This window comes from Aptenodytes patagonicus, chromosome 2 (genome assembly GCF_965638725.1).
Source record: "Aptenodytes patagonicus chromosome 2, bAptPat1.pri.cur, whole genome shotgun sequence".
Classification (NCBI taxonomy): domain Eukaryota; kingdom Metazoa; phylum Chordata; class Aves; order Sphenisciformes; family Spheniscidae; genus Aptenodytes; species Aptenodytes patagonicus.
The window spans coordinates 65,544,817-65,615,536 of record NC_134950.1 but is presented as its reverse complement, the minus strand read 5'-3'; the positions used below and the strand labels follow the sequence as shown (position 1 = coordinate 65,615,536).

The window sequence follows — 70,720 nt, the reverse complement described above, 5'->3', positions numbered from 1 at the left end:
TGTGACTTATAACAATCAGGCTGTGCCCAGTAAAGGATACACATCCTAAACTAGTAATTTTTAGTATTCATTGCACTTTATTCTGCAGCTGCCAAAACAAACAAACAAGCTGCAGCTTACGGATGCTTTCAGATTTTTTTGTTTTTTCCATTTTGACTTTTCAGCAATGTATATCCTATTAACAATTTATATGACATAAGGCGAGAACCCCCTTCCCTTTAGAGAGTAAGATAAATCTAGGTTTGCCTCACATGGGGAACAGGAAAAGAAACAGCCTTTACTTCATTGGCATTGAAAACAGGAAGTGAAGATGACAAAAGTAACAAATCAAACAGAAAACAAAACACAAGGATCGCTGCTGCCCTTGCTGCATAGCCAGTGTCTCGAATCCAACGTCAATACACCCCTGCAGAAGGTGTGTTACACAGCAAGGAACTCGGACAGAGCAACATTTTGCCTTCATTGTATTTCTGGAGTTTGCTATCCTTTTCCCAAGTACCTGGAACTATCCAACATAAATGTAACATATGATTTCACTTAAACATTCAATGGAAGACAAGCGCGCAACAGGCCTTTCTTTCTCCTTGTAAACAGACCACATGGGACTGCAAAATGCAAAAGTGACGTATTTCTATGCCCAAGAACCATCTTGGGGAGAAAGATGGGCACGTATGCTAAGCATCACATGAACGTCAAAACATGCTCCTCAGAAGCCTTGAGCTTACTGCCCGCACCCCACGCACCAGGAAATCTGGGGCTTTTCCGCCACGTGGGATTTCCTGCGCAGGTGCAGAACGCGAGCAGGAAACCCGGCACTTCCAGTGAGCTCTGGGCATACCGCAAGCTTGCGACTCAGCTGCAGCACACACACCTTACAGCCAGCACGGTGCTTCCTAGAGGCACCAAACCCCCACAGGCAGCACGTGAGCAGCGAGTCTGATGCTTCCTCACGTGAACTGAGCCCACTAGGTCACCCCTGTTCATGCTTTTCCCTCGAGCACAGAAGTGGGTGATGCCAACATGCTACATACCACCGGTACAGGTAAAGTAAGCAAGTCTCCTCCTGCTGAGGCGTGTCTTAAAACCAACACTGGGTGGACTATCTCATACGTTTATAGCAAATGTTTATAGCAAACATGTTCTGCTAACTTACCAAAAGCAAACAAACCCAACCACTAACCCACCGAACAGAAACGCGTGCAGGCCACAGGCTCTTCTAGAACAAGCCCAAGCTTGAAAACCTGCCTTAAGAGAGAACTCACACGTACAGAAGTATAAAGCCATACCAGAGCTCTTAAGGCCATCCAAATGGCACCAGAATAAGTTTGTTTCTGTCTTTGCTTAAATTAGAATTTTTGTCAGGACCTCCACGCTTCTCAAACTTCTTGCCGGAATGTTTCCTACAGAAATATTTGTGTACTGCATAACTGTATGGATTCCGTAATAAAAATATCACATGAAACAATGATTTCTATATAAATTGATGACTTAGTATTACTATTTGGATGAGTTTTGTTACACCTTGTAATTGCAGTGAATTTTAACATCTATATGTATTTTTTAAATCTTTGTACCTGTATTTTGAGAGAGACTTTTGAAATACCAAATATGGGGCTAAAGACAGCCAGAAATTTTCTTTTTAATTACAATGAGACAAAGATATACCAAACAGGAAAGCATCTATATATGTTTGCAGCAAACCAGTAATCTAGAGAGATGTATACATCCAGATCTAGACACTGAAATACTGCAGACCCTAACTACTCTGCATGCCTTGGCCATTACATATGCCACACACACATAACAGCTTATATTTTTAGACTCAGAAGGGCAGAGGCAATTAAAATTTATGCCTGTACCACTAAGGACAGAAGGAAACTAAGAAAACTTGCAGCCTCCTAGCCCAGTTAAGTATAACACACAATGTCATAGACAGTAGTTCAGTAGCAGGCCAGACTACTCAGAAAAAAGGTCAGCCTGCTGTAGAACAAACAAAACAAAACAAAGCAAAGCAAAAAATCAGCAATCAACAACTCTGCTAATGCAGGACTGGAAAGCAGTCATGAGTCATGCAAACAAGCATTTTACTTTTGGAACATCGTTACTGCCCCTTTCTAAATGGCACTTAGGTTATTTCTTCATAAAGAAGCGTGTGAATTGGCTAGCACTGTAATTTTCCTTTTCCTTTTGAGGAAAGAAGGTAACTGGACTTCTTTCTGCTCTAAAGCTATATATTGCTGCCGTTTTGTACGTTTGGGACACAACCTTCTTTCATCTTCAGCAGAAGAACTGAAATTAAGTAAAATAAGAAAACTTCCATGTATACTTAACAAAAACACCTAGAATGGGCTATAGACTCTTCTGTAACTACAGACCCTTCACTGGCAGATGGCAGAAACAGGATCACCAGAATCCATAGCTGTAGAGCAGCAGGGCAGGTACAGTTCCCCTGTTTTAAACATACAACTTCTTTCTGCGAAGCAAAAGACGCCTTTGGAATTTCTGCAGGTGAGAAATTAGAGATTGCAAGAACTTCATCATCTTTACATTTTTTGCTTCTTCACTGGTTTTATACACACAGGCTAATAAACACTCTGAGCTTATGTCTTAGCACAGGCCGAAGTGACAAAAATAAAAATGTACTCAGTTTAGAAGAAAAGTAGGTATAGGTGTATTTCATTTAAACTTTCATACGCTTTGTGTAATGCCGTAAGAATGTCCACTGCAAAGGCAGACAGACCAAAGATTAAACCGCTCCGACGTTACCAGGGAGATGTCACGTGAGCTTTGACACCCTGGGCCAGGCAACATTTAAGCGGTTTGCAATGCCACCTCCCGTGCGGCCCTACTCCTAATTCATTCTCTCCAAGACATCCACAGTCAATCCTATGCCTCTTACTAGCGCTAAGCATCACCAGCGAGGCGTACCGCTCATTTCCCACACGCATCTGTGTCCACCAAGAACCGCTGTCGTTCATTCTGCTCATCCCACTCAAGTCGTTTCCTGCGGGGGGAGCGGCGCTTCCACGCCTCTGCTGCCACTGGCCAGGCACGGTATGCAGCTGCACCTTGGGCACCGGGCGGCTGCGCTACCCCGAGCTAGCAAGGCCAACACAAAACAATACCTTCCTGGGGTAGGAGCATAGCCGAGAGTGCTCCGCTGGCCCGCTGTTGACTATTAATCCGTCAAAATTAAAGTACCATTTCTGTTTAACTCCTTCTATAATAGAAAGCACAGAATAGAGACCACTGCGCCTAGTGGCCGGTTTTGTGAACAACGGAGCAGCTATTCTTTCCCCACCACCACAACCGTTGTAAAAAAAAAAAAAAAAAAAAAAAAAAGGTTGTCACCGAAAGAATAGCAGCCACTACATCTGTTGAGTCGTGTCATCCTGTCTTCGCTCCCCAATCCCTATTTTTGGTGACGTGCTCGCTTCAAAAGAATAACGTATACTCCCGGATGCGCAATCTAAAAAGCGAACATAGTAATTTTAACATGCACCATAATACTGCAGCATTAATTTGAATGAACGACTAGACCAGACATATCTTTAACCAGTGTTTTTATTTGAGTGATGGATCACCCATCCAGTGCAGCCTTTTTGTTTCCCCAAGAAAGAGAATATTTAAGTTCCAAACCACCTTAGGAAATTCAAATGTAGGAGCCGCTCAGCAATTCCAGTTCAACCACATTTCATATGCCAATGTGTCTGTAAATTTTAGCTCACGCACAAACCCACAAGTCTGTATACATTCAAAAGAGTAAAAAGGCAATTAGGCAAAGCAAAGCTATGTTTTTCTTGATGTTGTGCACACTAATACAAAAATGCTGTTCTTCATTACAAAAGGCTGGTTTTAATGGAGTATTGTGACTGACATCTGCTTCACACACTTTCTTTCTCCAAGTAATGTTTTTCTATAAAAGGAGACAGCACAGCTTAAGTTTTAAAAAAGTTTCTAACACAGAAAACTTTTGTGCAAATAAAATAGAAATTTTTGATGCTGTTACTATACAATAGTTCCTACAGAAGAATAGTAAGGGATTGGCTCAATGTTTTTAACTCGGGTCGTTTGAATTACATTTCCCAAAACGCTAATAAAACTGACATGTTTGAACATACTGAAGAAGTCACAGTCCATCATCACGCTGTCACATCAGTGCATTTGACTTTTTTAAAATGTATGGATTATACAATTACTGCCAGGCTCCATATTTTATATATAAAAGCTACAATCTGATTATATGTCCATGCTGAAATAATTTATGAAATAAGGGTGGAATGACTGTAATGTTACTTCTATGATGAATGTAACTTGCTGTGAATAGTCTAGGAGATTGCAGGAGAGACCAAACTGAAGCCTGTAATTGTCTTCATCTTTCATGAAGAGGTGTGACCTGGGGAAAATAATACATCCCAACATCCAAAGCACCAGCCTCATGCAAACATCTTGATTATTCATGTTCTGATATAGGAACGGAAAAAGAAAATTTATAGTCTTCACAGGCCACACCTTTAGATTATTAAGGTAAGAATCACAGCGAATTACATCCAATGCTTAAATTATACGTTAGTCTGTTATTGTTTTGCACCATCAGCAAATCACTCCTGCCACCTATTACCCTTGCACTTTTGGATTCCCATTATTTACTGCTCCCTAGGTGTTACCATCATGTTGAGTATGATATAGATGAACATGAATACATGACAAACCCAAGGTCTTGCAAGTCTGTATCAGGACAGCTACACAAAGAAGAAAAGAGGGTATAGGAAAACAAGAATTAAAACTATGCAAATTCTGAGATCACCACTGGCTACAGCATGCAGATCACAAATTAAATGCTTTTTCCTTTTCTTTCTCCTTAACTAACACTACATTTAAGATGAACATTGTGGTTCACAGGCCACACTAATTATTTGAAGGAGCAACAGGAAACCTGCCATAACAAGCCAAATTAAACAAGATGATAACCTATCCCCCATGGGCCACCTAGAAGAGCTAGTTTTGGTTTAATGGTCTTTTCCACTGAAGATGCACACCTTTTAGAAACGTATTAAGAAACTGCTACGCTATTTATGCGAATTCGCTTTCCTTAGTGCGATCTGACGGGTGGACTTTCAGGGGACCAACTCCCCAGAGACGACAAAACCATGTTGAAAATCGCAAGATCGTGAGAGTGCCGAAGGTGATCGTGACTCAGAGAGCGCTCCGTTCGGCGATTTAAGCAGAGTGAAGGGAAAACGGCTACAATTGCTTTTTTTACCACTTGCAAGAACGCTCACAAAGCTCCTGCAGTCGCACGCGTGGCCGCTCACTGCCACCCGCACAACTTCTCAAGCTCATCCACACTTACGCTACAACGACCTTCGGGAAAGGAGGGGAAAGTAAGAAAACGTGGGGCTTGAGCCGCGAAAAGCATTCAAGGTAGAGCCGAACCACGCCAAAAGTCACGCCTTCCTGGCTGCGCGGGGCCAGGCCAAGCTACGGCCCCGGCGGGGTATGGCACCGTAACCCCACGGCACCGCAGGCCGCAGCTCGGCGCCGGGCCGAGCCGGGCCGGGCCGGGGGCGCGGGAGCCGGCCCCCGCCCCAACTCGCCCCCACCCCGCTGCGCCTGCGCAGACGCCGCACTGACGGCGGTCACGCACACGCGCGACCGCCGCCGCGCAGCGGTTATGGGGCGCCGCCCGGTGCCGTCCCCGCGGGGCGCCAGCTGACGAAGCCAGCGCCCCCCGCCGGCGTCCCCTCGTTGCCCCAGCCGATGAGGGAGCCGCGGGCGGCGGCGGCGGGCGCCACGGCCCCGCCGCAGCCAGCCCCGCCCGCCCTCACGGCCCGCGCATGCGCCGCGGCCCCGGCGAGCCCCGCTGCGGGGGGAAAGGGGCGCCCCCACCGAACGCGCCCGCCGGAGCCGCAACGCAGCCGGCCGGGGCGCGCGCCCCTGCCCGCCGCGGCTCGCACGCGCGCCCCCGCCCCGGCCGACTCTCCCCGCTCCCCCTGCCCATCCCGCCGCTCTCCTCCCCCCCCCCCCCCCCCGCCGGCCGCCTGCGGCAGAGCGGAAGGGTAGAGCCGCGGCCCGGGCCGGCTGAGGCAGCCAATGGGCGCGCGGGGCGTTCTTCCCGCCCTCGGCGCCCCGGCCACTCGGCGGGCAGCGGGGGAGGAACTAGGGACGGGATTGGCTCGGCGGAGCGCTGCTGGCCGCCCGCCCACCAGGACCAAAAAAACGACGGTAGCACAGAGGCCCAAAAAGCCCGAGGGGAGACGCCGGCCCGACCGCCGGCCAACCGCGGCCCCGCGGCCCCATAAGCCCCCCCCGCGAGGGTCCGAAGCGGCAGCCCGCCCCGCGCCGCTGAACGGGGGAGCGAAGCGGCCGCGTCCCGTCCGGCGACGCTTACCGCGCGGGGGGAGCCGTCCGCCTCCGCTTGTGATGATCTTGGTCACAAGTGGCGCGCCGTAGATTCGCCGGTTTGCGTCACGCCCAGAGCGAGGCGCGCAGCGCGGGGAGGGAGGCGGGCGAGGCCCGCTCACGTGACGCGGCGCCGGGGCGGGAGCCGGCGGGGCGCTGCTCGAGCGCCCAGCCTCGCGTGCCGCCGCGGGCGCGAGGGGCTGCGCCCAACGGCCGCCGCGCGGGGGGGCGGGCCGGCGGGGGCGCGCCGCCGCCATCTTCCCCTGCCCGGGCCCGGCGGCGGCGGCGGGAGCACCGGCGCCCTGGGGCGCTCCTGTCCCCTGCTGCTGCCCGATCCACCCGGTTCCCTCGCCGGGAAGGGCCCGGGAGACAGGCTGCGTGGTGCTGAGGGAAGGCGGGAGCCCCGAGGGGTTGCCCGGGTTTGGCGCTGACCCGGGATGAGGGTGTGCGTGCCAGTGAGGCCGCAGCTCCGGGTCCCGGGCGGAGGAGGGCGGGCGGTGCTGGCAGGGGGCGGCAGATGCGGTATTTGAAGCGCTCAAAACTGCACCTTCGTTTGCGCCTGGCAAAGCTTCGCGTACGTGTGGCCTCTGCCACGGCAGCTCCTGGCGCTGGACTGCACGGTGACAAGCTTGTGCCACGCAGGGGTGTACGTGAAATAAACTGGTGTTTTACCGTCTCGTTTGGCACGGACAGTGGGTGAGAATCTGCTCTCGTCTATGTAAGGGATGCTTTGGAGGAGTGGGAAGGAACGGGTTAGATGAGACAGTGCACAGCAGTCATTCCCTAACACAACCGGTTGAAGGTGATACAAACTCTCCAAGGAATTGGCTGCACTTCTTTCGGAGTTTTTCAGAGGATACGGTTCAGAAGGGAAACGGCTGAATAAGGGAGAGAGGGAGGCAATTTGTAAAACATGTTGCGGTTTGTAAGCTGGTGAAGAAACCATAATACTGAAACACTTTCTATTCTCTCCCCCTTTTTAAAGCTAAGTCACATGATTAATAACAAAATTAAAGAAGCGTGCTCTAAAGCGTCTTTCAACATCTGTGGTGGAATGCAGTTGCTTTTTCCCAGTTGCTTATGATTTTAAAAACGCAGGTTTACCGTTTATATTATGACTGCCCAGTATTTTTTAGTAGGTCAAAGTATGAAAACAGCATTTAGCATTCTTCAAGGCCATTGCAGGGGGGTGTGGGGTGGAGAGAACACCCCATTGTGAATGTGTTTGGAGTTTCACTGACTTTTTCCAGTCATACAGTGTATATAAGGCACAGTCAGGCTTACTAACTGGGCCTGACAACTTACCGTTTCATTTAGCCAATTAGTCATTGCCTAATATTAGCCTTATGACACAGTATTGCCTGTTCTGAAGTGGGTTGTAAAGACACTGAGAATGGTTTGAGGATGAGCAGTCACTACAGCCTGAGCCATTCATCGGATGAAAATAGAGAACCCAGATGGATGACCAGAGTCTTGGTAAAGACTGAAATCAATGAACAAAGTTTAAAACATAGGAGTAGCAGTAGATAAAGTATCACACAGAACATAGGTAGCAGAAAGGTATCATCTTTTTGTCCAGTACCTCAGGGTTATAGCACGTATTTTAATTGTCTGCTGTATAATAACAAATCTACACAGAGGAAGACTCCCTAATTTGCAGTAAAGATATCTTCAGTTATATGTGTATTTACCTTTATAAGGACATTTAAGAACTCTGATAGGTTATCGAGAGACTACGGAAACCGTTGGCAGTTTTAAGAATGATCTGATTAAGAACAGTCTAATTAATAACAGTCTAATTGTTCTTGATATTTTTCAGCATGGGAAAACAGGTAAAACAACCATCTGATGTCCCTCAAGCTCAGTTTCTCTGCGGTTTACAAATTCCTTTTATATGCCTAAGAATTTTTGTAGGTCTGAGCCTCAAGTAACACCTGTATCTAAATATTTGTAGTATCCAGGTCGGCATGCCTGGTCCATCGGTTCTTTCATCATCTGCTTACTGAGGGGGAACATACTGGCGTAGAAGGCATGATCGTGAAAGCTGGAGTTTTGTAAATGTCAATGTTTCTAACAGAAAATGGAGAGGCAACATTTTTTAGGAAAAGCCTGAAGAGGGAGCCATTGGTATTGTAGAAGCAACAATTAAGGCAGAATCGCTATTAATAAAAGGAAAATTACATCTTTACCAAAAATAATTTTTGTACTTTTAAGCTCTGTTTATTAAATGTTTACAGACATACCTACATTTAACATTCTGGTTTAGATACGTACATAATTTTAAAGTCGTGCTGAAAATTCAAATGCTTATTCTTTGTTCTGAAATATTTATACTGATTAATATATTAAAATGCAAACTGAATTAGTCAATGATTAATTAGTAACGCGTTAATAAATTCATTTATAAATGGATTATAAACATAGAATATATTTATTTTCTAACAGAACATGACATTAGGAATGATTCTGCAGTTGCTATATTTCTTCCACACCAAAATACTGATTTCACTAGAAATGTTGCTCATTTAAAGAGTAGTACTAGCTCTGCTTTTAGCTGTGTCACTTAAAACTCTGTCTGCCTTTCCTACTTACTACTCCATGTTTGTTCATGTACAGGAAGCACACACAGCTTTGTGATTATTACTACCAGAAGTCAGTCATTTAGCAGGACAAAGGCAGTCACAATAATCATACTTACCAACTCTGAATTACGGGTTTTCTTGCACATCAAATTTGTTTAGAAAAATAACCCCATGACTTGACGATGGTCATGCAGGTAATGTCTCTGACAGGCCCTCGAAGGACACTGCATGGCGTCTGTAGGATAGTCGGGTAGTCGACAGTACTGTCCATAAGAGTTAACTGCCATTATTTTTTCCCAGAGTAGCAAGTTTTTGAAGAAAACCTGCATATATCTGTATTCTGACAATGCAGTTACACCCATAAGAAAACATGAAAGAGAATAATTAGGATGTAAGCACCTGGAACTTTTTTAATATCAATTGAAAAAGGGAGGGAACGAAGCCAGCATTTCGGTCCCCACTGCCCCTCGTGTAAAAAGGGATCGAGAGCGAGCCTGCACGCCTCGGCTCAGCCTGGTCCCGTGAGACCTCGTGGCCACGCTAGCTCTGGGAACCAGAGGAGGTGTGGCCGCGTCAGGGCATGACTGCACCTTTGTGCTGTGACATGCCAGCAAGGTGACGGCGCTTGCGGTCCCCACGCTTGCTCTTTCATTAAAGGTTGCACCTTCTTATTCACTTCGTGTTACTCTGTGGGTTCGCAGCCCAGTTGTGCCAAGTAACTCGTTTGAAGTACAAATAGTTATCCATTTTTCACATAAAGAAAATGCTCTCCCGCTGCTAGGTACCTTTTGTTAAATTTTTCTCTTGTAATGTAGAGAACCTTTTGCAAACAAGTAAAAATGATAAAAATTATGTGGTTTCCCAACTTTTCCTGTTGTTATAACTGCAGTATAAATGTTTGAGAAAAATGGGAAAGAATGCATACAGGCTTTAATGAATGCTTAGAAAGGATCTGTCTGAATTTCTTATAAATTCATAAAATCTAGGAAAAGGAAATTTTTAAGCAGCTTCAAGAGAAGAAAATTACTCTCATGATTGGAGTGCTACAGTGCTACAATGGATGGCTGTAAGCTCTTCAGAAGGGACAGGCGAGGAAGGAGAGGCGGTGGGGTGGCTCTGTATGTTAGGGAGTGCTTCGATTGTCTAGAGCTCAATGATTGTGATGATGATACGGTCGACTGTTTATGGGTAAGGATGAGGGGGAAGGCCAACGAGGCAGATATCCTGCTGGGAGTCTGTTATAGACCACCCAACCAGGATGAAGGGGCACATGAAGCGTTCTACAAGCGGCTGGCACAACTCTCTCAATCACTAGCCCTTGTTCTCGTGGGGGACTTCAACTTCCTGGACGTCTGCTGGAAATACAACATGGCAGAGAGGAAACAGTCTAGGAGGTTCCTGGAGTGTGTGGAAGACAACTTCCTGACACAGCTGGTGAGTGAGCCTACCAGGGGAGGTGCCTCGCTCGACCTGCTGTTTACTAACAGAGAAGGACGGGTGGGAGATGTGGTGGTTGGAGGCTGTCTTGGGCTTAGCGACCATGAAATGGTAGAATTCTCGGTGAAGTAAGGAGGGGGGCCAGCAAAAGCGCAACCATGGACTTCCAGAGGGCGGACTTGGGCCTGTTCAGGACACTGGTTGAGAGAGTCCCGTGGGAGACGGTCCTGAAGGGCAAAGGGGTCCAGGAAGGCTGGACGATCTTCAAGAAGGAAGTCTTAAAGGCGCAGGAGCAGGCTGTCCCTGTACGCCGTAAGAAGAACGGGCGGGGAAGACGACCGGCCTGGCTGAACGGGGAGCTCTTGCTGGGACTCAGGAAAAAAAGGAGAGTTTACCGCTTGTGGAAGAAGGGGCAGGCGTCTCAAGAAGAGTACAGGGATCTCGTTAGGTCATGCAGAGAAGAAATGAGAAAGGCAGAAGCCCAGCTAGAACGCAGTCTGGCCGCTGTCGTTAGAGACAACAAAAAAAGTTTTTACAAATATATTAATGACAAGAAGAGAGCCAGGGAGAATCTCCATCCTTTATTGGATGCGGGGGGGAACGTTGTCACCGAGGATGAGGAAAAGGCTGAGGTACTCAATGCCTTCTTTGCCTCAGTCTTTAACAGGCAGACCAGTTATCCTCAGGGTACTCGGCCCCCCGAGCTGGAAGACAGGGACGGTGAGCAGGATGAACCCCCCATAATCCAAGAGGAAGCAGTTAACAACCTGCTACGCCACCTGGATGCTCACAAGTCTATGGGGCCAGACGGGATCCACCTGAGAGTGCTGAGGGAGCTGGCGGAGGTGCTCGCCAAGCCACTCTCCATCATTTATCAGCAGTCCTGGCTAACGGGGGAGGTCCCGGATGACTGGAGGCTTGCCAATGTGGTGCCCATCTACAGGAAGGGCCGGAAGGAGGATCCGGGGAACTACAGGCCTGTCAGCCTGACCTCGGTGCCGGGGAAGATTATGGAGTGGTTCATCTTGAGGGCGCTCACAAGGCATGAGCGGGACAACCAGGGGATCAGGCCCAGCCAGCACGGGTTCATGAGAGGCAGATCCTGCTTGACCAACATGATCTCCTTCTATGACCAGGTGACTCACCCAGTGGATGAGGGAAAGGCTGTGGATGTGGTCTACCTGGACTTCAGTAAGGCCTTTGACACCGTCTCCCACAGCATTCTCCTCGAGAAGCTGGCGGCTCACGGCTTAGAGAGGTGGACTCCGCGCTGGGTCAAAAACTGGCTGGACGGCCGGGCCCAGAGAGTTGTGGTGAATGGAGTTACATCCAGTTGGCGGCCGGTCACGAGCGGTGTTCCCCAGGGCTCAGTTTTGGGGCCGGTCTTGTTCAATATCTTCATCAATGATCTGGATGAGGGGATCGAGTGCACCCTCAGTAAGTTTGCAGACGACACCAAGCTGGGCGGGAGTGTTGATCTGCTGGAGGGTAGGAAGGCTCTGCAGAGGGACCTGGACAGGCTGGATCGATGGGCTGAGGCCAACTGTATGAGGTTCAACAAGGCCAAGTGCCGGGTCCTGCACTTCGGCCACAACAACCCCATGCAGCGCTACAGGCTTGGGGAAGAGTGGCTGGAAAGCTGCCTGTTGGAAAAGGACCTGGGGGTGCTGGTTGACAGCCGGCTGAACATGAGCCGGCAGTGTGCCCAGGTGGCCGAGAAGGCCAATGGCATCCTGGCCTGTATCAGAAATAGTGTGGCCAGCAGGAGTAGGGAAGTGATCGTGCCCCTCTACTTGGCACTGGTAAGGCCGCACCTCAAATACTGTGTTCAGTTTTGGGCCCCTCACTACAAGAAGGACATTGAGGTGCTGGAGCGTGTCCAGAGAAGGGCAACGAGGCTGGTGAGGGGTCTGGAGAACAAGTCTTATGAGGAGCGGCTGAGGGAACTGGGACTGTTCAGCCTGGAGAAAAGGAGGCTGAGGGGAGACCTCATCGCTCTCTACAACTCCCTGAAAGGAGGTTGTAGTGAGGTGGGTGTCGGTCTCTTCTCCCAAGTAACAAGCGATAGGAGGAGAGGAAATGGCCTCAAGTTGCGCCAGGGGAGGTTTAGACTGGACATGAGGAAAAATTTCTTTAGTGAAAGAGTGGTGAAACATTGGAAGAGGCTGCCCAGGGAAGTGGTTGAGTCCCCATCCCTGGGGGTATTTAAAAGACTTGTAGATGAGGTGCTTAGGGACATGGTTTAGTGGGCATGGTGGTGTTGGGTTGACAGTTGGACTCGATGATCTTAGAGGTCTTTTCCAACCTTAATGATTCTATGAAAATCTTTTTTTTCAATGAAAAATACTATTTATAGCAGTTTAAGTTTGCATGTAGAAGTTAGAATTTGAAAAAAAGGGGATAATGCTTGAAGTTCTCCCCCTTATCCTAAGGCTAATACTTGGTCACAAATTCTAACAAAAGAAAGTAACAGTGCCTGCAAATCCTTTCATGTGGCCCATGAGAAGCATCGTCAGGGCCTGCTGTTGCGAGTAACGTTACAGGCTTTCTATTCAGGTCTTGAAGAAATGAAACAAGTGGACTGATTCCACCTTGGTGGATCATGCCAGCCTCTTTTCCAAATGCGAGGAACACATTGTGTACCTTACGAGAAGTGAAGCTGAATTTCTACAGGCTTAACGTTTATCCTTTCTGCTTTTATATTTGGATAACTGAAGACATAATTGTAGCTAAAAAAAAAAAAATTCCTATTGCAAAGCAAAGGCAGTATTTATGTGGACTTTTCAAGGTGCTTTTTTTCTAGCAAAATTATGATCTGTTAGAAGTTACCACTAGAGTGTATTTATCTTTAAAGTGCTGACCCTGCAAATGGCCGCACAACAGGTCCCTGAAGCCTGCAACACAGGAGTACAGGAGCTGTGGATATCTACATGTGCACTGGGCGGTGTCTTCACAGAGGCACTTGAGGAGTCAAACATAATCTTTAGTCAGATCCTGAATAATCTCGAGTTATGTTCCTCTAAAGCCACGTTACAGTACAGCTGAGAAGTGGTAAAGAGAAGTGTGTAACAACTATGGTATGTAAAAGTCTAGAACGGTAGTCAGCCAGCTATCTACTCGTTATCACAGTAGTCACTATCATAAAAATAAATAGTAATAAATGGTCATATAAAGTAATCGTATATAAGCACAAACGATGAAAATGTTTTGCATACACACTACAAAACATGCAAACGAGTGACATCACTTATCTTTCTGTGGGTCTGGCTTTCTAGATACAAACATCAATATGAGCGTACCAATAAACCAGATCTCTTCATTTTTTTTTCCTCGCTGCTGAATACGGAGGTTGCTTGAATCAGACAACCAGATTTTTGACCCATGGATACTGTCTTTTAAGTCTTCAGGCTGTTCCATTCAGAAGATTCCATTTTAAGATAGACCACCACCTAGAGAGAATTGCAGGTGAAGATTAATTTATTTTTCCTGGGCCCATACTCTTCTGTCTGCACATTACAGTGGTGACTTGGCAAAGGCACCACAGACTGTCATTGCTAGCTTGTTCACCAGTAATGAAGCTAGCACAACATCTCTTCATCATGGGTTGGTTGGTTTGTTTAAAATGTATTTTATTTCATTCCACTGCTTTTCAATAGAAGATGGAGTATATAATTAACTTTCAGTATCCAGAACCCCCCCCAAAAAAAAGGCTTGAGAAAGGATGTAGCTGTCAGATCTTACTGGTCCTTCCACTGTGATTGAATGAAACTGTATCATTTGAAGCAGTCCCTGGAATGTCAGGGTCGCTGCCAAATTGGTGGTGGTAACCCTGCGTACAGAACTTGCTGTCTTGTCAGGAAGGCACTAATGCGCAGGAGGCGAGTAAAGCGGTACTAACTCACTCTGGAATTTCTAAGTGTAAAAAAGAGTGATACAAACTTACATGAAATTCACATGAGGGCTCTGCCACCACTTGTTTCTTCACACCAGAAGGCTGCATGTCAGGAGTGTGTCATGTTGAAAATTTTCCAGTTTCTATTACAGAGATTACACTTTCAATTCTAAGTTCAGGAAAAAAAAAGAAAAAAAAAATCCCCTTCAGCTCCACAAATAAAAAGACAAGACATGGCTAGCATGATCTTTGAATTATTCTTACAGATAAAAATAATTTAAAAATTGTAACTGAATCTAAAGGATGGGGAATATGCAGTTGGCTGGCACTTCATGTTATTTCACAGTGAGAGATCACTGAAATGATTTTAAGACAGGTAGCAACATCAGTATTATTCATGCACACGTACACAACGTCTGGTTTCTTTTAAGTACAGCTATATATAAGTCTGTCTGGAGGCTGACAATGCCAAACCTCTCAAGGATTTGTTTTTGTTGTACTGTTTTTTTAATAAAAAGGTAATTCATTGCAGTAAAAGGAGAGAGATTCACTTATTACCCTGTGTTATCTGTTATGTGTGAAGATGTCCAGCTTGCCAGTATTTACAGCTCCGCCACTGTATAATTCATCTTTCGCAAACCCGCAAAGCAAGTTTGTGAAAGACAAATATCTCAAATATAAACATCAAGTCTGGTACATCATGCGTCAATACATTACCTTTGAGATTTAATGTAGTATCAGATCAGATCAGAAAAGAACTTGCAAAGAAAGTCATGCCACGTGAAATACAGATTTAATCCTTAGCTTTCATCTTCACTAAGTCAGCATCTTACCCACCTGGCACATGCATCCAAGTCCTGTTAGAGCTACATCCACTGAAATAAGAACGTGTGTAAACTGTCAGCTTTACTGAAAACATTTCCTAGTTACACACTGAAGTTCTCAAATGCTCATCGGATAAGGAACACGACTGTTTTTCTTTGCTGTCAGGATGCACCTTGTGCAGTGTGTACTTTGAAGCTTAAGCAAGGTTTTGTTGGCTTCTTTCCCCTCCCAAGGGTAAAGTTTCTTAGCAAATAGAATCCAAATTAAATGCCTAGTTATGTTTTTGCAAGCACTTTTACACACCTACTTAAATTAAGTCCACAAAGAAACAGAGCTATTGTTCCTGCCTTGAGGAGTAAGTGAACGTGGCAAGTTTCACACAAAGAACCTGAGAGGAATTCTATAACAAAATGCAAGCATGCTTTCAGATAGTATTTGTGATTTTTAAAACTGTGTGAGAGTAAAGTAACTAGGAACCTCCTCTGTCTCAAAACAACTCGTTCTGCGTGGGTTGCAGAATCAACTGAAAAGCTTTGCAGGAACTGGTGTTCCTCAGGCAGGGCTGGAAAGCCCCGTTACAACAGTCAGTGGCTCTTTCACTTGCCTCATTACAAACCAGTGGAAATATCCAAATGATGTCTAAGCGTCTTGAGTTCAGTTCAAGCTCATACTTCAGTTGAAAAAAAGCTGCAAAGAGCTTGCAAAAATGTATACCACCATGCTTGCACTGTTAGCAGGTCAGTTTGAATTTCCTGGTCTATTTTTATGTAATCTAATGTAGCATTTATCAAAATGACCTGAAATGTGAAGTTGTTCTTCATATATGTTTCTGAAGAATGCAGGTAAGAAGGTCACTGAAATATTTGGCAGTAGAGCTAAGTAGACAAAAATGCACTCTATTAACAAGGAACTGTTCATATTTTTCTATTCATGTATTTCTGTTTAAAATATGTATGTAATGATTTACCTCTTAAAGGACATGCGTCTGCAGCTCAAAATATAGACATATATGGACATATATGGAGTTGGACTCGATGATCCTTAATGGGTTCCTTCCAACTCGAGATACTCTGTGATTCTATGATACCAGGCATAAATTTGAAAATCAATTAAGTTTCACCTTGGGGCAATAAGTATTGGCAAAGTACTACACTTTTTCTCTATGGGAGAGTAACTTGCACCAAAGCTATGGTAATGTGTGCAGTTCTGACTGATTCCAGAGTGAGCATCTTTCTAGAGGAGAAGTCTTCTAAAACCAGATGTTTTTGAGAAAGCAAGTGAAAAGGGGAAGGGATGAGAAACTGCAAATTTTTTTAGGATCCTAGAAAACCCCGTGGTAGAAGATAGCTGGCAGTGAGCATTTCTGTTAGCAGAGGGGGCAGACTCTAGAGGTAGGTGGGAACAAGGGCGTGCAGTTATGTACACTTACCCATATGCAAGTTTTGCACACACAGGCACCCTTCGCACCTTAGCGATGAGCAATGTGGAGATGAGCCAGGGAGGCTAAACAGGATATATAAAGTGAGAAGACTGCATGCAAGACTTTTTTCATGTGTCAGTATTTTAACTTTACGTGTTACTTGGAGGTGGAAGTTTCCAGCAGACACAAGGGGACTGTGGCTCCTCACTGGCACCAGCCACTGTGGCACGGGCCCCTGTGTTACCGGTAAAGGCACCGTTGCACAATATTCCCTGTCCAAACACGGACTATGGACATCCTTAACTAGCAAGGCATTGTATAACATTTTGACAAACAAGCTAAATGCTGTATTCTGAGAGGAATAACTATCAGGAGTCAAAGTCAAGCTTCTTGGGAGTAATGCTACTGAAAAGGAAAACCATAACTATGTGAGTAAGCCTGATCTTCCACTTTCACAGGCTAAGCAGATGGTGACCTGGTTAGTTCTTAGTCTCAGGAGGCTGCTCATCTCTCTGTGCCTTCAGCTCCTATTGTCAGCATCTTACTATTTTACTTATTCTCTATGATTTTAGCTGACTGCCACGTTTTTTAGTCCTCTTTTGAGACATTACTTAAGGATTAAGAACTGTATTTATCTAACATAAAAAAACAACTTTTGCACTTAAGCCCACTGATTTTAAATGGAAATTAAAATGTTCCAATTTCTTATTTCACATTAATAATCAGTAGGAAAATATGATCCCACCCTTGAGCGTTTGATTCCCTACAACATGGATGTACAGCCTACAGGAGGGAAGACTCGGGACGATGTACCAGGGAGACAGGCAGACCTTGACCCGCTATGTGTAGGCACCTAGTGCTATTAGAGGTGCTCTGAGGTGCTGCATTTGGCCGGCTGCCACTCCACTGGCAGCGTTCACACAGGGTTTGAGTTGTGTCTGCCATCCTTGGGGCATATTTCTCAGGTACCATAGGACACCCCCAGTGGCACTAGGCATCCAAGTCTCGATACCTCAATCAAGCTCTCAAAGGTATAGATGCTGCTGTTGGACGTCCCCACAAAGTTGTTTTCTTACTACCTGGGTAGGTTTTATCAGCAAAGCATCCCCTTATATGATTATATGAATAAGATATGTGAAGGAAACGGTACTTAGGTTTCACTGTGAAGAGGTACCCTGAAGTAAACACAAATTAACACTAGACCTTTATCACAGTGTAAAAATTAGTCTAGAATAAAGTTTAACCAGTCCAGTTTATACTGAAAAGTCACCTCTTTTTGGTGTCCCTTTTCTGTGACTTCATGTAAAATGTGCTAACAAACATATTGTAGCATTTGTAGTTTTGCACATAAATTGGCCAAAACCAAAAGCCATTATTCAACACGTAATAAGAAAAACCTGAATCAGTTTCAACAAGAATTTTTTTTTTTATAACAATGTCAGGATTAGATCCCGTGAGTGTATGTATATCTACATACATGCTTATGCATATATACACACACAAAGTGTACATATGATTTCTGTAGTTAGTTGGTCAGGATTTGAGAATATCTAATATGCTCTGACATGGGATATGGCATATCTAGAATAAGGCTAACAAATAGAAGCAAACTTGAATCCTATTTCTAACACTATTATTTTAGAGTTATCTTTAACTTACTGTGGCAACAAATAGCTGTTAATGCAACCAAGAAGTAATATTGCTAGCAACGGTGTATAACAGTACAGTCCTTAGAAAAATGCATACCAATTTTTTTTTTTCAAAAGGCTGATGAGATGCTGCACACAAGAAAAAAAGAAAGAAGACAGGATGACTGGTGGATGCCCTGTCTTGATCTAAGAGAGAAAGAGTAGCTCTGGATACCCCTGTAGGCGGGAGTGGCTTCCCCAGTCCTTTCTCTCATGGCCAGGAGAATCTGAAATTGATGTTTTCTGCTATTTCTCTCTTCTGGGATTGAAGGAGGCATGCGGATGGTCTGCGTAATTCATTGGTTTCACACACATGGTTTTAACGTGACAGTAAGTGGCTATTTCGGAGCAGAACCTTATTTCAGTGCACTGCTCTGATAGTGCCTGTGCTTATAAAATGATGCCGTCTTTGTTGACTGTATTTTATTTGGTGTTCCAAAGAGCAACAGAAAAAACTACATAAGCATACGCCCACCTTCAGTTGTAGAGCCCATAGACAGCATGGATTGTACTGTTTTCCAAAGCAGTTACAGTCCTAGAAATACAGCCTCCATACCTCTTGCATGAGGAAATACACCACCTCCAACATCTCACCAAGCTTTCTACTCTTCTCTTCTGCCAAAAGTGACATATTTATGAGTAGCTGTTCTTTCAACCATGGTTGAAGTCACTTTCTAAAGCCGCTGCAAAACAGGAGATTACAAATAATGGTTTATGTCAATTGTACGTCCTTAAATACTTTAGCAAAATTCAATCATTTACCTTTATGGAGTGATAGCTTTTAAGCATGGACCAATCTGCCCCAAGTCCTGTGCAGGCACCGGAGTTCTCTCCCCTGCAGCGTTCCTTACCGTGCTCATTCCTAAATGGTTTAAACAGGTGAAGGGAGCTGAGAGACTGCAGAGGACCTGTTCTGCAAGTTGATGATGTGCAAACTGTAGTCTTCTGATCTTGGAAGCTCAGTCCTTGTCTTGTCTTGGAGTCCTCTCTCTTGACATGGGCACCAAAAGTTACGCTGCAGTTACACAGTCTGCAGAGCCAACACAAGTAAGAGGGACTGAGCTGGGTCCTGCTTTTCCCCTTGAACGCTGTCAGCAGCCAGCATCCTTACTCAGTCCTCACCAGCTGAACTGTGAGCCTCACAGCCCCAGGGAAGTCTAAGAATGGGTGTTTATTGAGAACCTGATTTGAAACCTAAGCATCCTGGATTATTACTGTTCCCAGACCTCTTAAAAGGCCAGCTACCTTTATGTCCAGCTGCCAGGAATTTCAGGGGAGCTACTAAAAATCAGAAGCTTATTTATTTACGTTTTTAAATTCAGCCAAGGCTTTTATCCTGATAACTTTCCACATCAGCTGTTCATACATGTTATCTGTGGTACAACATTCCCTTCTATAGACTCCACATCCACACCTTATGCCCTTAATCACCTTTATTCTTGCAGGTTTTTGCAGGAGAGGGAGCAGGAGAGAAAGGAAAGATACCAACTACTTTCTGTAATTTAATTAATGTCATTTGTTTTAACAGTAGGGATAATGCTACTAAGTTTTTGTTTAAGTCTGGTTCAGTCACTTTGGTTGCGTGTGAAATAACTACATGTTATAAGAAAAATCACATTTTGAAATAAAAAAAACCAGATGAGAATTATGTAATTTGTGCTAGGTGTTTTGCCTAAACAGCAAACAGAACTCTCAACTACTGCTTTGATTTCAAAATACTTCATTTGCCTTTGATTTAATTATCAATGTAAACTGATGCTTTAAAAGTAATTAGGAACAACTAGTTGCTAATTGGGTGGAAAAAAGCCCTTCTGATGACAGACTTTAGCCAGAACAGATGTTTACAAAAACTTTTTTCTGTTGTACAAAAAGAAAGTCACATTAAGGAAACATATTATGTAGTGATTCTTAAAACTGTGCTCACAGCACAATAAAAGGAGATTTGGATTAAATGGGGCGAAAAAGGCAGAATCCAGACCTGGAAATGTTTGTTTACTACTGCAGTTTTATTATCCTCAGTGATTATTCCCAGAAGTAAATGTTTATAGGCAAGTCTCTGCATCAAATTCAGCAAGCTAATTGTATTGCATTTCCTATTTACAGCCTTCTGTGAAGGACAGGGAAGAGATTAACATGATAGTGGACCTTTCTTCAAAGAATTAAATAGTGAGGTTTTGTATATAGTGGGGAGGAAACGACAGTGTTGCAAATTGCTCATATTCAGAAACTGAAATATGAGCTAGATGGCATGAACATGGGCTCACTACGAAAGAGAAACAAAGTCATTTTAATAAAATATATGCCAAAATTCCCATTTCTCTGAATTTTAAAACTAAAATGTAACATCCTCCACTCAGCAAGAATGAATTATCCCTAACCCTATTTTATAGCATTAGGGATAAGATCACTTGATTGACCAGATCATAAATGCATGCTATTTAGTAGTATGCCAAGCAATAGCACGGCATTTTTTTCTTTCCACCCATTCAGACCCACTGAACATGTGATTTATATGTTTTTCCAGATCAGGAAGTTAGAAAGCTTAAGACTGAAAAAGTGCTTTGCTGATTTTCTTGTGATGGTCTATCAGTTGTTAGTCTCCGTGTTGGAAGTTTCGTGTAAGTGCTGATGTAGCTTTGATATCTCCAGGAAAAAGGCTGCGAACACTTTGGTTCCTTCAATGTAGTTGTGTCTATGAAGAAGGAAAGAAAGAGAATGAAGCCCTGTTAGGCTGTTTTGCTCTTCAAATTAGTGGCATAGTCTGGTGAAGTTTTCAGAGTCTTCAGAGGAATTTGCAAGATTGGTCACCTGAAAAAAGGACCGAGTGCACAGAAATTCTGGAGATCCTGCAATTGACATTCCTCTGAAGGATTCACTGAGGGAACTTTTTCCACTGTTATGTCCCCTAATTACTATCGTCTGTAGCCACAAGGGTTGAGGCTATACTGAGGGACAACAAAAAATAATTTGAGAATTATTGTAGGATTCTCCAGTTCCTCGAGGTTGGCATGACTTGACTCAGAAGCTGCACAAATGTTCAGGCAACACACTGAACGGTGTCTTACCATGGCTCCTCAAAGAATGAACACAAGTGGCAAGTTTAAGCTGATTCTGATATAATTACGCTAGTTTTGGTCCCTGTAATATAAATACACTTTTATATCCATTTATACTGAAAACCATTAAAACCCTTACTTAACCGTTAGCCTGAGTATGTCCGACTGGAATACTTTGAAATTGATGCTGTGACAGAAAGGTGCCCATCTACATCATCATCTTTCAGACCAGAGACAAATTTAATTGGCAATGAAATGAAAATTGCCAGTGCGATGTATGTAAAGACTGAGTAAACGCTTCATGAAAAGTATATAGGAGTATGCATTAGACTGGGAATTTTGCTTTCTGCTTGGCACAGCAACAAGTTTGCCAGAGACAGTAGTTTGGGACTGTCCAGTGGAGAGCAAAGCTTCCCGTCTGGCAGTGCTTACGCGTGGGTACCCGGGGACTTCGATTCTCCCCCGTTCTCTTATAGCGCAAATGGACAAATAAAAGAAACCTGCTTATTTTCTCCTTCTGGGAGTGCTCCCCATCGTCGGCTGCTCCAATCGGAAACATCATCACACTTTTCTGTGTTATAGTCTGAAACATTCTGGCAACAGGAATTGTTGAACCATCCCGAATAAAATCTGGATCTTCTCCAAAAACTGAAATACATGGAAAGAATGAATTCATTAAGTGAAATAAAGGTGCTGTCCTCAGCTACCAAATATCGGCTATGTGCTCAAACACAAAGAGCTTCTGAGTAGGAATTGTTTTGAGTGCGTAGCCAATTGATGTCATGAATCAGTTGCACTCTACAAACCTCTGGCTTTGTATCAGTACACGAAAGAACTAAATGAGGTCTTCTGGCTACTCCTATTAAATACACCCCAATTCAGCAAGAGGTGGAGGCCTCAATGGCTGAGTTGTTCTATCAAAATCAATAAGATGCATACGTCAATGAGATGTATGTGACTGTGGCACCGAATCAGGAAATCCCTTTTGCTCTGTGAATGAGCACAATTCCCCTGCACCTTGCAGACACAAGGACTGAAAAAAGAAGGAACGTACCTGTTTTTATTGCCCTTCTTGCTGCTTCATATAGTGGATCATTAACATCAGCGAGCCAGGGCTTCGCACCCAAAGGCACAGACACTTTCAGTCTGTTTGGACTGTTCCTCTTGGAAAAGACACCCTCCAAGTGCTCCACCACCTGTGGGGAGAACAGGCTGCAGTCGGAAGCGTTCAGCTTCTTGCAACTCAAGCTTACGCCCACATTCCCACTTCTGCTCTCAGAAACAGATAAATACTAGAAACATTCAGTTTACTACTTCGGGTGTAAATTTGTGAAGTTAGTTTACACAGTAGAGGCCAAAGAAAAGGTTTGCCTCTTACCTGTTGTTTCACAACCGACAGGTCCATGTGGGGGACCTGACGGATTGAGAATTTGCCGATGACTTTCGCTGGAATGACAGTTTTAATTCCCGGTTCATGAAAAGCTCCTTCAATCCCATGAATAGATAGAGAAGGGTAACGCCACAGGTGTAGAAGTATTTCTTCCTTCAAAAAAACAACATTGAAAATATAAGGGATGACACTGGAGCCACTCACAATTGATATAAATTGATGTGAAGAAACAACCTTTTTCCATCCTAAAATTTGAGACCTCTGTATTTTAAAGATGTTTGATCTGTAATTTAAACCCACGCTCATATCTTTTCATTTTAAAAAATACTATGTCTTTCAGTCAACATTTGTTTACCTTTAGAAATATTTGGATGAGAACAGCTTTTCATGCACAGCAAAAGTGGAGCATTATTTCAAAATATCTTGGAAGTAAATTTTTCTAGTGCAAAGAAAAACCAGAACAACTTTGAATCTGAACATCTGTTGATCTCAGAACTTCTCGCAGGAGAAACCTGTGACCACTTTAGCCAGACCCCTCCCAGATGACACCAGGGAAGAAATTCCACTAGTGAGTGTTAAATAATACAAGAGGTAAGATTATAATGTTCAGTAACAGAGTTGATCTGTTTTCCTGGAGAAGATAAGAAGGGTAAAAAAAAAAAAAAAAAAAGAAAATGCTTATTCTAAGGAAGAAAGGAGACATATATAAATTATAAATTGGTCTTCATGCAGAACCCCAAAGTGCGACTCTTTTCCTTCTACTCCAGTTTTATGAGGCTAGAGCTTTATGTACACATAAAATTTGCACCACTTCATCCTCATATAGGTAAAGCATCAAAACTTATTTTGTGTAGTTACGTTATACTTCTGTATCACTGATTATTACAGTCTAGCTTAGGCTAATTCAGAGGCTTTTTCATGGAAATAAAAGCATCCATATTACAGCTTATACCAGTATAATTACGTTAGCGATAAAAAAAAGAATCACTTCTTTCCTTTCTCCCAGCTGCCACTCTTGTGCAGAGAGACTTTTCTGAGCCAGCCCTTACCTGCTGTTTTTTATTTAGGATATAATTTTTAAATGCTGGCAAAGAGAGGCTCATAGCTTTGGATGCTTTTTTGGCGTGCTCAGCAGACATCAAAATCTGAATTAAACACATAAAACCCACCCCAAAACACATCTGCCTAAAGCTGCCTCCCCATTTTTTCAGAGCTGAATACAACTTCTTTTCTACTATGTAACCCATATGCAGGGGTTTTAATGCTTATTTTCTTTGGCTGGTTAGGTGAGGGGGAGAGGATCTGCAGTGCAAGAGAAGGGAAGCGACACTGTTAGTTTTGCGTTATTCCTTTTCATTGATTATTCATATTTCGGATCACTTTCCCCAGATGCGGTAGCTTGCATTTTCAGCAGATTAATTTTATTTACCTTTTAATGCTCTGTGCTCCTTTATTTTATTTTGAGTTTGCCATTGCCTGAAAATATCTTTCAGTTTGACCTTATACATAAGTGCTACGAATAGGTGATTTAAATTCTTTCTGCTGACCATTTATACAGATTTTATGTTACCTTGGTGCCATAGAGGAATTTTTTCACGCCACTGTTATTTTTGTGTTCCTCTAGATCAAATTCAATCGATTCATACAATTTCCTCTCCTCCTCCGTCAGGGCAGCGACGCTGTCATAGATTCCAGGGATCTGAATATGACCTGTGGGATCCACAAGGCTGTCTACAATGTAAGATAGAGATATCAGTACAAGCTGGACCTATTTCTTCCACTTGGCAATCACAGCACCTTTTCTCTTCTACCTAACTCTTTACCAAATGAGTAAGCCTAACAACTAACTACTAGCAACTGTTTGCATCCATCAAGTTGTGGCATCTACACTGATGTGTTTTCATATTTATTAAGAAAACCATTGAGCTGCTGTTTGTGTGCGGTGGGTGGTGGGTCAGCCCAGCTGCTGACAGAAAACATCATCCTACTGAGATACAAATCAGCATTAAAAAGTCAGGTTTCGCTCCGTGTGTATGTATTCAAGTTGCCAGCAATCCTTAAATGTTCTTGATTGACACATGACTGACATCAGCTTAATGGGCATGTCTGAGGTCCTGGCCTTACCGGGGACATTACCCTCCTTAGCTGCTGCCACCATAGCTATGCTGAGGTTTGGAAACCTGGGAATCTTGCTTCAATTAGACTTGCCTTACTCAGGTCAATTAAACATGGCACTGATCTTAGTCAGGCTGATTGCTAGCCATTGTTCCCCAGTTACTCCTGAGCAATGACGCGTGTTATTACCAAGCAGAGCTATCAAGTCCGTCAGCGGCTCATGAATGATGCCTCCAAAAGTTCCAGAGTGAAGGTCCTTGCCGCCACATTCAACCTGTACCAAAACCACTGGTTACATATAAACACTCCCTACCTTATTCTTCTGTGAGTCTTTGTTTTCCACGGCAACTGGTGGCTTCAGTTTTTTAAACAAGGCCACAAATGAATAGAAAATGATTATGTGTTTCTATTTGTAAAATGGAAAACATCATGTCAGGAACAATCTGCTTCTGGTAAAGAGAAGATAGGGCTCTCTTGTTAACCGCTAGAGAGAGAAATTCAGCTGTCTATAGTGCTTACAGGCATTTGAAAGCAAGGGTCCCTCTCCATTCCCTCCTTTGCTTCAGTAAGATTAAATACACCGTAAGTGAAACACTTGCATATTACTGTTTCTAACATCACAGAATAAATTCTTCAAGTTCTCTATCTTTTTTATTTAATGCAAAATCTTCATAACGAGGGCAAGAAAGAACCTTACTTGTTTTGTGTTAAGAAAATATATGTCCAACCTTAATTTCAGATTGCAACAAATAAGAATTTAGATGTTTCTCGAATCATACAGCTTTAGAATAGAGAGAGACATTTGGTTTATTAAATGGGTTCTTTTTCCAGACACGTTTTCATACGCAGGTTTATCATAAACTATTTGCCTGCAACAAACTTGTTTATTCTTCTCAAAACCTCATTACAGCCCACTGTCTGGTAGCAGGCAGAGATCATTTTTGATGTTTTAATAGCATCATTTTTCGTAACCAAGACTTAGAAGAATTGAGTCTTCTCCTCTGCTGAGGCTCTTTTGGTTAAGAAAAAATTTAATTCTACTTCAGGCATAAAGGTTAATGCAGATTTTTCTTTAGGTCTCTAGTTCTTTAATCTTCTCTCTGAATTCCTTTTATGCTTCATCAGGAAGTTTCCAGATGAGAAATTTCTGCTCTTCATTTCACAGTAGCTCATGTTGGCTGCTAAATATACTACAGTGCACTATTATTTGCTTCTGCTAATGGTTACAAAAATTTTGTGTGGCTTTTAAACCCAGGGATCCAATTAAATTGAGTCCCTTTAGGCAGATATATTGCACTAAGCAGCATCTGCTGCAAAAAGGGCAGAGCTGCGGAAGAAATGGTTTTGGAGTGGATGAGAGAATCGGGGGGTGTAGGGACGATGCTGCAAGAGAACAGAGTTGATGTGCTGAGTGGGTGATGAGAAAAGAGTGGAAGAGCAGCAAGAGAGTAATGGGATAGGAAAGGGATCAAGGAGAGAGTGTAAGTGGAGAAATGATGACTGAAGAAAAGTTAATGAAAGTAAATAAGGCTAATTGAACTGAAATGAAGGGGGAAATCTGCACAAGCAAAAAAGGATATGGAAGAAAGGTCTGCGTTTGTAAACATTAAGCTTGCTTTCAGTCTTTCTCTGCATGCAGATATAGGTGTGGTTACAGGTACATCACTGCTCTCTGGTCAGGGGCCCAGTTCAGATGAACCTGTGTCCTTTACCTCCACAAAGAAGCAGACATTTCCCCGACTCCCATATGTAAGGGCAGGCTTCTTGTTGCTGAGCCAGAGGTTGTCCGAAATCACAATATAATCAACATCAGAGAAAAAGCACTGTTTTTCTTCTTCAAGTAATTTTTCTAGCCCCACGGACCCTGCTTCTTCCATGCCTTCAATTACAAACTTGAAGTTTACTGGCATAGCCTAAATGAACGTTAGAGAAGTCTGGGTAAGGAACAAGCATTTTCAAAAATAAAAAGTCTTAAAAAAATCAAAAGCAGACTGGCTTGCAGTACATGTTGTGTTAGGAAAAGAAGGAAATAGGATATATAGCTTGTTTCAATAGAAAGGGCATTGATAAATATACACGTATAGTTTTCCAGAAAAACTTGTTGTTCTTCATGTACTTTTCATTTTTGAAGGAGAATATAACTGATATCTTCTTTTCTTGTGTTTCCAGAAAACTTGCTGGACTGTCTCATAAAATGGGATTTCTCTCAGTACTATTAAATATTCTAGTTGCTTTGGAAAGCCTGTGTAATAACAGTTGCATTTTCACGGAAAATTTCCTGCCTCATACTTCCGCCGTTAGTGCCCATGCGGGAACCACTGGCAGAAGTCCACTGCTGCGGTTTTCCCAACACGTTATCTGTCGCCAGAGTTAGTCACACGGCAGTAAAAATGCTGCTGGTGATTCTACTATAATTGTCCTTTTAACACTCATGAATCCATTTGCCTGCTAGTTCATAAGGATGTATTTCCAAGGGTAATTAAGAGAACTTTTATTACGGAATAGTGCAAGTTAGAAATGCTGACACGTCCCATAGGAGAAATAAATTTGAGCTTAGTTTCCCATTCCAATTCATTTTCTCATGACAGCCTTTAAGATGTTTTATCTTTTGATTCAGTGCTTAGATTAAATGCAGGAACAAACGTGTAGAATTAAATGAACTTGTGTTATGGTTGGGTTCACCAATGGTTCATCGAACGACCACAAAACATTTAGAAACAAACTGTTCATGAATATCGTTTGATGGTCTGTGCTGTTTTCTAGGGGACGGCTTCAGACGGCAAAGATTTATTTTTGCTTGCTTGTTAAAATGCCAAAATAGCTACTAGTGATTTGAAAAACTGGAAAAGTGCAGAAAGACAGCCCCATAACCATATCCACTTACAACAGCTAATCTGTAGGCAAATAACATGTGGGTTTGCTAGCACTTAAGAGACACTGAGGTCAATTTGGTACTATTGATGCAAGAAAAACATCAGCTTTCCAGAAGGTTGCAAAAGGACTTTAAAAGTCAAGACTTAGGCTTAGTTTGTGCCATAATGTCGTAACAGAGGCACAAAACTGTTCCTCAACAATCTAACAAAATGTGTCAATGCAATTCACCTTAAAGGATGCTCGCTAACCAAATTGTAAGCTTAGACTATACGTTGGTTTAGCTTTGCATTAGGGACACAACTAGCCCAAAATTATTAAATGTGCAGACTGATTTAAAGATAACTGTGTTGGTCATTGTAATAATTTAGTCAAAAGTTTAATTCTTAGAGATATGTCATGCTATAAATGAGTATATTTGTATGTGGTTAATGCACCCATTCAAAGCTTTTTTTTTTGATAAATCGAATACATCGTTGAAAGAACAGCCCATTTTGTATGAGCATTTTTTGATACTTGTTCTCTTCATAAATACACATAAATTGAAGGTAACTTGTAGGTAGACAAAACCAAAGATTGGCAGAATGTAACAGCAGAGACGAGTCTTTACGACCAATCTGTGATGTATGTTATTTTACCATTTTAAAAGCTCTCAAGAGAATAGGGTATCATCAAAGCTGTTTAATGTATGTAATATATATTGAATGCTTCTCCTAGTGTGTTTTCCTCTGCAGGGCAGTGACAGCAATACCATATTTACATTGCATACAGACTGTTCAAAATAGAAATGCTGAAGGACAGATTCTTACTGGAGTGGGACCAGTGCCCTGGATATAGCATTAGAAATAAGCTAATATTTCAAAACGCATGTAGTCTGTTGGGACAGAGACGTATCATCTTACTCACAGGAAGCTAAATGCATCCCTCCAGAGAGATGATATTATAAAACAACAACAACAACAACAACTCCTAATTGATACCTACTAATTTCAAAGCTCTAAATGTTTCCACTGCATTTATCCAAGCTAAGACAGGTCCTTTATTATCTGTTGCTCCACGCCCATAGAGATTTCCTTAAAAAGAAAAGAGGAAAGTTTTTAAGCAATCTTTGAAACTTCTCTCGTCAATTCAATGTAATCAGCAAATTCCTGTTGCCACAGAAGCTGTAGTGGTGTGTCAACTGAAGTGTCAAAAGAATCAAGAGTTCATTGACTTGTTTTAAAAATAAGGTGATGGGTGTTTCCCAGTGGACTGGTACACTTTTTTCCCCCCCTTTTATATACATCATATTGTGGTTTCTGCTACATGCCAATTTCTGAGCTTCACTTTTGTTCTCAGGAGCTGTTTGTTCACACCAGACATACCTGGAGAGTTTGCACAATATACAGCTTCTGTGCACATCAGCCAGCCCAGGTAACAAGCAGCAAAAAACCCACAGATAAATACCACAGTAGAAGCATGAAGCTACAAGCCTAGGTACATAATTTTTTTAAGTGTTCAACTGTACAGTTATATACAGGGACAGGTTTCAGTTTCAGATAAATCTGTTTCATATACAGATAAATCTGTGGATTGCCACTACCACATTTCTCTGTGGAAGTCCCCACTGGGGGCAGAAGAGTTACCCCAGTAAGGGTGTTTGGAACTGGTCCCAACAGATGGGAAAGGGTGATTTAATGGCTATAGGACAGGTCTGGGAATCAGGATTTCTGGGCTCTTGGTCCTACTCCCTGCTGACCCTCCATCCTTAATTTTGACCCTTCAAGTGAAGAGTTTTTCATGCTCAGCTGGCTGTAGTGGAAGGATGAATACCTTAAGGGGGTCTCTCATTCTTCCACCACCAATGCTCCTTAGCTCCAGCGTGGCAGGTGGAGGTACCAAAGGATTATGAAGCAAGAACGGGAAGTGTGAGGGAGGATAATGGCTGATCCAACAACCCAACAAGAATTTGAAAGCAGAAATGGATTCTCTATTGAATACTCTATAAAGAGGCATTAACCTCATGTGGCTCTTCCACACCAAATATTAAGCAATCACTGATGGGTCTCACTACTCACAGCATGGTCATCAAGACTCAAAACCACTGGATTTGTCCCACAGTTTTCCATGGGAGAAGTCCTCATGCTGTGGTTAAACATACAGGGAGCCTCCTTCTACTCAGAATCTGAGAGTCGTGTATTGAAATAACAATACAAAAATTATGACCAGATACACACCATTGATTTCGGTCAGTGTGTAAGGGTCAGTTTTCCAGCCATCTTCCTTTTTGGCAGGCTGCACATCTACGTGACCATAGAAACATACAGTGGGGTTTTGTGGATCCTTCCCCAGTTCCCCAAGAATCACAGGAGGCAGTGGGAGGTCCTGGCCATCAGGCAACTGCAGAGAAATGTTAAAAAAAAAGCAACAAAGGAAAACCAAACCTTTGAAAACTTGCAAATGCTATATTAAAAAAACCCTGGAATTCTCAGTATTGAAAATACTTCTACATACTCAGTTGGCTCTGATTTGTTCAGGTCCACAAATCTGGCTTTGAAGCTACCCAGAGAAATTAAGGTTTTTCTCCCCACCTGTTTAGGTTCTGCAGGGGCTTTATGGAGCTCTTCTAACATTTTACTGTCATAAATGCCCTCGTTGCTAAACTCTTACTTCCCAGCACTGGAGAAGACAAAGCTGACTGTGTGCTGGAGTGACAAAAGCCTATGTTGTGACACTGAAATAGTCAAAAGCCACACAAACTAATTTGAGGTTTGATTTTGCCACGGACAGATTGCAGGAGGCCTGTAACTTCGAATACAGAAACAAAATAAAGTTTTGCTGGCAGGAGGCAGCAGCAGCTATTTCAGACTGTTTTCAAAACAGGTTAAGGCTCTAAAGTAATACTGTAACTTACCGCTGTGCAGAACAGATCTCCACATTGGCCAAGAGAGGCTGGGTGTCTCACAGGAGAGAGAAATAAGAAGTGAAGGAATGTGCGCACTCCCTTGCATTCACCAATAATATCAGTCTGTATCAGTCTGTTGCAACACAAAAGCGTAGCTGCTTGCCCAGCAATCGAAGGAAAAACGCATTTCGTGAAACAATATTTTGGCCCTAGGCAGAGAAAAGTATCTCTGGTCTCTGCTCCAACAACAGCTAATCCATTCCCTGCTGTTATCGACACAGACTGCTGCTATATATTTTGGCAATCATAACTGCATGCCGAGTGCATGCTAAGGTTTTAGTTTTAAAGGCATTCCTTACAACTATTAAATGACGTAACTTGAAATATTAAAGTATTGCTGTGCTGCAAGGTCCTTGTGTTAAGACTCTCAAAATCCTCCCCAGAAGCCTCAGAGGAAGGAAAAAGGAATCACTACTAGTGAACTTTTGAATTCCTATATAGGATAGAAATCTAACAGTCCAGGGCAGGAAAGAACCCCCAGCTACAGTACGGTAAGTAAACTAAAGACAAAGATTTCTCAGAGATTAACTCTTGCCTGTTGCTTTTCAACAGTCATTAAGAAAACGGCTTGGAGCATTTGTCAGAAACTCCCAAAACCAAAGATGATGTTCAAGATAGCTAGCCCTTTCTGTCTGGCAAGACTTTCCTTCTAAAAGCTACCTCCCTCATATAGAGACTTCGGTGACGAACTGATGCATTAACTATCGTGCTTCATTACTCAGAAGAATGTAAAAATGAGCCCTGGTAAAAAAACTCAAGCCTTTTACTTTTGCAAACTGCTTCCATCCAGTTAAAAGCATCAAACTGTCCCTGCTATGCAGAGAACATCTGTTTGCATTTGGATTGTCTGTGTGGTCTCCCAAGTCTGTTCTCAGACAGTCTGAGGAGGGACTGATTTCAGCAGGTATCATGTAGCTACGGGACTATTGATAAGTTGTTATCTAGCTACCAAAAATATCAGTAAGTCATAGCATACATACGCATATACATAGCACCGAATGTAATAGGTAAACCACATGTGCAAATATGATGTTTTTAAATGCAAGAATCAGACAAGCACCTGATGTGACCCCAGGTTTACTAAATTAACAGTGGCTCCCAGTGCTGCAAGTCTGTCTGCTGCCAATGCCATCATTCGTATTACTTCTTTCCTCAGATCTGGTTGAACAGAATCGCTTTCCACAGCCACCCATTCCTTAAGATCCTGCAGAGGAAGGAAAGAAGTGCGGTTAAATCACCCAGGATGCTGCAACGTTTGGCCTTTGAACACGAGAAGTGTCACACTGGAAGATGGTTTCATTTCCATCCCGTCACAGCGATGTCATGGATGCTACATTCTTTTTCTTAACGGGTAAAGATTTGCCAGTTCTCCCATGTGGGTGCATTTTGGCTCAGTGGAGCCTCTCTCTGCACACACTTGAAGGATGCCCACAGCCACCTGGTCTATGGAGATGCGTGTAAATACCTCTTCCACCCCGAGTGTCCCCAGCACAGGCTCTCCCCTTGCAGCCTTGCTTTGTGAAGCACATGTGGCACACCTGACGCCAGACCTGGAACCCTGCTCGCTACCTTATTGGCAAACACTCATCTGGCACACAGAGCACAAGGCTCTGGGACACCAGTTCTGCGCTCCAGTCATTTCACTGCAATATAGTTCCTACCTCGATGAAATCACTTTGATGTACATCAATGTACTGGAAGATCTCCATCTCCAACACCGAAGAGGATGATGAGGACATTCCTGCTTTAAAGAGTAGTGCAAGGCTGAAATGGATGCTATCTGAAAGTTAAGGATAAAATTCAAGATGTTAGAGACATCCTGCAATTCTTTTCAGGGCTAGAAAGCATAGACAACTGCAAAGTGCTGAGCCTATTTAAGTCTTATTTAAGTCCTTCAAGCCAGGAGAAAGTATACCTGAATTATTTTATCACATAAAACCTGCAGTCGACTCATAGTCAAGTTTCTGGAGGAAAGTGAAAAAATGACCAAAGAGTAAACAGCTTTACAATTTCTGCTTTATAAGTAAACTAAGGGAAGCGTTTTCTAAAGGAACATTCATTGCATAATTTTTCAATGCACAAACATCAAATTGTATGTTCTGGGAAGACAACCCCAGGGGAAGACTTGCAAACACCAACACACACCAATGGCCCAGGGGACTCATCTTTCTTTTTCTTCATTTCCGGAAGGAGGGAAAAGAATGGATTCATTCCATATGAATACGCATGTTGCGTATTTTACATGAATAAGGGACAACAATCCTGACACCGGAGAGTACTGGACAACAAATAACTTTTGGTTGAATAAGAACAGTGTCAATACTGAAACACTTGATAAGTGCAGAAGTCATTTAGTACTTGCAAACCTCTCTGTCATCTTGTTTTTGACAAGATGAGTAAGATTTAAAAACCATAAGATTTTAAAAAGTGTTTTTCTTCCTTCCTGCAGTTCTCCCTTCCTGTTTCCTTGAAGTTCCTGCTGTAGTTTCTTGAATCGGTGTTAGTAAAGCAATACTTGGATGGCTAAATACTTGGCTGGGCTAAATTCAGAATAGCTGCTGTATCGGGCTGTGCAACGGGATGGACTCCAAGGTCAAAAACCAACACTTTGATTCTAAAAATATTCTGTACTGGTAACAAAACATGCAGTTGCAGGTCCATCCATAATTCCTTAACTTTGATGCATTGCTAAGGTGATATGCTATGGTAATATTAATAATTTCAATTATGTTTCTCTGACAGAGAAGAAAGATTGAAAACCCAAGTGTGATGAACAAGACGAGGGAAACATTGTTCATTTTCGGCTGAGATCCTGGCTGTATGAAGGATGGGCCTCATTTTCCAACCTTCCCTTGCAAGCAAGGTTGCATCCACATTGCCTGTGACACAGGTCACTCTCTGAAGTAAAGCTTTGAGAAGGCCTGTGACACTAGAGGTAATCCCCAGCGTCCAGTTCCTGACGTCTGTTGACACAGGAAACACTGGTAGCGAAAGAGACCAAATGCCAATTTTGCAGGACAGTGAAGCCGCAAAGCACTGCTATGGAGACGACTTGTTAACTGAGATAAGAAAATCCAAATTTGGGTGGGATTTTTAGGATGGAGAAATTAAATGTAGGCATATTATTTAAATGTAGGAATAGTATTTAAATGCTAATACTTGCTGAGAAAAAAAAACCTTAAGTGATGATCAAAGTACCATTTTCAGTCACATTGTTTTCTCCATAAAAAGGTAAAACCTACCTCCAAGAGGTGGATCTAATCAGCCATCCCCGTCAAATATTGCCATCACCAGTCACAGCAGCAGCAATTTGGCCCAAACCAAAAGGGGTTATTACAGGAATCTTTGAAGCAAGCATGAAAAAAAATTCAGGACATTTCAGAAGAGACAAAGCAGCTTCTGGGATTTAGCAACAAAGATGTGGTAGAGAATGAGGTTTTGGGGTTTGGTAGCTTAGGTTATAGTCATCTTTGAATAGAGCTTCTGCAGGTGAGGCTTAACAACAGGAGTTTTGCAACAAGCACCCCAAACTTAAAATCCCCAGTCTGGCTATTTCTTTTTGGACTGTGGAAGTGGCTGCAAATATTTGGCAACTGAAGCCCATTTTAGAGAGGGCGATAGCACGTAGGAGTGCAATCACAGACATGGTCAGGAGGACTTCCTGGGCTGCACAGAGCAGACAAGACCGGGAGTCCCAGGCTGGGGTGGTGGTAACTGTTCCCTGATGAACAGTTTCCTGACAAAGACAAGATGCTGGCGCTTGCTGAGGTGGTGCCTGGGTAGATACAGGAGGGCATTTGAGCTGAGACACTGCAGGTCATGTCCGAAAGGAGCCCAAGACACAGGGAGATGATCAGTATAAGGTAAAAGATAAGCACGGAGGCCATTTATGTTGTTTGCTTCTCTTTCTGTTGCTGTGTGCTTTGGGGAGACCAGGCAATGGCTCTGCTTGCGTGATGTTGCTCAGTCTCGCTTTAGCCAGCAGCAGGTCCCAGGAGAGCAAAGTTTACCTTCATGCTGGTCCTTATTACAGACATAGTGTCTTCCACTTCCGAGCTGGGTCTCACAGAGGGGAGCTGGTTCCCACATGGGCTGAGGAGAGGATGGGACCCCCGATGGGTACATTTGTGAGGGGCTCCAAAAAAAGTGAAAGGCACTGGACCCCCAGAAGAGAGTGATAGGAACAGGCATTGTACAGTGTGGTCGTTCATCCGAAAGTGGGATAAATCCTAGTCTTGCCATGGGAATTGCCAACAGAGAGGTCGAGAGATCCCAGCATGTGAGGATTTTAATCAGATGTTCATCTAGAGAGACTTTAAGGCTGTTACCTTCATTTACCACAAAGCCTGCTAGATGCCTCAGTTTCACACGTATTTCACTCATTCTTTCTACTTTGCCATTTCAAAACCTCGATTTGGAAAATATTTGCAACAGAGGCCACTGAACATGCCCTCATTTAACCTTTCCACAGAAAACCAGACAGGCTTCTCCGGGTTCAGTTACTTACAAAAAAATACCTTTTGGGTATGCCACACTTGAACGAGGGAGATGATAACACAGGTCAGAACATGGCTGCTAGAGTAACCAAGCTCACACAATGGATAAGTATTAGTGTCTCCATCATATATGATTTTCCCTCTTTCTGTTCAAATATTCAATTTTGCTGAATTCTATACATTTTCACTCTAAAAAGAATGAGTATATATGTAGTTGGCACCTTACGGTGACTTGAAGAAACACGTATCTTTTAACATTACATGAAGGTCAGAATCACAAAAGGGCTGCTTATACAGAGGACGTGTGCTGTGGTAATGATATCTTCCTCTTTTTATCTGCATTACATGCAAATTACCTGGAAAGATGCAGACAAGAGGCATATGTCTTCAAGTCATGTTTCATTAGCTTTTAACTGTTTAAGAAAATAAAAGGAGAAAACTAAAATGCTCTGGGGAAAAAAACCCAAACACTCAAACAAGCAAAACATCCTAGGAATATTTGAAATAAATCTGTGGTATTTTCAAAACAGAGACAGAGTTCAATAAAAGCTTATAGAATATCACAAAAATAGCTGCTTTCATAAACAAAAATAAGCAAGAGTGGCAAAGTTGGGAAAACGAACGTGAGGAGATACTTACACAGTCATCCAGAGTAGCAGAGTGCACCAAATACTAATAATTCAGACAAGAAATAAGGTAGCAACTATGTTGTGCTGTACTTGAGGGAGGGAGGACAGTAGCAGATGGAACTTCATGTTAATGCACTACTAATACACAGCTGCTAGAAAGCATTTGGATCACAACTGGGAAAGCTTGTGTGAAAAAATGGAGTCGGTTTAATAAAACAGTAGAAGGATTTCAGGCAAGGCTAAAATAGCTCAGTGTTATGAGGAGGGGAAAAATTATTTGAAAGAACGATAAAGCCTGGGGGGGAAAATATCAAACGAAGACTTCAGTGTTCAATTTCAAGTGTATTTTATTTTATCTCATTTTAAAGAGCAGTTGCTGCTCTACAGAAAAATGTAGTATGACTATTTTTCGAAATAATGCATGACAGTCACGCAGTTTCTCTTCCTTCGTTCCTTAGTAGTAAGAACATTGTGTCTCACTTCCTCCCATCTCGTTAAGTACTGTTAAAAGAAAACTTAGTGTTCTTAGGGGGTGATTTAACAAGAAATCCAAGTTGATTCTTTAACTAGCATGACTCTTTGATAAAATATCAACTAAACTTACAAACATTTGAGAAGCAGCTCCTGAAGGTGCTTCGCTGCCCTCCTCGCTGTTGCTGAAGCACATGCCTCGCGCGCTTTCCTCCCTGCGATGCAGCATTTAAGGTGTGTGCGTGCGGGGGGGGGGGGGGGGGCAATGAAAATGAACATTTTGCAACCAACCCAGAGAAAAACAAAGTCAGAATTTGCCTAGTTTGCAAATAATGTAAAGAACGTTTGACATGAAAGGAGATAAAGATGTGTATGGCAGCAGGAGCTAATTTACCAAACCAACCGTGGGCTCCATTGAAAGGAAAATTCCCTCTAAGCAATCACCATCAAGGAAGATAACCGAGATAACGGGGTTATTGTTTAACTTCCTTTAACAACATTCACTGATAAGTGGCCTACCTTTGGTGGAAGCAGGCAATCAAACCTCAGTCGCCTCTCCAGCTGACTAGGTGAGGCCCTTGGAGGAAGAGGATGACTCTTCACGTGGCAGTTCTCCAGCAAAGCTGCGACCACACGCAGTCACTGCTGTTGTAATGACCAGGAGCTGCAGAGATCCAGACGTGTGCAGGGGGACGAACGCCCGCTCACAAAGCCTGACGGCATTTGAAGATGGTTAAAGAAATGGCATTAAATCCAATAAACTGTCTAACAGCAACGAAAACGTTTGGTGGAAAGCGTAGGTAAAATCTGGCACTTGCTGGCAGGTGACACTGCAATGCCCAGTGCTGTTTCCAGCAGTCAGCTCTTAAGAAGTGTTGCAATCTGAGCCGCCTTAAGGGCGTTTCGGAGAATGGCAATGACTGGCCCTGCCCTTCTTGCTCAAGCCTTCGAGAGAAAAATGAGACCCTGTTTATCAGTTCTGCTTTGCTATATTACCGATGGTATTGGAAAAGAAGGTCCTTACCTCTTTGTGCTCTTGTTTTGCAGCTGCCCTTATGGCTAGTGATGGGAGTTTGAACTGGAAAGATCTCCTCTTCCACCTGCTAAACAGGGACATTTTATCTCAGTTCACTGATACGTTCTGCAGTTATGAAGGGTTACATTTAAGTTAAAGATTAACTTTTGGTTTAGATGCTTAAGTCTGCTTCTCTAGTAATCCAAGCAGGGTATCCAAATCACTACCACAAACGATGAGAAATTTTCCCATCTCCTTTTCCTCCTCCTTTTCTCCCTGGAAGTCCCAGATCCTAGCAGGAATCCCAGCATCAGAAAGCACTTGAGCATTGTTAATAAGTGTTGCTGCTTTACAATGGTATTTTAGAGGACTTAGAGGAAAGGTACAGCTTTTGTTTGTTGCTTGTTGATTTGAAAACTGGAAAAGAAGAGAATACATTTCTGTTAAGGAGAAGAATTTCTCCCAGGAAGTAGTATTTCACGCTGTGCCCACTGAGGAGAAGTAAATCACTGTTTACCTAAGAAAATTTTCTGAGCTTGACTGCTCATTGGTTTGCAATCAGATGAACACTGGTATAAAAAGATCCTTCGTGGAAAGACAACTACGTTGTCTTTTGCTCTTTACATAGCAAATGGGTTAATAGGAAAGAACTGCGGGAGGTACAGCTAAGTACCGAACTACGTCTGCTGGTATGTGAGGCTGAGCTACTAATCTGGTTCATAACACCCTTAAAACACAGCGAGCACCAAAAGGAAAACTACAATATACGTGAAGAATATTTACTATATTCTGACTTGCTGGGATGGCATTTGATGTTGTACTCACTCGGATGCGGATAGCCTCATCATCATCTTGCTGCCAGTTCTTCCATATCAGAGGGCCTCTGAATTTATAGCAAATGTCTAATTTTAGGTGCTTGTGTTTGCGTACAAGTTTCTATCCTTATGGTCCTCTGCCCATTTTGAAAGGACTACTATTCACATGATCAGATTCAGTAACAACCATCAGTCTTCAAAGGGAGGTCAAGGTCCTGCCTCAGAGCCTTACAAACACCTTTTCTTCTTTTAAGTTCTTCTTCTTTCGATTAATAATAAACTGTTTTGCAAACGACATGCAAAAGTTGGGGGGGAAACTAAATGTTTATTTGCATTTATTTAAAATAATTCTATTTTTACATGAATCCTGCCTTCCTTTATCCTAACTTTAAATGTTTCACACTGGAGTTACTCCTGAATTACAATAGTAGGAGTGAGATTAGAAATAGGTCTACTAAATTTATTCATTCAACTATTTGCTTATTTATCATTTTATACTACTGAGAAACCATATTATTGTGGAAAAAAAAAGAGTGATTATTACTTTGTAGCTGCTTATTTCATTGCTAATCGCTCCTTATTTTATAACCTATAACTTGGAACAAGGTTTAGAGTCCACAGTGTAAGAGATTTTTTTTTTTTATGGTCATTATTCCATTTATGGAGTATCATAAATATTGCCAACGTTGTTTAGAAGCCTTTTAAAATGCAGTCAGCTTTATCTCCTTAATAAAAATACTCTTTGATGGTAGCTTATTAACTACAAGAAAGGCTAACTTATGAAAAGATTAAAGAACCAAGTTGAATAGTTTGGCTGAGTGCTGGCATGGACAACTCCTCTTTGGAACACAGTAAGCGTTTAAGCAGGAGGAAATAGATCAATTATAGGAAAATAAGAGCAGAACTAAAACAGTGGGATAAAGAAAAAAGCGTCTTTGTTTCTTTTGTCCTTTGAAAATGTAAGCTATCCAGGGCAGAGATGGTCTCCTACTTTGTGTTTCTATTGCTACGTCAGGGCAGCAGCCTCAGTTCATTACAAAGAAATGATACAAATAAAAGTAACTTAACTTCATTGACACTTCAGCAGAACTAGCATGCCTTAATTGTTACCTTAATTAAAAAATCATCTTAAGTATTTACAATATTAAGTTAGAGCGAGCAAATATGCAAGAAATATGGTATTGGAAGCAATATTTCATAGACAGAGAAATGATATGATGGTTTTCAACACTGTCACTCTAAGCAATTACATCTAGTTCGAGCCCACTAATTTTCATTTCTTCAAGGTGTATTTCAGGAAAAGGGGAATGACACTGTAATACCGTAATCAGTGATACCTGGTTATTATTGCAGCTTACTGTCATTTCTCAATATACAGCCTTCATATAACTTTAAATTATCATTGTCTCTAGAAGTATAAATGCGGAACGGAGAGGCCCCTTCGCACAATTCCCAAAATATCCCTTCCCTGCAAGGATTTCTACTTCTACTCACTGTGCAGCAGCAGCAAGCCCTTCCACCTCCTCACTCCTTCCCACTTCACACTGCAGCTTGAAGAGTATTTCCCAGCCATCATCTTTTCAGATAATCATAACTGATCCCAAAACCTGGGACCACAAGTTAAGCAATATTGCCCGCTGCAAAAACTTGTCAGACAGTGGAGTGAGATTGCACTGGTAGAGAGGTAAAGGCCCCCAAGACCCTGAATTAATAGTTGTTACCTGAACGTTGATAATCGCACCTGGGTATGTCAGTGGAAGGAGATTAATTTAGAAAAGACACCCTTACCGAGGCAAGAGGTCGCACAGTGCTTCAGAGGTTTGGTGGCCACAGACTGTCCTCTGTATGCAGCAGCGATGCTCAGCAGCTTCCAGGAGCAGGGCCACAAAGATTCGAGATACTCCATGAAAGGAAGACCGGTAACAGGAAGCCTTCTCACTGCCTGGTGGCTAATCCAGCAAGCTCTTTGTACACAGATCTCCAAGCGTGCAGGCTGTAAGTGACACACCCTGGAGAGGAACGAACAAGTTCTTCTTGTCCAGTGCCTTTTCCACTACGCTGCACTGAATGCTGAGGTAGGAGACTGTCCTATTTTTCCAAGAGGAGGACTGTGAATTCATTTTGTTTAATGATTAAGCAACAGTATTTTCAGTTATTAATCACACTGAAGCGATGGCAAGAGGTTATTCCCATCTTGATATCCTTCAGACAGCTTTGCTCAGCCAAATAACAGCAGCATTCCCTTAGGGGTGATTAATGCTCTTCGTGCAGGTGAGATTTTTATCCAGCTAACTCACAGTCATTCCCAGACAGACATCGGAGACTGGCTTTATGAGTTCACGGGGTGAAGCTGATGCTAACCATGCAGTACTTATGTTTATACAACTCTCCACGCTGCCTCCTCCCAACTTTCTGTGTGGTCCAGGAATTGGCAGCGTCAGGGCACGAGTCACTGAGGTGGTGGTATGCACGGTGTCCCTCAAGGCACGCCTCTGCAGTACTGCAAAGTTAGCTCAGTTTGACACTTTGCTGACTTCTGCGTCTCGGCTGGGTGTCCCAGGAGCAGCAGCCTCCGAAGAAAGGCTTATGAGAATTTTTCTATTGCAGCTCTCCTGTCGTTGAAGTGTATTTGGGAAAAGGCCAAAGCAAGCAGAGAGGTTGTTCTCTTGACAAGTGTAAGTTGCTCTTAAATAGCTTAAAAATAAAGGAACCCACTGTTTATACATGCATGAATATATATACATATGTATAAACTATATACACACACACACAGAGTACTGTTACATCTCATGGCAACAGACGTTACATTGCAAGGTCTTTGTGATTGTGACCTCCTTAAGGAGGAGTGTGAGGTATTTCACAGCGTGTCTTTTCTATCAAAGTGCCACTGACTATATCAAGGGTAAAGCACATGCTTCGAGAGCCCAGAGCAGATGCTCGTTAAGCTGAGGCTCTGCACCATTCACGTGCTATGCAAGTCACGCCATCAACGGGCCGTTTTGTGAAAGATGTGATAGCATCTCAACAAAAACAGAGAGGCGGATAATTACAAGACCGGTGCCTTTGGTTAGAAAACTAATTCATATCTGGACATCTTATTAAACGCCTGCACGTAGGCTCTGAGCCTGCTAACAGCTGAAGTGGATCTGTGACTAGTGGATCAGGCTCTTTGGCTGAGGTGCTATAAACTTAATTACAACTTCCGCGGAAAATAGTTCCCGACTAATTCCAGGAGGGTTTAGACTTAAAATACTTTCCCTGCAGGCAAGTATTTTTTCTCTCTTCGTTACAGTCTTTTCAAGCAAAGAAGTTTCTCATATGTCAAAGGCCTTTCAACAAAAGTGTAGCGTGTGCCTTGACATGGCTTAAAAGGCAATGATGGCTTTGCACTTTTTCTACTCTAGGAACCCAAACATTTAGAGCTAATATTTTTAAATCTCAACTTCTAAGCAAATGACAGTTCTGAAAATCACCGTTTTGGATATGTCATTAATCCCACACTTCAAGTGCCTAAATCCTTATATAAATTATGAAATTTTGGTTGAAATATTTGAGATAATTCATGAAGATGCATGAAGTTTGCATCCCCTCGCTCACTGCACTTCAGAGGGAATTAAGTTTTAGGGTGAACTAAAAAAAGGGAAACAGAGGAAATCCCACGACAATAATAATATTTAAAAATGCATTTAAGCCATTAGCTGTAGAAAGATCAAATGCACAAACAGCTCTGCGAAGAACGGTTCCACCCTGTGCTCCTCTCCTCTTGCCTGGAAGCCAGTCTTTAAGGGGGACACAGCTCGACCAGGAAGAAAAGTACCTTCTCCCCATTTGCAATAAACTATACACCCTTTCCTGCAAGCTGGGAAATGGGAAGGCTGGGGAGGAAATCGCATCTCGGATACACATTGCCTGGACGCATTGCTTGAGTCACAAGATTCTTGCGCTCCAGATGAGCCACACTATCACTGGCTTTGCTTTTCATCTGTTTTTAAAGAGGGTTTCCTGCTCAGGCCCCTGAATACAAAGTTATAGTCACCTACCTTTGAGAGAAGGTCCTGCCACACTGAGCTGAATGTTAGGACAGCCCACAGTTTACTCCCTTAGCTTGCAGGGCTGCCTGATAGCGTGGATCCATGTCCAACGCATTGCTATAGGTACTGCCCTCCACTGCAGGGCTCCAGGCTCCCCTTCAACGCTCAACCCAAACTGATCATCATCCAAATCCCTCCCTAATAGTGGAATGCTACTGGGCAGCCTCACCGAACAGCTCCAGGTTTTCAAAATCTGACTCTTAACCACAAACCACACCAGTCTGACACACAGGTAGCTTTTGTTTTGCATTTATTTGCATGACCACGTTGTATTCTTTTGTTGTTTCCCACATGCTGAGACAGACATAGTCGATGGTACAGCTGGATATCCTTTGTCTCAATCCATGACATCCAATTACATAGAAACTTCCCATAATGAAACATTGAAAATTTAGAGGTAGCATTTTTCTTCACTTCTGCTCTATCTATGTGGTAAAACCACAATACCTGTGTCTTTTGCTATGCCTCTTTATCAGAATACAAACAAACTTTTTGTTTAGGAGGTTTTTTGTATTTCTTATGTCAAAGGTCAATGGCTTAGATTACAGAAAAGCACGTAGGAACCAAAAAACATTCCGATGTCCCCTTACCTTCCCAGGGTGCCTTCCCTCATTAAGACTACAGAGATTAGGATAGTTTGTTTGTTTTCATGTTGATACCTACAGGGAAACTGGCTGGGCGAGTAGGTTCCCGCAACAAAAACCTACCTGAGGAGCACACACAACAACTTATGCAGGTAATTTAGCACAGGAAAATGTGGACTGAAGATAATGGCATAATGAAATGGAGCCAGTTTTCCTGTCACATTTAGAGAAGTACAAATATGTTTATGTCAGCCTTAGTTTCTCCACTTGCAGTAAGTCTGCTTTCATCTACCTGATCATTCGCTATTGGGGTAAAGGAAAAGTTATTACTAAAAGTATTGCTAGAGGCAGCACATACCTCCCTCCATTTCCAAAGCAGCAATTACATGAAGAACTCATATAGAAGAATCTAACTCTGGAACATTATGGACTTATGGAGTCCAAACTGCCCATTTATTACCTTGTGAGTGATTTCAGCTGAATATCAGCTGAACGTGTCAGAGATGTCAGATCCTTCACCGGTGTGCAGCCTTCCCAGCCACGTGTAAACACACCTTTTAACTACCTAGACTTGCTCTTTCTTAGCTAGGAAGTGAGGAGATGCTCTGTGGAGAGATTAGAAAGATAATGCAACTCACACAGCTGAGACTTTAGGTGAATCCTGCAAGCAAAGGAAAAAAAAAAAGTGTGTTTTTTTCTCATAAATAGTGAGTTTCAAAGAGCCACATTTCAAACAAAAAAAAAAAGTGTCAGGCTGAAGTAGCGTGACTGATTCCTTTTGAATTATCTCAGCATGGTGTCACCTTATCTGAAGATTTCATTCCTCCCTGTGACTAGTAATTGGGCCTTAAACTGGCTAACAGATTTAGTGGGATCAAGCTCTCAAATTCAGAGCGCTGTGAAAACAGAGTTTTTGATCTTTAAACTGAAAGCTAAATGGATGTTATCCAGGTGACATGTGCCACTTTAAGTACTGAAATAAGGGGTTTAGAGAGTGGGCTTTTTAGCAAAGGAACACACCAAATGCCAATAGTAAGATGTAAGTCACTCTCTGCTCCTGCCAACCTCGAAAACTCTCTGAATATTGATAAACCTGTGAAAAATTAGTGACAGACCAAGCTTATAAATTTATGCATCATTTGCCAATATACCCCTCTTACCTGAAGTAACCAATTCTCCCTAATTGCAGACTACAAGAAAGGTTATTACACCATCTTGCCGTTTGTTAGTTTTGAGTTGTAAAATAACTTAGTAGGGTTTAAAGAACTCGGGGTGACACATTAATTTCTATCAATACAGGTAAAATAGTATTTGGAACAGATTAATTACAGTCTGTATTTTTGCATTATAATCTTATGCAAAGTGTGTGAAATTAAGATTTACTGTATTGCTCTTTTATAAAGCAAACGAGTTCCTGAACATTGCACAGTTTGAAATCACCATATCCTTTACTTTTGATTTAGATCCAAACTTAAAGCAGGCTCTCAGATTCATAGGCTGCTTTGCCATTTTCTCACCCCAAATTCTTACATTCAATAATTTAAGACGACCAATAAACAGCGTGCTGGAATGTTAATTATATTTGATGGACGCAGACTCTAGTCATTCAAATTCAAAAGCGAACAGGTGCATATGTCTAAGTCTATGAACAGATTACTACGTGTTTCTGGATATATTAGCTTCGCTTCTGTATTGATGTCTTTGAATGTAAGTGGATGAAGAGACTGTTCTACTGCAGACTGTGTGCTATTGAAAAAAAAAAAACAATTTCCCATTCCAACCCCCTTCTTGTTAATTGTAGTGCTAAGTCTAATGATTTTCAGAATCTTTATTCTACATCCTTAAGGACTTCTGGTCTGTTATTAGTTGGGATTGTGTCATTAAAACTTTCTTCCATATAAATCAAATTATTGGAAGGAGCTGAAGAGCATTTATTACTGAGGCGCTCTCAGCTCCCTCTAATGAGGTCAGAGAAGCTGAACTTGTTTTACATTTGGAACAGATAACGCTAATCAGCTGTTACTGAGCATGGCTTCAAGGTGACTGCTGTGTCCCAGTAAATGTGTCATATTCGCATGTAGATAGATGTAGAACTACAACACATTAAGAAAATGGAATGTATCATCTTAAATATTAATATTTCATGTTGATGACTCAATTACCTGTCACATCCTATAGGAACACTTTCACAAAGCAGGCAATGTAATACAGCATAGTTTTCTATTAATTTAATACTCAGTAAATCTGGTGCTCCTGTTTTCCATAAAAAAACCCCTCAGATGTGTTTGCTACTTTTTAGTGTATTTCTATTTCAAACCAATCAATGCATGAACTTATCTGCAGTTAAAGTCACCATTTTATTCTCCCATTTCTCATATCCCTTCCTCAAAACTCCTATTAACTTTAAAAAAAAAGGACTTCTGAACTGGTCTCAAGGTATTTAAATTCCACCTATGAGTGTCAGACAACTCCAGGTAAAGCTTCCAAAAATTATATGCAGCTCTACAAAGTTACAGAAGTTCATAACCAGCCAAATTCCATTAAACATCATTTCCAGATCAGTGCAAAGGGACATTAGCAGACTAAAGCCTGGAAGCTAATAAAGTCTGGCTGTCCATACTCTAGGAACATGTATCTATACATTCACTTATACCTTTCTCATGAAGCCTTTTACTTTATTTCCGAAACCTGCTCTCTACCTGTCTTTCTCCCCAGTCTCTCCACATTCAAGTTATCTTTATTCACAGCTCTTTATATCGAAGTTCTGTTGCCAGACAACAGAATTGGTAACCAACGTGCGCCCGAGCTCATGATGCAGTCTTCCCCCTTCTTGATCTGTACTTCTGAATCCATCCAGTCAGAATTAAAACTGCCTTAAAATAATCACAAGCAGCCCTATGCCTCCTTGTACAAAGGTTTAGGATACGGCTGACAACACATTACAGGATATTTCTGAAATACAAACAAGAGTCAAAGCTGTGCAAAAATAAATCTTTTGCTTTCTTTTTATTAATTCTGTTTGACAACCCATTCCTGAAAATGACATGCAGCTTATACTGTATTTTGAATTTATATTGTATTCTTACAGCTTTAAACTTGAGTCCTCCAGCTAAGTGTTCAACACACACAATAGAAAAACATAAAGAAATTCGCCTGGAACCATTTCCGAGTGTCTTTTGTCTGATGCCTTTAACTTCTGGCATTTCTGCAAATTAAAAAGTATATTCCAGTGGGCTTGCAGAAATAGCTGCTCTTCTGCCGGAATCTTTACAGGTTGCTATTCACTCAAATAGTAAAAAGGTTAATGGAGAGGAATTTGGAAACAAAAAGTTACCTTCTCCCACTCCATTTAGTGTTATTATACTGTTGTGCCAGCTTCCAAAAACTGAGAACTATTGCAGCGGCAACTGCAGGGTAAAGTTGAAATTAAAGGCCATTGCCTGCTAGCATTTTCCACGTTCGCACTAGAACTCCCGCCTCGGTACAAAAAGTAGAAGAGACTCAGTCCAGTCAACGTATGACCATCACATTATAAAGTGAAAGCCTGGTCATATTCCTGAGAAACTCCATGGGTCCCCCTGGCAGAGTTAGCTCCCCTCGTATGAATTGCAGGAAAAGAGAGCAGAAGAGGGGGAGCAGAAAGAGCAGCAGTAGTAGGGAATATGGGAGGGAACAAAGGCCAGATATTCTGTACTCTGCATGTACTGTGAAAGAGTCCATCAAGAGAAACAGAATTTTTGCATTTAAAAGGTTTCTAATGATGCACCAGTACACAGTTGATAATGGAAGAGAGAAAGATGTCAACCATTATTAATACAGCGAGACAGTCTAAAACAACACCTTATCAAAGGTGTTCTCATAAAGAAACAAACACTATACAGCATTCTAGCTTGCAAGTGTCTTTTGCAGCCATTCTACTACTTTAACGCTTTAGTTAGTTTAGTTATATTGTTGCTTTCCAAGTTGCTGCAAGTCTAAGGAGGAGTTTAATAGGTTTTCTTGAAATTAAGAAGCAGTATCTCAGAATTCTCCCTACTAGCATTTAAAACAGTCCAAGAGAAGGCAGCATTTATTCTCCAGTCTGTAACCTTGATGCTACTATTCACTGCACAGACATTAAATCCATTAAGTAGTTCAGAAACATGAAATTTAATTTCATCATATATCTTAGCAGCTATCTTGAAATTCAGGAATTGGCTACAATTTTACATATATTAACAGCTCAGATTTGCAATTCCATTTACTTACTCTGTCCAAAAGAGCAAGAAAACAGACCTCCAAAGATTCACCTTTATATAAAAATGCTAAATGTCTTGACATGTTTCTGTTTATGTATAGATAGTAACAGCAGCCTTCAGAGGATTTGTCCTTAAATGCTGTTCATACATATTGCTCATGAACTCTTAAACTTCACTAAGGCTAGCCATTCAGTACAGAGCAGCTGATTGACAACTGTAGGGCCCGTGTATTCACAAGCAACAGCTAACACAGGAGTGTCTCTGTATGAAGGCTTTCTTGAGTATCCAGTAACTGAACATATTTCACTTTCAAATAATATTTGGCACTTTGCGCTGTGGGTCAAATCTGTTGCTATAGATTATAACTATATAGTTATTCTTAAAGTTATCTTGGTGGACTTAGCTTTTACTTTTTGCGGAGACCACACACCCTCTGAGGATGCAACAGGTCTCACAATTCAAATGCACTGCTGTCCTGGCTTCGGCTGGGTTAGAGTTAATTCTCTTCCTAGTAGCTGGTACAGTGCTGTGTTTTGGATTTAGGGTGAGAACAATGTTGATAACACACCGATGTTTTAGTTGTTGCTAAGCAGAGCTTACGCTAGCCAAGGACTTTTCAGCTCCCCATGCTCTACTGACTGAGAAGGCTGGAGGTGCAGGAGAAGCTGGGAGGGGGCACAGCCAGGACAGCTGACCCAAACTGGCCCCAGGGACATTCCATACCATGTGATGTCATGCTCAGTACATAAACTGGGGAAAGCTGGCCGAGGGCGGTGACCACAGCTCAGTGACTAGCTGGGCATCGGTTGGCATGTGGTGAGCAATTGCATTGTGCATCACTTGTTTCATATATTCTTTTATCATTATTATTATTTTCCCTTCCTTTTCTGTCCTATTAAACTGTCTTTATCTCAACCCACAAATTTTACTTTTCCCCCCCCGACTCTCTCCCCCATCCCACTGGGTGGGGGGAGTGAGCAAACAGCTCTGTGGTGTTTAGCTGCCTGACGGGTTAAACCACAACAGCAGCAGGACAGCTGCTTTTCCTAAGGAGAGCATAGCACAATAACGATGTCAGAAGAAGCTGTTCAACTGTATTTGTTATCTCATTTTTCAGTCTAAAGGGCAGAAATGTAAGAGGTCCATGGGCTGTCTCCATGATTGAGAAGAACATAAGCCTGCCCAGACAGAAGGAGGACACTGCATACCAATGTGTCAGCATCAGCTGGCCCATTTCATCGGCATGCATTTTAAGCAATCCTCAAGAAATCTCAGAATCCCCAAGGATATGCAAAATTAATAGAAAGATGAATATTTAAAAGTACTAGCAAAACATATCTTAGCATTCAGGGTTTGTCATAACCTAACATCATGATGTAGAATGGTATGATCAAGCTAGCAAGGGACTAGAATCAAAGTTAGCCACTACTAAGCTTTCCTGTGTAGCCTAAGCAGATTCTCTGGAGTGATTTAAATCCCCTCCGTAACTTTATTAATTACCAGGAAGGTGATTTATTCAGATTGACTTCTCATAACATAAAAGCATATTTAACACGAGTCTATTTTATTTTAATTGAATGAGTTCAGACGACACTGAAAAAAATTCATAAAGTTTTTAAGCTAGTACTTTGACAGAATGAACAAACTGGCATACTTTATCTAGATTAGCTCTGTGTTATCTCCACTCTTCACATTGCTTCAAGGTCAAGATCACAAAGCTGAAGTTCTTGAAGTTAAGACAGTCTATCATGTAACCTTATGGAAAAATAAGTTTTAATTTAGTTAGTACATCCAAACTCATTATGCTAAACCAAAGTCTGTTTTGCAAGTTAAAAACAGTTTCAAATTAGGAAACATTGTGCTTGATAAGCCTAAAATGGATTGCCACATAGTTGAAAAGCAGGGCTGTGTTTTTAATCTGTGTGCTATTGTTTCCCAGTACAGCAAAAATAAAGAAAAGTGACATTTTAAAAGGCAGTTAGGGCTTATTCATTTAGGGATACTAGCTTGTAATAACTCCAGCTGCTCTTTTAAGTGCATATTCCGTATCAAGATGCACTGTCATGGATTTTGCTAAAACACAAGAAATCCAGTGAGCAACGAGGTATTACAAGCCAGAAGTCTGCATTCTCGATTTTGCAGTAGTTTCACCCTGTGGACAAATGATTGTAAAATGCACGTTGTAGATTTCCCTCCATTCTTGGAGTGGGAGAACTGGAAGTACAAGACTTTCAAACAGCAGCATGCCACTGACCAAGAGATTTCCCAATTTATCTCAGGAATCAAGCTATTATTCCACATTAGGAAACAGGACAGAAGAATGTGTTTTGCTTTCGTGGCACATAGATGTTCCTTTTTTTTTTTTCCAGCTGCCTATTTATGAAGTCACCTTTCCTTCTGCAAGTAATCCTCCCGGGTCCCCAGAACTAGTTTCCAGGAAACCGCTGCTGCTGACTTAAGTTATTTAAGCAAGGGAAAAAATAGCAAAGTGAGGATATACAAACCTTCACACCATCTTTAATAAAACTCCAGCTTTGAAATAAAGCAGTTGGGCAGTTCCATCAAGTTTGACTGGAAGGGAATCTGGACAAGAAAAGCAACGTTATCTTGGGGTTGGGGGGCACAGAGAAGGTAGAAAGGTGATCCAGCTACTTTTACTTTAGTATTTGAAGGGGTTTAGCATACTTTGGCATTACTTAGCTAAACAGAAGCTTGCAAAAAAACCCCACCTTACCAGTTTACAGCCACATGCCATTTGGGTCAACTGGCAGTAAGCCGGGCTCCTACCTGGTTTACCCTTAAGAGGAAAGTGGTAGACAAGTAAAGAGAACACCTTGAAGCAGTAGTCTAAGCAGTAAGTAAGCCTGAGCTAAGCAGGCATGTGTTGGTACCCCTGATAGGCCCAGGCAAGAGTCAGACACTTATCAGATTAGAGAAGTTCATAACCACATTTCTTTTGATAGCCTTGCTTATGCTTACTTGTAAATAGAGCTGGCACATCTCTACTCAGGAAAACTGGAGATTGGAGCTGTTCACATTTGTAAAGCTGTTCCAGGCATAACTCCACTCCAGACAGTGGTGGCTGTAAGCAAAGACCATGAGGAAGAAACTGCAAAACCGGTCAGAACATTTTTCCAGTGCTTACCATCGCATAGGAATTACTTAGCACAGTAGGAATACACAGCAGCTACGTAGGCTAACCAAAGCCATCTGAAACATCTGCAGTTCTGCCCTCCTCCTGGCAGTACTTCCCCCTAAGCAAAGATCGGTCTGGCAGTTAAGTCAGTTCACTTAGGAATCTTTTAATGAGCATCAGTTGAAGGATATCAATTACACAAGCTTTCATGTTATATATTAACTGGAGCTGGCCAAGCCTTTCAGTAAACTGTGACAGGTAAAAACAACGCTATGAAGTTGTGTGTGGAAAACACCAAGCAGCCTTTGTACACCCAGCAGATGGTGCTGTGGGGTTCTGTGCTTCACTGAGGCATTTGGGTTTTCGCGTTTAGCTCACACTTTGTGTCACATCAGACACTTCTATATTGTACGATAGCGCTGTTATTCCAACAACTTGGGCTAAGCAGACTCTTCATACGATGCACAAGCATTCCAAGATGTAGCAAACCAGATCTCTGCAACAGATAGTTTTCTAGAAGTCTTCAAGGAGTCAGGTTTGAAGCAGGCAGGCTACAGAAATAAGCTGGCACCACTAGTCCTTTTCGCCTGTGTTGTTCATTCAGGCCAAGTACTACTGCTTTTGTGGTCACCTTAGGCAGCGGCAAGAGAAGCTACAGCTAAAGCAAGCTCTGCTGCAGCAAGGTAACAAATACTGATGATTTCCGACTTTAAAATTATACATCTAAACAAATCTGAAGTCCCATTACGTCTCAAAGGGCCCATTACTTCAGCAATTTACTCCTGCATGCTTAAATAGGCCCCTGCATTTTGCTCAGGCCAAAGTCCCATTTTAATCTCCTTTTTACAGGGTTCTGGCACTCACCCCTTGCCAAAATATTTCTGTCATCTATCCAACAGGATCTGCTTCCCAGCCTTTTCTACAAACCCCGTAACACTTTCTTCTGTTTTGGGCATCCTTCACAGCTCTGCCATGCTGTACTTCTTCAGGAAGCGTAGGATCTGGTGCAGTGTCTTCAGTGCAGAACTTGAGACAATTAAGTGATTCTCAAGAAAATAGTTACAAGTGAAATAGGACAGCTACAGACATGCTCTCTTTCTGAACATAGTTCATGACATTATCAGCTTTTCTCCTGCCCAAAGCAGCTTTTTCTTTATGTTGTGAGAAACTAGTATTACCTCAGTCCAGGAACTAGATTTTAAGTTTTGATGCTTTTCAAGTTGATAGGTAGAAAATAAGCAATATAAACTCACCAACAGCCAGGGAATTGTCTTTTCCTGTAAGTTACCCCATTTAGAGAAGTCTGAGGTGTCAATTTAGTAACCGAGGAAGCTGCTTTAAGACACATTGACTGCTAGGACTAGTTATCCTGTATAACTAACTGATCTCAGACAGATGACCTTCAAATATTCAGGCATGCCAGCCTTGTCCTATGTGCAGGCCACAAGTGGTATCAGAGTAGTTCCACTGTCACTGAAAGGTGAGAACCTAGCAGCCCACCACCCAGTGTTTGTACAGATGCTTGTGCTAGCCAGTACTGACACACACATGACATGGGTGTCAGCCTGTACCCCAGCTGCAAGTGCAAAGTCTAATGGTACCAGATTATCTCCAGCCATCAACTTCCATGACAAACCAAACAGAACAAAACAAGGCGGAGAAGCTTTAGAAGCTTCACAGTGAGAACAGAAGACTCCTCCCTGCCCAACAGCCATCCACTATTAAGACTGCAGATCAAGCAACAGTGAAAACCAGTAGACAAGACATTCCTGCCTCCCGCCCCCAAGGGAGGAAGCATCACATGCTGCTCCCCTGTTTCTCAGGCTACAGGACCGCACTGCTCTCAGGCAGTTCTCAGAGCAAAGCATCATCACTTGAAATACTTACCTAGCTCAGCCTACAAGTGCTGCTCAGGGAATTCAGAAACAGTGAGCCAAATCCATTTCAGATTAGCACACATTTAAGAGGGTTTGGGTTTTTTTTTTTTGACATAACAGAAGTGTTGGAGTTGAATGTTTCCAAAAGACAGCTTGAAGTTGGATGTCAGTCAGTAGTTGCAATGGGTGATGCTCTTCTCTCCCCGCTTACGCCTACGAATTCCACGCACTCCCTTGTGTCAGTTGTGCTACAGTGTGATGACCTGTCTTACAGAGCCAAAATGGAACATTTTCTGAGCTTGTTTTCCCTCAGAAGAGCAGGATTTAGCAACATCTGCTTCAAGTCAACAAGCTGTTACAGAGCCAGAGCCTAAGGAATAAAAATTTGGATTCCCAGGAAGTACAGTCATGTTGCTCATCTGTCTCTATAGCCATAGAAGAGTTCCTCCCATGTTACCTGAAGTTGCTTTCCCTCCCGAGTCATTATTTAATACTTAGAGACCAACAGCCAAACTCTAGAGCATGAGTATTTATTGTCCTTTTTTAGGGAATACAAAGGCAGCTTTACAAAAAGATGGCCAGTAGTCATTACCACGGTGAATTTTGTTATAACTCAATTCACTGTAAATTGAAACCTGCAGGCAGGTATAACTGTAAGAGACAAACTGCTCTTCCAAATCACAGTTAGCAAGATAGATGCCTCGCTACAGCTTGAACACATTCCAGTATAGCCCCCGTAATCTGTCACTTTGACTACTTCCAGGGCATATCCAGGAATAAGAACCTTAAACTTGGCTGGCAGTTCTGCAACTGATTGGCTGCTTGAACAGTGGAGAGCAAACTCTTCCTCCTGCTTTACAGGAAAAGTAGATGAATACAGCAAACCACAACTTTGAAGTGATACAGAGGGGACAAAGATGCAGTTGAGGACTGCTGGCCAGATAAGGAATAGTCTGCATCATTTGAAGCAAACATTTAAAGAAATATTTTTGGTATACAGTGTTCTTTGTCAAGTGGAACTGCATGCTTCCCTCTCCCCCACCAAAGCAGTGGAGTGTTGGTGGAAAAGAGGAGCCATGTAAGACTTGGTAATTTATGACATTTTATAAGAAAAATCAGACTTCTGATCCATAAGCCGGAAGGTAGGGGGTCTAACTCAGTCCTTCAGCTGGGAGACTTCATAAAGGTATGCACCAAGCATCTTCACCCCCTGGATGTAGTTGTACCTGGAAAGAAGATGCTTTCGTTAGCATCGTCTTGGTTTGAACTGTATTTCTAGCAGTTGTGCTTTTTGCAGTATCAGTCCTCTGCACGCAACAGACACTACAGGCATTACCATTGCAGGCAACAGGCACCACTCCCAACCTCCCTGCATCTCCCCTGGCAAGAGAGAAATGCCACCCTTGGGGTAGGGGGTAGCCAAGCTTGGAGACCAAAATACAAAAGACTGCTTCTGGTTTCAAGCGTATAAAGCAGAAGCAGTAATGAGATCAAGATTCAGCTACAAACTAGTTACCCAACCGGTCATTCTCTACTAGGGAGAAATGGCACTTTGCCTTCCAGAGAATTGAAGAAAAGCAAGAGCTCAATTCTTCTTGGTCCTTTTCATAATACATGCCAAGACTCACAGTACAACTCAGCCTGGCACAGGGATAAATATTCTCTTACCTATTTAGCTTCTCATTTTGAGAGTGGGCACCATCATCTGCAGCTCCAACAGGAAGCAGCATGACATTCTTCCCTGTTGCTTCTTGAAAAGTAAGGGTAACAGGAATGCTTCCTCCCTCCCTTGTCAGGTCTGGTTCAACTCCAAAAACTAAACCAAAGTGATACTCTAGTCAGTTTGGAATTGTATTTGTTTTTCCAACACAGATCCTTACTCCTGCTTAAGCAATCAAGTACCAACCACTTCCGTACCATGTGCTGGCCAAATCTTGCTCTGTTTTAATCCGCCAGACCACAGAGGTTGCAGAATTGTGGCATTTGCCCCCCAGATGTAGTGCTGGAGTACTGTCGCTTTCAGAGTTCAGTTACACAAATAACACTTCATCTGAAAGCCTGATTGTACTCCAACACAGAAGTTAGATTTGCTCTAGTTGCCCTAGCACAACTGATTAAGAAGGATGCTAGGATGACTAAACTTTACAGGTTTTGGCTAAGCAAATGATCTGAGCTACTGACAGTCTCATCCTTATGCAAAGGCAGCACCATACCAATGGACTCGTTCCAGTATAGTAGGAATGAGCTTGGTATCAAGTTTCTTTCCTTCCTGTACCTCAGACTTGAGTTTAAGGATTGACATGACATGCTTCCTTACTTTGTGAGCCAAACTTCTTACATAAGTGCAGAACACTGCAAACATGACCTCCTCAGTATTTCTTGAGGTCCTGGAACAAGAGCTGTTTAGTCCTCCCAATGCCAAGTGGAAAACCCACTGACCTGTTTTCATGGCCCTCCTACCAGCCATGTAGTGGGGATGGTTGAAGTCTGACACCCAGGGTTTTCCACCATGGCCTAAGTATACTCTGAATTTGTTGGGGCTCTGCAGCTCTGCAAACTTTTTGCTCACATAGTCTTCAACCTATAAGAAAGATTGAACAATCTTATCCACTGTTAGCATTTCTATAAGCACTGGTAAAGACTGTATACTAAAAGCATCTTAGGGACTCGCAGGACACTACTACTGTGCAGCAACCTTTTCTTATTACTATTACTTCATATGATTCCTATGTATCTCTGCTCTGAAGTCAGAACATTTCCCTTAGGCAAGTTAACAGTATACTGTAGAACAGTCAGCCAATATGTCAAATTCTTATGCTTTTGAATATGCACTTCTGACAATACAACTGCCCTACAATTAAATCAGCATTTACTCCTGAGCCCTTTCTTCGAGTTAGTTGAGAGAAATTGAATAGCCAGGCCACAACGGTCCAGTGTGGGACCATACAGCGACTCCCTCAATTATCTGAGTTGAGATGCAGAACAGGGAAGGACAGCAAAGTAAGTAACTGGAACCCCTTTAGAAACCCTCTTCCCCTAGGCATGGTGAACAGAAGTTTAGAGACACTAGTTGTTTTGAGACCATCAATCCACTTCAACATACATGCTTCGTGACTTCTTCAGGAGTCATGTTTGGCACAAGTCTGATTGAGAACTTGCCAATCACTTTCCTAGGAATCACAGTCTTGGCTCCAGAGGCTGAGAAGGCTCCTTCAATTCCATGGAGAGACAAGGAAGGATATCTCCACCTATGCATAAGGATATCTCTCTGCAGAAGCAAAGGGAAAGATGCAAGATGCAAGGTTACGTGAACTTTGACAGAGTTCCCCAAAGTAATAATTTCTTCATTCTAATAAAGACTTTGCAAGAAACAGTGCTTTCTCCCACAGACAAATGCAGCCCATTCAAGACTACTCAGTTACAAACAGAAGCTGTTACTCCATTTTGATAGAACAGCTGGGTTTGTCAGCACCTTAAGAGATTCAGTAGCTCTAGTTTGGCTTTCTCCTACTTCTGTGGAACTTACAGGACATGACCAGTCTGCTTCTGACAAGGACACAAATACCATTTATAAAGGTGCTCAAGCACAGTGCATAGGGAGTCTATTGGAAGCTCTGGTCCCCACTGCCTCAAATCAGGCAGGTGCCTTCAGAGTCCCATGCTCATGAAGATCACAAGTTTTCCAAAAGCCTCACCACTCTGCAGACAGGCATACAGTGAGCTCCTATTTTTATCATCAGTTGTATTAAACTGCCTGAACTCCACGTTGATTCAAGTGAGCACTATTGCCTTTTTCAGATACACTTCTGCATTTCCTCCTTGTTGCTGTGGACACAGCTGTTCAGTACACTGGATACTGTGAATTCAATGTATTTGTGTCCTGTATAGCTACAGTATCTCAAACGAACTTCACTGCAGAGATTGAGGAGACTTAGAAGTTTTGTGGGCTTTAATGTTAACATTTTGTTTTGTTCCAGGTACAACCTGCCTCTAATCTTCTCTCAAAGAGAATTTAACTGTCACTGTTCAAATCTTTCAAGCAGATTGTTTCTCACCTGGAGATTACAGCCTTCTCTCCCATATCTCCCCTTAGTCCTAAGACCCTTCTTGCATGCAGCTTAGTTAGAACTCCCTTGGTAAGTTAAGCTAGGATTTCAGTCTAGCTAAGACTGAACAGCTTTAGCTCAGTATCATACATGAAGAGCATCTTGCTAGCTCCTTCTTATATACAAGCTATATTCCATCCATTACTTTATAGGACAAGGCTAAACAAGGAAGCCTGCGTGCTCTCAGTTGATATAAACCTGAGCATGTAAAGACAAGGTTGAGGATATGAAATTGTTACTTATACCTATTTGAGTTGAGTCTGAAGTCTCCTCCTGGTAGTACTAGGACAGAAGACAGACCTGCACATGTAAACTTGTCTTTTACAACACTTGTTTCTGCTTTTTAGGATAGATGTATTTACATCTAGGGTTTAATGCTTTAAAAAATTAGTATGTAATACCTATACCTTGCAAGATTCAATGCTGTTAAAAGCATTCATTTGGAGAGCTTCCAGGATGAAGATTTGATAAGTGCAGACATGAGTTTATTGAACTTGAGCCTGTTCAAAGACTTGGGCAGCTGCCTAGTTCATGGCTACAAAACAGTCCTTGCTTGCCAGGTCTAGGAAGATGTTCAGTATGTCAACCTTGAGTTCATCACAGCCAGGTCTCAAGCTCTTTTCTCACCTTATGAGAAGTCATGTCTATGAGCAACTACTTTATTTCTGATAACCCATTGAACTTCTCACAGATGTAGGAAATCAGATACTTTGTGTAGATGTGGTATCTGACTTCTGGAAAAGTGCTAGCAGTTATTATCTAGCATTAAGAGAACAGCACCAGATAGCTAAAGTTCTGTACAAGTTTGAAATGCTACTTTTACATAGACTAAGGAGTAAATTTAAAGTTGCCTAGACTGCTTGTCTTAAACATGGGATAACCTAGACTAAGTTTCCAAGCACTTAGCACTTAATACTAGCAGTTCCTCTGCTAAGTTAAGTATGTAGTCAACTATACAGTAGGTGAAATTATCTTCAAAGCAATCTCACCATTTTAAAGACATCAGATGAATTCTCTGCCTACTAAATTACCTGGTAACTACACAAGTATCCACAGAAGCTTGTTTGTCTTCTACTGATATAGCTTGAACCAGCACAGCTAACCAGGGTAGAAAGGAAGGAGTACAGTATACCTTTGCATCATGCAATAGTGTTGTTGCTCCTACATCTTTTGCATATTCTTCCAGGTCAAAATCAATCTTCTCATATAGTGCCAGCTCCTCATCAGTAACAGGTGCCACTGCTTCATTAAGGCCTGGGATGAGGATTTTCCCTTTCTTGTCTATAAGAGAACCTGTAAACAAGCACCTAATATCACGATTCAACCAGAAGAAACAAGATGTCATTGCTGGGAAAGCTTTCCATGGGAAATAGAAGTCTTTGCCTTCTGAAAACTCTGCAAATGTAATAAAATTCTGACCTCTGCCTCCCACAGCCTGTACCACTAAGCATGGAAGGCACTTATGGAATTCTCAACTATCCAAAACATGTACTTCTTGCAACTGCATTTAATTCTACTTCTACATATTTGGCTGGCTGTTTGAAGTGAGGATTGCCAAGGACTTCAATATGGCATCTGTAGAAGAGTTTGCAGAAAAGAGCTGATTTAATTAACATACAAGTTTGCAGCAAGATTTTAGGGGAAGCTAAAGTAGATAGACAACTTCCAGGCAAGACCTTCCTCATATTCCTGTATCTAAGGCATCAGCCTGTTTATGTATACCTGGCAAGCACCATTTCATTGGTCATCGCTTTGCTAGTGTAAGCAGCCCTTAGGAAACCCCTCACTGCAAACAAACTCATGCTTTAATAGCTCTTACTCCCACTTTAGATGCATTCAGTGAAACCTGTGTGTTTTCTTACCCATTAGAGTAATGAGATCTGTCATGGCCTCATGTACCGAACCACCATAAACTCCAGAGTGAAGGTCTTTGTCACTACATTCCACCTGGTTTAAAGTGAATTAAGATTCAGGTTAATTTTAGCATGAAGACACTGTCAAATGCTCAGAACAGACTTTTACCCTAGCTTTTTGCTGCATGTATTTTGAAAATGCATCTGTTTTTGAAACCAGACCACTCAGTTGTAGTACATTAAAGCAGATATGGTTTTTATTGCTCTGTGGAGTACAAGCCCCTAGTACTGACTGTCCCAACCTCGGAGACTTCAGTGGTGACATCTCTTCCTGCACTCAAGGAAATATCTGAAGATATCTATGCCATGAGAATCCTCCAGTGAAGGTGCTGGCTTGTCTTGCTCATACATTTGAAAGCTATCCCTCTCACCCAAGTGTCATATAGGACAGCAAAAGGAAGGATATTTAGACAATTAGTAGAAACAGTTCTACTGAAGTAGTCAGTTTCACCTTTTCTGAAGAAAAGCTATTGGCATGAAAAAGTTAGAGCTACCATTCTCCTCCAGTAGAAAAATCAGCTTAATACCAGTTTTGCAGTGTATTTCAGCACTTACCTCTATGAAGTAGTAGCAGATACCCCTCAAGCCATAGGTGATACAAGGCTTCCTCTTGCCTAACCAGTAGTTGTCAGAAATACAAACATAATCCACATCTTTGAAGAAAGTGTCCTTCTGAGCAAAAATCAGTTCATCAAGGCCTTCAGATCCTGATTCTTCCATACCCTCTAGGCAGAACTTAACATTTACTGGAAACTCCTTTGAAAATGAAAAACAAGAACAGATTAAGTATGTGAAAACACTGGACTCCTTCAGTGATCAGTAATTTTCATCTGTCACATGCAAAGCAGAAAAATGGACATAAGTTAGTTCCATGACAGTGGAATTTGTTAATTATACACAAAGTATGACAAAGTTTGGACTGCACTTACATTGAAGGCACTTACACCACCCTTCATTTGATGGAATTCAAACTCTTCAAAAAAGTTTTAACTAAGCTCTAGAACAACTTGTTCCCAATCCTCTTAACTGTGAGAACGCAGCCGGAGATCTGTTGCCAAAAGTAAGTCACAGGGCTAGGAAAACTAATATTAACCACAGAAATTGCATGCCACAGTAGGAGAGTCAGAGCCACCCTGTCTATCCAGTCTACCATATTCTATGCCTAGACAGCACTTGAGAACTGATAATTCTTCTCACAAGTAATAGCAACTTGTCTTGCAAGATAAAGCAGACATCCTGAGCTATTTCTGATTGTACTTTTTCTTGAACAGAAACAGCAAAGCTCCCAGTTTAGTGTTACTAAGTTAATCCCTTCTTAGAGCTCAGTGGCAGTGAGACATTAAGCTTTGCTAAAGGCCAAGCTAATTTGACATCCTTACATGAAAGTGATCACATTTGATTATTCCTCCTGCTCCAGATGCTTGCATATGTATTTTACTTCCTACACATTTCATTAAAGCGCAAATGTTTAAAGTGCAATCCAAGCATCTACAAGACTAACTTGTCAGCAAGTCAACTCAACCCTACTGGGACATCAGGGAATTTACAGGACTATTGTATCATTCCTCCGATCAGCTGAATAAGCAGGCTTGCCTCACAAGGGTTTCTGGCTTGGGTAACATTTATTGCTAGACTCAGCTGTATGTAAAAAAGCAGGATATATTTTGGGCACATACCTGGTTAGTTTGTTGATAAGCCTCCAAGGCATTCAGCCAGGCAAGCACTGGACCTTTGTCATCTGTTGATCCTCGCCCATACAGCTTTCCTGTAGAAACAAGATACAAATTAACCACTGTGGAGAAAAATTAAGATGAAGCTTCAGTCTTGTCTTGCCTGCAGGACAAAACATCCTTTTGGACAAGCTTTTTAGTCCTGCTTATATTAAATTTCACTTCTGATTCTTCTGAAGTAGCAGTTTTACATCCCACTTCATATACCCACGCAAGTGGGATAGGTACAGGCCTGCAATAGTTCTCCCACTTCGAGCTACCCCACCTCTTCCCCCAGCTGCTCCCCGGACAGGAGCTGAACATAAGCCTGGAAAAGATGTAACTCTGCCTTGGGCTAAGTTGTTCCCATATCCTTCGCTATAATATAATTTTCTACAAACACAGAAGTAAGGGTAGAGAAACAAGCTACCTTCTTTTTAAGAGAAACCTATCCAGTATTAGCTTCAATTCAGTAATTCTTTGTTTGAAGAGTAAGACTTCAGTAGCTAGTGACCAGTCACTTCTCTGGATTCTCCAGATAAACGTGAATCTCCCCAGAAAGGGCTTTAGTCAAAAAAGAAGTTTTACAGGCTACAGGGAAGTCTCAGGAAATGTAGCACATGGGATCACAGCAGAGGCAGACATCGCTGCAACTCAGAGCTGTAACTACAACCCCTAAGCACTAGGTGTAATCACAGTGACAGAACAGGCTGGACAGCTTGCAAGATAAGGAGCCATTGGTAAATACGCCTCCTACACTGCCAGGCTGCAGAGATAAGCCACAGCCTGAGGCAAGTCTAGCTCTTGCTATCAGATGAGATAATCCAACTCAGTAACTTTGACTCTGCTGCCTATAACCAAGTGCCCAGGTAGAAATACTAGGTACAACAGATACTTCTTTTCTTGGCAATGATTAATACTTACGCAACAAGAATGGTTAGTGTCCTTTTATTCATATGACCTTTGACACTTAACACTGAGCAAATGAAACAAGGAAGAGGCTTGGTTGGTAACACCAGTTTTAAATAGAAAAGAAAGTTTCAGTCTCCTCTTGGCTACCGGCAATATGTTGTTTCAACAGGAGTTACTGCACAATTTCTTCATCCCCATTTATGGGGGACACTTGTCTGGGCACTAGCTCTGTAAAACACAGCTTCCGCAGTACTCGTTGTAGCACAGAATGCAAAGGCAACTCAGGGAGGCTGCTGTACCACTCCTGTCTCCAGGCATGAAGAAGCTGTTTTGAGTGTTTGTCCCCTGTAACAGTTCAAAATCCCTGCAGTCTGACATGACCTTACAGGCAGCAAGTTGTGAACAGCACAAGAAACTAGTTCCAGAAAGCTTTCTGGCAACAAATTGTTACCATGGAAGGTAGTTAAGACTTTGCTGTAGCTACAAGGAAGATAACATGTTAAGTACAACCTCGACTATCAGAAAAGGAAACAGTCCCTGAGAGCAGCTGAAATTTTGCAGCTCTACTTGTTTACCATTTCCCCTCCTGCATCTTTTCTCAACAGTATTAAGTAAACACCCATGTCTGTTCTTATTCTCCTTCCCCTTTTCAATCAAGGCTACAACTTTAGAACAGTTAACACCACACTTGTCACAGAAGTGCTCATCAGTTTGTGAAGTCCATCGCTCTTACCTTCTCTTTCTACCAGTGTGAAGGGCTCACTATCCCAGCCGTCCTCTAGTGCTGCAGGCTGAACATCCAGGTGACCATATACACACACTGTCTTTTTGCGTGGATCTGAGCCAAGTGTTCCCAGAACAATTGGCGGTAGAGGGATCTCTGATCCATCAGGCAGCTAGAAATAGGAGGCAAGAAGTTTTATGCAAGTGTGGAATGTCAGAGCAGCACATTTTTATCAGATGAATGAATTACTTTAACATTACGGAGGTTATGAGATTAGGGGCATAGACAGCTAAACAAAACTAAGCTACTTAAACTGATTGCCAGAAGCAGTATGCCAGTGAAGGCATGACAGCACTATGCCAGTAGAAGTTTCCTGACAGGTCCCAGTAATAGTCAAAGTGTTCCAAGCCACTCAGAACTGTTAGCTTTAAACAATCCTTCATCAGATTTTAGCAGAGCAAGCCGTCTGCATGCCAAACTGCCATATCTAATGCTGACCTAAGCATAAGAGATAAACTTCATTCAATATTGCATTCTGCATTGCTTGTCACTGCACTTTCATCCTGTCCACAGTATAGCTCTAGACAAAAGTTTCCTGACAGTGGTATCACTGAGTATAACACGTGCCTACACCCAAATAAGGTCAGCGTAACAGCTGTATTTCTCTATACCAGCCTACACTGTTAGGCAAAGGGCAGAGCAGTGCTGATGAACTTAGTTCAAGAGTTGAACTTGGCTTAGTCTTTTGGAACACCCCATAAGCAATTATCACATGCTATTCTCAGTCAGCATGTATTTCCCTTCCAGTGAGCTAACACATACTCCTAGACACTGTTCAGCAGATCAAGGTCAGTTTTGATTTTTTTGCTCATATGGGCTCCAAGCTCCAATTTTTTATCAACAGGTCACATGGCCCTTAGCCAGCTGCAGCGCTAAGTGATTAAAACATTATTGCAAGAATTTACACTTACAATAATCAGTACACAGTACAAACTGCTATGCAGCAGTAAACTAAGTTAGACCAGACAAGTTCACCGCTCACTTTACATTGTCCTTCACTGATATAGCAGCAATGTGCATAATACACTGACTAGTTTTGTCTATACTTAATATAAAAGTAAATACCAAAGTTAACTTTAATCCAGCTGCAAGAGTTTTCTAAATAGAAACATTACTAGTAATAAACTCTAAAATCAGTTCTTGCCCCCAAAAAGTTACACTGATGAAAGGAACAAGTTTGTCTCTGAATTAATTGAAACACTTTTGATGGGATTTTAGGCTGTAGGTAGTAGCAGAGCAAGACTTATCCTACAGATTCCCTCCCAAGAGGGCACACGAAGTCAGCTGCTTCCCTGCTGGGACCTGTAGTGCTACAAACAAGTGTATTCCAGTTGCCAAAAGCAAGAACTGCCCAGAGGGTCCCGATACACATAGATTTCACCCAGTCATTAACACCAACTACAATGATGATCTAAAACTAGCAAACACTCCACTACAACAGGATTTTGAATGCCACTATCCAAACGCTAGTCTAACAATTTTGGTATGGGTCTTATTCTGTGACATGTAGTGACTAGACACTTCAAAGGAGGAGGATATCAAGTGGATGGTTCCCTAGGATGAGATTATCATTATCATAAGCACATACCTTTCTCAGGTGAAGAAAAGCAGTCCAGATAGCTAAAAATAAGAAGGGGACTCATCCTATTAAGGATCCTTCTGCATCTGGTAAGGGAGCAGTGCAGTCTTGTGACAAATGTAACACTTCTGGAAGAACCTAAAAGTCTTTTGGAAGACTTACTGAAACTTCAGGCAGTATCTTTACAACCTATGGTAAGGTCCAACACCAGCCTGCTGTTAAAAACGTCTAACGTTTGTTTGCAGGTGCTCTGTTCATGTTCAGTTAGAAAAGTATTTAAAATACATTTAATACACAGTCCAAAATGTAATACAACGTGCTTAAATGATCTGGATCTGAAGGTTTACTACAAACAAAGGTTTTAACAGGAAGCTCAGACTGTGTGGCACGAAAGACATTATCCCGCACCCCAACAGGCTACTGCTTTTCTAGGCCACTATGCACAAGACCCTTGTGTGGTGATCCTGACTAGAAGACCATCAGCCATCAAGGAATTAGTGATCCACATAGTTAGCCTGAGTACACCCAAGCCTGTGCTGTGCTATGCTGCACACACAGCTTCACCTTCCTGCCTGTATTGTGCTGTGCATATCCTTGGGCTGCATGATAAACTTAGCCAGTTGACTGTAGCGCGCAGGCAGTTCCCACTTGTACTGGCGATTACACCACCTGCATGTCCTTGTCTTTAAAAGTGCAGCAACAAGTTCTCATGTGAATATCCCTTTTCTTTGGCAGTGGAATCGAACAGCTTGAATAAATAAAATAATATAAATAAATAACATTTCCATAAATGGGATCTGCACAGCATGCTGCATGCTGATTGGATGCCCGCTAGATGCCACACAGCTTGGGATTCCCAGCATCTGAAGGGTCTTAAGATTATCTATACTATCCTCTTTTTATAGTGGTAGCTCTAATAAACAGCATTTTAAATGATACTTTATGGAGCCTAAGTGCCTTTCTTACTGGGATCATAAGAAGCCAGTCTGGTGCAAAACACCTTGTCTTCTCAAGAGAATTTTTCTAAGCTGACTTGGAGATGCTCGCATACCTTTTGTTTCCCAATATCCATAAGTTGGGTTGTGCCTCCCAGTCGCTCAATATCCTTCGCAGCAACCTCCATCATGCATCTGATTTCAGCCCTCTTCTCCGGCCATGCTGACACACTCTGGATTGCCACCCATTGAGCCAGCCGCTACAGAAAGACAGAAGAGTTAAAGGTTTCACTACACATGAATTATGGCATGGGAAGCACTATACAAATATAACACCTTGCAATTCAACACCTTGCAATTCAACTAATACTGTTTTAGTCAAGCTTAAACTTGAGGAAATTATCTCTGTCCTCTGCTCAAAGGAGTACTCTAACCATTGATATTACACTCAAAAGCTCTCTAAAAAGCTCACTTTCCCACAGCTGCCCCTGCAGGTGTAGCGCAAAGTCTATGGATACAGAAGGTAGGCTTAAGAGTATGACAGCTTGTGCATATTGTGCCTTTCTGGTTGCCATTCTTTAAGAATCCAAAGCCAGCTAATGTCCTTCAGACTTCTCAGAAAGGCTGCCTTAGCTTCCCCCCCCCAATGTGAGATCAGTGAGAGCAACTGTCAGAATTCAAGTTGAACACTTGGCATAGTTCTTGCCTTGGAGTTTACAGTGCTATACCATCAATTCCTTCACAGGCAAAAGGGATTGCAATACAAAGTGCAATTAAATAGCAGGTTAAACAGCAAAGTACAGAAGGTAACCTCTCCTTCTGTCCCCCAACATGAACAGTTTCATATGAGAAAGCTTTATTCCAGCCTTGTTTATATCTTTCCTCTCCCACCTCAAAAGGGGAGAGACAGTATAAACCTAGTTTGGCATTCAGGAGCTAGCGTCAAACTTCTACCTCTAAGTAAGTCACTGCTTGCACTATACAGTAATAGAGCATTTCCTAATAAGTCTACCATGGACATGTATGTCTTTGAACAGAACTATGCCTAAACTTAAGAAACAAAGTTTTCTGGCTTGACTCAAACCAGTCACACCTGCTGCCTGCTCCCCCCCCTCCCCAGTTACTTGGCATTACTCTATTATTGGGCATATTATATAGGTGTAACAACAAGCTTGAAGCTGACCACTATCAGCTTTTAGTATCGCATAGCTATCTGTGCTGCAGGACAAAACTCTGAAAGAAAACTTACCTGAATATAGAGGTCCTGGTGTTCATCAATGTATTTAAAGAGTGTTTCAAGAGCAGACATTTTCTGACCAGAATGGTGTTGCTGAAGATTCTGTGACAGAAAAATAATTTAGCCTTCACAGGTTTCAGAAGCAACAGTCAGTAATCAAGCAGCCACAGAAGACTTTCACCTTTCAACTGCTAATGCCGCACAGCAAGCTGCGTGAATATAAAACTTGAGGCCGCTCCCTCTCACAAAATCACACAGTGAAGTGGCTAAACAAAAGTATATTTAATCTCAACACCACTGTTTCTGCCTCTCCCCCCAAAATAACTTCAGAAGTTAAACTGAGGAAGCTTGTCTATAGAGATACTTCAATCAACTCATGCATTTCACTTTACTGCAGAATTACAGGTAAAATATTACTCAAGTGAAATCTACTCTTTGAAGCTGCACTTTATTATAACAGTTCAACTAACAGCGTGCCATAGGCTTGAATGCTAGTAGTTAGGTCCAAGAAAGCATCACACTTTTACTTTGTGCTTTACAAAGGAGGTTAGAAGCAGGCAGCTTAAGAACTATGTTTTCTTCAGCTTCAAAGTCCTAATCTGCCACTCAGCCTTCCCAAAGAAGGTCAGAGTGAAGCCACGGAAGAGAAACAAGCCCCAGCAGGCCATGAGCAAGTGGTCAGTGACTAGTTCAGTGCTACCACTTCCTTGTTTTGTTTTAGTTTCAACTGAAGCTCATGTGAGAAAATACAAGACCTCGCCCTCCTCAGTTTCTGTCTTCCTCACCAGTCCAAAATCCATATGTAAAAGACATACTGTCCACTCAACCAACAAAACCAACAAGCTTAAACTTAGTTCTCAAGTCAAAACTAAAGATACATCACCTCCTCTAAGCCGGGAAAGTAATGAGCTTTATGAACATGCCTCTGAAATCCAAGCACCTGGACTATAAGAATAACTCCAATGTCCGTGTACTACACGGAACAAGCATGCTCAGCAGCACCAACTGCCATGATTCAGTATTTTGCTCAGTCAGCTTTATGCCAGATCCTTTAAGCCTTTCTTCCACTTCTATATGGAAGTCACAAGACAAGTACGATAGTTGTTAAAACATTTGACTGTCTTAGAATTTCTTGAACAGCTGACTACTCTACATAGCTGAAATAAATACTTTCAAGCTGCAGGTTGTCCCACACAACATACTGCGATATAAGCACATCCTACCAGCCCAAACCTACAGAAGACTTACAGAACACATTTTCTTTCAAGCAGGGTTGTACTTACACAGATCACTGATGTTTGACATACAAAAATCCTTTCACTCACTGAAGATGGCTTCTATACAATTTACAGCATCCATGAAGTTTAAATTTGGATAATGAGTTTTAATCATCAATTAGAACAATCCCAAACCGCCAGACAGCTCAAGCATTCTCTTCAATAGTCATGAATGGTGAAAACTGAACACCTTCAAAAGGACTATATAGACATAACCAAGTCAAAGCAATGCTTCCCACTGAAGCCTGGTTTCCCTAATGAAGCCACCATACTCATATACAGTTAGACCTCAGGCATGATTCGTCTGGAGCTTTTCAGAGAAACCAGTACACGGGCATGAGCCCCATGCATCTGACACTCCCCTTCACTCAACCAGCTCCTAAAGCAACATCAGGGCTTTAGCTTCACAGCACAGATGCAAAATACAACATAATACATGGAAGCTGATATTCTGTCCAACACAAACAAGATCTGGACTACTTGCTAAATCAGGGACTACTTTAAGTATCATCTTAAACAGTTAAATATTCTTAAAAATTAGAGAGGCATTGAATCACTCAAGTCTCACTGTAGAGCTGCAAAAGAAGTCTGCCCCAGACAGCTTCAAACTTGGAAAAGCAAATGTAGCTTACTGCACAGCACAAGGCTGGATATTACTTCCCCTCCCCTCTTAAAAGTCAGGGCTAGAATTTCCTGTAGGTCCTTCAGACTGGAGAACTGAATCCTTTCTACCTGCATGGAAGAGGCTCCACAGTTCTAGCTTTTCACAGCACTGTAACAGTTGCATTATGCAATAAGAGAACCCAAGGGACTGCCAGTGCACTATGACAACTTTGCCCTCCTTATCCACGGGCAAGGTGACCACCCCAGATGAGAGCATTCGATCAGGTTAGGTCTGTAGCCATCACAGACCACTCGCCGCCCTCCACAAGCCACTGAAAGGAGCGGCATACAACCCCACATCCACATTACAGGCCCTGTTCTTCGGGCTGAGGTTGACTGAAAGGTCAAGTCTGGAACTTCACAAGGTTTTGCAGCAAAAGGGGAAGTTCGCCACGGCCCCCAGCTCGGGGACTGCAGAGCGGTAAGGAGGCACGTCGCAGGATTCCTAAGGACAGGGGGAGGCTCACGGGGAGCGACAAGAGGCGTGAGGAAGGGGACGGGGGGGCAGAGCAGCTTCCCTCAGAGGAGCAGCCATGGCGCTGCCGCGCCCCGGGAGAGCCGGCCGGGCCGAGACGCGAGGCCGGGCCGAGACGCGAGGCCGGGCAAGCGCTTCCTACCGCGGGACACCGGGCAAGGCCCGGCGGGGCCGCCGCGCACCCGCCGCAAGGCCGCGGCGCGGAGGCAGCCGTCGGCGGGGCCGCGGACAGGCCAGGCGCGGCCCTTGCGCGCCGGCCCACGGCGCCACAACGCGAAGGGGACGGGACCGGACCCGGCCCGGCCCGGCCCGGCCCGGCCCGGCCCGGCCCGGCCCCCCCGCACCGCCACTCACACACCACACGCCGCCCCGGCTCCCTCTCGCAGCCGCCGCCTGCCGCCGCGGCGGCTTTAAATACCCCCGCGGCGGCCCCGCCCCGCGCCGCACGCCGCGGTGGCCAATCCGCGGGCAAGGAGAGGGCGGCCCGGCGGCCTCGCGCGGCCCCGGGGCGGGGCTTGCCGCAGGACGGGGCGGGGCCGCGGCGCCGTCGTCCTGCCGGGGCGGGGGGCGCCGCTCTCCAGCGCCCCCAGCGGCCGCGCCGAGCTACGGCGCCCCGGGGCCCCGGCGGGGCGGGGGTCACGGCGGCTCTGTCCTTCTGCCTGGGGGCATCCCCTCGAGGTAGCCGAGCGCTAATGAACTTCCCACTCTCCAGAGAAAGCTGATGAGCAAGGACGTAAATAATATGAGACAAATATGAGAAACAATATGGGAGGTGGTAAGGGGGAATATAATATGGGAGAATATACTATGGGAGAAATTTGGGAGATCGTGGCCAGAGCCTGTCTGGACAACTGAATTATTCCAGCCAAAGATGGGAGTGTCCTTATGACTACGTTTGTGGTTTAGATAGATTAGATAGATTTAGATGTGGCTTAGATAGATTAGAAAAGGAAAGTGTGATATGAACGGTAAGATGCAAAAGTGAAGATCACCTAGTGAAGAGTTTCCTTAGCTCCTAACAGTGCTGGAAAGGCATAAAGTCCTTCCAAGTGCAGAAAGATGAAAGGTCAGGTAAGGCTTGCTGTTACCCTGCGCCTGACCTAAATTGAAGCAAGGCCTTACAAGATGGGAACTGCTAAAGCTGCTTTTGTTCATGAGCAATTGAATAGCTCTGATACGTATAGCTGTTAACTATGTATGGATATAATAATTTGGTAACTAATATTGTTTCATGGACATTCTTAAAAGAACGGTACAAATGGTGGTTGGCCCCAGGCTGTAGTAAAATTCAGTTTGTTACCTGAATTACTGAGGGAGGTTCACCGCTCAGTCAAACATATTGGGCAGTGTGGTCCTCGGTGCCACAAATATTAGGAAATGTGCTGATGAAATTTGCTGAGGACATGAGGCCGGGATATGGAGTCAGGACAGAGAAGGAAAGTGGAACAACGTGATGACCCTGAGGATTGCAGAAATAAAACCAGGATGAAATTCAGTAACTGGGAGGTCATGAGCTGGAGGTGAGTGAGAAGGAACAGGGCATACTAGCTGGTCATGGGAGGCCCATGAGCTGCCGGGAGCTGCCATGGGAGAGAACTACATAATTTGGGAACTCAGCGGGTGGTGCCTGGGGGGGTGAGGTAAGTGCTAGGACCTTGCACAGGGCTGTGGTGAGTGTTGTCCCACGTGGACTGCCGGGCACAGCTCCAGGCACCCATGGACGATGAGCTGAAACCACAACAGCAGGTCTCTGGGGCGCTGCTCGGGTGACCAGAGAAATAGAGTCTCTGAGCATACGTATTTGGCTTTACCTACAGAAAAGACTGAGGAATGATGTGGTTGCAAGCACTCTTTACACTGCAGTTAATGCACAAGGGGGAGGAAAATAGTTATCGATAGCGGCTGTAAGGGCCTGAGGGCATCCCCTCCCCTGCAGGTTTGGCTGCCTGGGCTAGGGGCCAGCCAGGGATGGAGCAGCGAGGGCTGCCCCGTCCCACCGGTGATGGTGGGGAGAGGCTACCAGGCAGCCCGCGGGGAGGCTGCAGCCAGGGCTGCCCCCAGCCTGTGGGAGCTGCTTTTGGCTGGGCTGCCGGTGCTTGGCCCCACCTGAGCTACAGCTCCCACACCATCACAGCCCTGCCTTGGCCTGGCCATGGGCCATGCTGAGCTGGGGATTCACAGGCCGACGCCCGGCCCAGCCTCAGCCCGTCCCCAGGGAGGTACCTGGTGCCCGGGGCTGGGGCTGCCCCGGTGCCCCCCGGCTGCCCTGCTCCTGTCTGGGGGGTGGAAGAGGCCCTGGCTGCCAGGCTCTGCCCTGACGGACCCCCATGGGGAGACCCCGCCGCTCCTGGCACCCCGGGCCCCAGGGGGCCCCTGGCAGCAGGACACCCGGCACTGCTCTATGCTGGTGGAAGAGCAGGTGGCAACATCAACTGCACATGGACAAACGTAGCTTAGAAACAGGAATAAAGTTTCTATCCACACTTACCTTAGGGAAAACCTTGTGCAGGAGCAATAGGAAAGAAAAAGATAAAAAAAGAATAAGAAACTGCTTCCAAAAAGCAGTTTGCTGCATTTATGAAGGGTATTATGTGACATGACATGGGATGATTCCTGGTGATCTCTTTCCATTCCTGTGTTCCTACATGGAAATAATTTTTGGTACTTTTTTCCCACATCCAAAACAAACCCCACAAACCAAAAATACAAATCAAGGACACAAGCTGGGGGAAAAAAAAAAAAGGAAGCATTCAGTGAAAATATTGTGTACTGTATTATCAGAGTTTTCTGCAAGCCTGTATTGATCTAAAATTCACAAAGGATTATGTGAAGAACAAACACAGAAACCACACAGTGGCTTATCCAAGTGAAAACAACAAAAACTTTTTTGAAGGATAACAGGCCCAATTATCAGCTTTGAGGGCCTTGTAAATTGTCTTTAAGTTTTGTTTTACAAGGCTGGTAATTTGGAGGTGAAAAGAATATGTGCATACATAAAAATCCTTTGGGAACAGAGGAGAAAGGAAGGGTAGGAAAAGACACATTTATCAGGAATGGTTTAGAGACAGAGAGTGACAAAGCAAGATATTTTATAAAGAAAATATAAGGATGCTGGGCCTTCTCTGGTCCAGGTGAAGCTATCTAAACACGTAAGCT

General features: G+C 42.9%; 3 protein-coding genes and 1 long non-coding RNA gene across 11 annotated transcripts in view; all 4 read right to left on the bottom strand.

Moving 5' to 3' along the window:
* ZNF407 (zinc finger protein 407) overlaps positions 1-6,467 on the bottom strand; it is a 350,620-nt gene extending 344,153 nt beyond the window's left edge. Inside the window, exon 1 of one of the 2 annotated variants that reach the window (XM_076330088.1) lies at positions 6,392-6,467. The gene's annotated coding sequence lies outside the window, so the exon portion shown is untranslated. Of the gene's footprint in view, positions 1-2,168; positions 2,243-6,391 lie in introns of those variants that run through there. The other variant, XM_076330089.1, reaches the window with a different exon arrangement.
* A 6,915-nt stretch (positions 6,468-13,382) lies between these two features.
* Positions 13,383-16,634, bottom strand: LOC143156498 (uncharacterized). The gene is made up of 3 exons (XR_012994636.1): positions 16,568-16,634; positions 14,365-14,482; positions 13,383-13,870 (listed from the first exon to the last, which is right to left on the bottom strand). It is a non-coding gene; the product is annotated as an uncharacterized LOC143156498 (long non-coding RNA).
* Positions 16,635-19,412: 2,778 nt separating this feature from the next.
* On the bottom strand, positions 19,413-40,080 carry CNDP1 (carnosine dipeptidase 1). 4 transcript variants are annotated; one of them, XM_076330083.1, is made up of 15 exons: positions 39,837-40,080; positions 37,243-37,321; positions 36,738-36,931; positions 33,865-33,965; positions 32,284-32,402; positions 31,683-31,826; positions 29,895-30,057; positions 28,663-28,751; positions 26,520-26,720; positions 24,997-25,081; positions 24,263-24,423; positions 22,681-22,845; positions 22,357-22,498; positions 21,803-21,950; positions 19,413-20,938 (listed from the first exon to the last, which is right to left on the bottom strand). In XM_076330083.1, exons 5-15 carry the CDS (start codon positions 32,359-32,361, stop codon positions 20,833-20,835), a joined length of 1,482 nt encoding a protein of 493 aa, XP_076186198.1. In that variant the 5' UTR covers positions 32,362-32,402; positions 33,865-33,965; positions 36,738-36,931; positions 37,243-37,321; positions 39,837-40,080; the 3' UTR covers positions 19,413-20,832. The 4 variants fall into 4 exon arrangements, with proteins under 4 accessions (XP_076186198.1, XP_076186201.1, XP_076186200.1 ...); XM_076330086.1 differs by having other exon boundaries at positions 36,738-36,882; XM_076330085.1 differs by having other exon boundaries at positions 37,243-37,318.
* Positions 40,081-52,488: 12,408 nt separating this feature from the next.
* On the bottom strand, positions 52,489-67,951 carry CNDP2 (carnosine dipeptidase 2). 4 transcript variants are annotated; one of them, XM_076330080.1, is made up of 13 exons: positions 66,433-67,608; positions 65,331-65,415; positions 65,162-65,251; positions 64,029-64,172; positions 61,348-61,510; positions 59,670-59,758; positions 58,549-58,749; positions 57,943-58,027; positions 57,213-57,373; positions 55,078-55,242; positions 54,414-54,555; positions 53,643-53,790; positions 52,489-53,200 (listed from the first exon to the last, which is right to left on the bottom strand). In XM_076330080.1, exons 3-13 carry the CDS (start codon positions 65,219-65,221, stop codon positions 53,131-53,133), a joined length of 1,428 nt encoding a protein of 475 aa, XP_076186195.1. In that variant the 5' UTR covers positions 65,222-65,251; positions 65,331-65,415; positions 66,433-67,608; the 3' UTR covers positions 52,489-53,130. The 4 variants fall into 4 exon arrangements, with proteins under 4 accessions (XP_076186195.1, XP_076186194.1, XP_076186197.1 ...); XM_076330079.1 differs by lacking the exons at positions 65,331-65,415; positions 66,433-67,608 and adding an exon at positions 67,919-67,951; XM_076330082.1 differs by lacking the exons at positions 65,331-65,415; positions 66,433-67,608 and adding an exon at positions 67,923-67,926.
* Positions 67,952-70,720: the final 2,769 nt, after the last annotated feature.

What these genes read in the sequence shown, in the direction of transcription:
- CNDP1 (XM_076330083.1), bottom strand. Translation starts at nt 32,361, where the DNA reads ATGTCCTCATCATCCTCTTCGGTGTTGGAGATGGAGATCTTCCAGTAC. An exon ending in GGACTTGATAGCTCTGCTTG is followed by an intron (nt 24,424 to 24,996) that starts GTAATAACACGC and finishes CTTACATTGTAG; the next exon opens with ACAGCCTTGTGGATCCCACA. An exon ending in AATTCCTCTATGGCACCAAG is followed by an intron (nt 22,846 to 24,262) that starts GTAACATAAAAT and finishes GTTTTTTTGAAG; the next exon opens with GAAGAAATACTTCTACACCT.
- CNDP2 (XM_076330079.1), bottom strand. Translation starts at nt 65,221, where the DNA reads ATGTCTGCTCTTGAAACACTCTTTAAATACATTGATGAACACCAGGAC. An exon ending in CTTATCAACAAACTAACCAG is followed by an intron (nt 58,750 to 59,669) that starts GTATGTGCCCAA and finishes TCATTTTCAAAG; the next exon opens with GAGTTTCCAGTAAATGTTAA. An exon ending in AGATCTCATTACTCTAATGG is followed by an intron (nt 57,374 to 57,942) that starts GTAAGAAAACAC and finishes GCTTGTTTACAG; the next exon opens with GTTCTCTTATAGACAAGAAA.